We start from the raw sequence: 71,712 nt of genomic DNA, 5'->3' as shown, positions 1-71,712 counted from the left end.
ACCAAGGTCTGACTCATGGAATCATAAGTATATGCTACAGTTTATGTCTTGACTGTCATCAAAAGCTCGTGTTAAAAAGGCTTAGTACCTAACATGGCAGAAAATCCTTCAGAGATGGGGCCTAGTGGGAAAGCAGGCCAACTGTGAGATATGTCCTGGAAGTGGACAATGGGGCTTATGGCCTTCTCCTATTCCCTGTTCCCTTCCATGAGGTGAACAAACCTCTACTGCCCGCTGCTCTTGCCATGGTGTGCTATGCCACCATGGACCCAAGAAACAAAGCTTTTCAGCTATGGATTGAAACCTTTAGAATGGTGAGCCAAGCAGAACCTTTCCCATGTGTAAGGTGATTCATCTCTTAAGGAAAGCTTACACAGTCCATTAAGTGGTTCTTACTTTATGCTACATTTTTGGAGTAGCTTTTTATGTAGCTGTAAACAACTGTAAAATTCACACAGTTAAATGTTTAACTCAAACATCTTTTTGCATTTTTATTTATTAGCACGTGCATACACTATGGTGTTATATATGGAGGTCACAGGACAACTTTTGGGATTTGGTTCTCTCCTTCTATCATAGGTACGGAGGATTGAACTCGGGTATAAAAAGCCCATTGACATGCTGAACCATCTCTCCAGCCCTCAAACATCTTTTAAAAGTCTTTGCTAGACATTTTTCATTGCAAAAATAGCATCTGTATATTGTATCTTACTCAGCATAGAAGTATTGTTTGACTGTTTGAACTGGGGCCTTTTCTCCCTCTCTATGTCTAGCTGTCTCTCTTCTGAGACAAGGTTTCTCTGTGTAGCTCTTGCAGTGTTGGAACTCGCTCTGTAGCCTCAAACTCAGAGATCTGCTTGTCTTTTGAGTCCTGGGATTAAAGGTATATGCCACCACCACCCAGCATCCTTCTTCTCTTTCTTTTTCCCCCTTCCCCTCTTCTCTCCCCTACCTCCCTATCGTGTGCCTGTCTCTCTCATCTCACCCCATAGCCCACAGTAGGCTTGAACTCATGGCATCCCTTGTGCCTCAGCCTCAGAGTGCTGAGACTGTAGTTGTGAGCCAGCAATGCTCTGCTTATCTTTTGCTATAACTCCCTTAACAACCACAGCTGTTAATGGGCTTTGTGAAAATGTATTGAATAAATGATTCCTGCTTTCTTTCTTCCATCTCTTCCCTGATTATCTGTCCATTCACATTTCAACCCTAAACATGCTGGTATGATGCTATAAGTCAGCAAACTTCTACTTCTCTGGAGGCCAGGGAGAACAGGGCTTCATGGATGGAGGGCTGGATAGGTCTCAGGCAAAAGGGCACTGGATTCCTCTGACCTCAAGTCCCTTGATTGAAGTAAGGCTGTGGCTTTATAAAAACCAAACTCTGAGAATAGCTCCAAGGCTAACAGCTTCAGGGCACTGTGTGGGCTTTGGGAAAACAGCAGGTAAGTTACACTGTTAGGAGGAATTTGGGGAGGGGGAAATCTCTGGGTGCCAACAGGTTATCAAACCTTATGTATGTCCTCCCCTTCTTGCTCAGCATCATTATAAGTCTCCTTAGCCAAAGCCCACAGTGGGAAAACCTGAGGTCATCAAAAGTGAGGTCTGGCAATGCCTCAAAATGTCAGGAGTGAATATACACCCCCCCATGCTTTAAATTCTTTAGAAAATGTGGGCTGACATTATGGAAAGAGCAAGTTACAAAACAGTCTGCACAGAGTGTTCCCTGTGTGGAACCTTATCCTGCCTCTCTGCATGGACCAAGTTGGGGAAGGCTGTTTGCCAATGCGTTATCTGTGGTTATCTGAGGGGGCAGGAAGAAATTATTCCCAGTAATTTTAATTTGCTTTCTGGTGTGTTTCCAAATTTTCTACAGTGAACATCTATTACTTTTTATGAGCAAGAAATGAAGAAACCCTTTTTAAAAACAGGCAGTTTGACACATGCCCCTTGTCACACTTGGTAAGCATGTAAGTTATTTCTAGATAGTTTAAAGAGGAGAGGAGAGGAGAGGAGGAAATGGAGGAGCAGAAATATTGAGTTGGGGATGAATAGAGGAGAGCAGGATGAGAGATACCATATTAGAGGGAGCCATTATAGGTCCGAGGAAAGATCTGGCACTAGGGAGATTTCCAGAGATCTACAAGGATGAGACGAACTGACAATCCAGGCAATGGTGGAGAGGATAACGTAAATGCCCTTCCCCTAAAATGAGATTGATGACTACTTTTTATGCCATTCTAGAGCCCTCATCCAGTGGCTGATGGAAGCAGAGGCAGATATCCACAGATACACACTGAACTGAACTCTGGAACTTAGTTGCAGAGAGGGAGGAATGAAGAATGAAGGGATCTGTACCAGGTTGGAGAAACCCACAGGAACAGCTGGCCTGAACAAGGGGGAACACATCGACCCCAGATGCTGTCTGGGAGGCCAGTACAGGACTGATCCAGACCCCTGAACATGTATGTCAATGAGGAGGCCTCTGCACTCTAGGAGGCCACTGGTAGAGGATTAGTATTTTTCCTTGGTGTAAGAAGAGACTTTGAGAGCCCATCCCACGTGAAGAGATGCACTCTTGCACTGGACACATGGGGAAGGGCCTAGACCCAGCCCAGGATGATGTGGTGGACTTTGCGGAGCCCCCATTGAGGGCCCTATCCTGCCTGGGGAGTGGAGGGTGGATGGGGTTGGGGGTAAGTCAGGGTGGGGTAGGAAGGGTGAGGGTGAGGGGAGGGAGAGGGAGAGGGAGAAGGGATTGACATGTGAAACAAGCTTGTTTCTAATTTGAACTAATAAAAAAAAATCAGAACTCATCCATGCATCTCTGTAAATGGAGGCTGTAGGGTTGTAGAACAAATCATAATTTATTACCTTAAATCAGTACTCATTATCTCACAGGTTTAGCTGAATCTTCTGATTAGAATCTCACAGGGTATATCAAGGTGATGGCCAGAGTGTATTCATATCTGGATTTCTAATAGTGTTTTTGTTTCTGTGGTGGTTTGAATAAGAATGGCCCCCATCAGCTCATATATTTGAATGCTTATTCATCACAAAATAGTGAGTGGCACTACTTGAGAAGGATTTGGAGGTGTGGTCTTGGAGTAAGCACGTCAATGGGGGCAGGCTTTGAGGTTTCAAAAGCCTAAGACAGGCCCGGTGTTTCTCTCTTCCTGCAGCCTAGAGATCTAGCTGTAGAACTCTCAGCTATTGTCTCAGCACAATGCCTGTGTGCCACTATGCTCCCTGCCATGATGATAATGGAGTAAACCTCTTTAACTGTAAGCAAGTCCCCACTAAATGCTTTCTTTTATAAGAGTTGCTGTGGTCATAGTGTCTTTTACATTAATAGAACAGTGACTAAGTTAGAAGCTGGTATCATGAAAAGGGTATTGCTGTGACAGGCCTAACCATACTATTTGTGGCAGAATGTAGACTTTGAGACTTTGGGTTAGGAAAGCAGCTGAACATTTTAAGTGGGGTTTAATGGACCATACTAGTCATATGGAAGACAGTTTTGACAGAAACATTGATGATGATGGCCCAGCTCAAGATGTTTCAGACAGGAAGAATATTAGTATATGGCCTAGGAACCATTCTTGTGATCTTTTGGCAAAGAATGTGGCTGCCTTTTACCACTGTTTAAAAAAATCTGTTTGAGGCTAAATTGAAGAGTTTTAGAATAATGGCATTGGCAGAGGATATTTCAAAACAGCCTAGTATTGACAATGCTGACTTCTGGTTATTAGTGGTCACTGTTACACAGATGTATAATGAAAAGGAGCAAGTTAAGCCAAGGAAAAATACAAAATGTACAGTTTGAGGATGAAAGGAACACTAGGAAGTATAAAGGAACTAAATCATGTGTTCAAGGAGATAAAAAGTTTAATAAAAAGCCTGATGCTAAATGGAATAAAGGGAGTGGTGATTTCAGGGCAAGATCCTACCTAGCTAAACTCCCAACTTGTGAAAAGGAATAAAAGAAAGACTTAAGCCATGAAGAAACCATCTAAAACAGAAAGCTGATGAAAATGTATTTGAACAGGGAGCCAAGTTTCAGTCTCAGCAAAGAGCAGAACTATGTAGTTTTGGCCATGTGGTTCTGGCTTTAGAATCAAGGGTTCAAGGGAGGGATTGTGGAATTTTTCTCAGTGGCTAAGAAAAGTCACTGAAGACAGATATGTGTTAGGGATGTCCCTACATGGAGGTCTAGAGATGTCGTTGTGTGAAGCTGTGAAGGTAAAGCCTGGACTTCATTGGAGAACCTAAAATGTTGCAGATGCCTAAACCATGAGATACCTGCTAAGAAGAGCTGTAAACAAGGTGTGGAACCGACCCAAAAGAGAGAAGTGTGTTATAGTCAACAAAGCTAAATGGAGTTGGACATCTGAGTTCTTTGACATCGGACATAGAGATTCAGAATTTGGAGTTTGTGCAGCTAGCTTTCAATTTTTTTCAGTCTAATATTTCCTCACTATGCTCCCTTTCCTCCCCTTTGGAATGGTAATTTATATCCTGTGCCATTGTATGTTGAAGAATGTGATCTGCTTATTTTGATTTTGCAGGGGGCTACAGTTAAGAGTGCCTTGATGCTCAGAAATGGCTTTGAACTTTGGGCTTTTAAGTAGTAAGACTGTTACAGACTATGGGGGCTTTTGAAGTTGAACTAAACATTTTGCATTGTAATATGGTTTATAATATATAACGTGGAGAATGGAGAAGTGTGATGGTTTCAATAAGAATGGCCCCCATATGAGGGCAGGAGAGATGGCTCAGCAATTAAGAGCACAGACTTCTCTCCCAGAGGACCTGGGTTCAGTTCCCAGCACCCACATGGAAGCTCACAGCTGTCTTTAACTCCAGTTTCAGGGGACTCAACATCCATGGCAAAACACTAATGCACAATAAATAAATAAATAAATAAATAAATAAATAAATAAATAAATGGCCCCCATAGCCTCATATATTTGAATGCTTAGTCATCAGGGAGTGACACTACTTGAGAAAGATTAGGAAGTGTGGCCCTGTTGAAGTACATGTGGCATTGTGGATTAGGCGTGGCCTTGTAGGAGGAAGTGTGTCACTGGGAGTGGGCTTTGAGGTTTCAGATGCTCAAACCAGGCCCAGTATCTCTCTTCCTGTTGTCTGCAGATCTGGATGTAGAACTCAGTTCCTCTCTAGCACGTCTGCCTGTGTGCTGCCATGCTTCTTGCAATGGTGATAATGAACTAAAACCCTCTGAAACTGTAAGCCAGTCCCCATTAGATGCTTTCCTTTATAAGATTTGTTGTGGTCATGGTGTCTCTTCACAGCAATAGAACACTGACTAATACAGTTTCCATGCATCCCCCCAAAATCACACACTGGAAATTTAATTCATTAAGTCACAGGTTATTTAGAGATCATGCCTTTATAAAGAAATTAAAATTATATGAGGTAGGGACCTTCTCACATATTAGTGACTTTAGGATCTGAGACATTATGCTGTCCATGCAGTACCCAGCTGCCATACTATGATGCATAAATTAGGTGCTGGTACCCTGAGCTTGGACTCTATAGCCTCCAGAACTGAAAGAAATCTATTTTTCCTTACCTAGTCTCAGGTATTTTGTTATAGCACTAAGAAACAGACTAAGACAAATGGGGAAGAATCCACTTCCATGTTCGGTCATGCTGTTGGCAGAATTCGGTTCCCTGGCTGTAGGAGATTGCCCCAGTTTCTTGATGTCCATTGGTTGGAAGGTACTGTAAGTTCCTTGAGCCACCCATTTCTTTTCCAACATGACCACTTTCTTCAATAAACTGTCAAAGAAAACTTCTACAGCAAGTTTGCTAGTAAGATGTACTATAGAATAGAATGTGGTGACATATTATGATTATATGATTCACAAGAATGCTTTATATAATCTGACATACTCAAAGGGTGACATCTGATCCCTTTTCCAGACACTATTGGGTAAAACTAGTAGTGGCAAGTACCACTGTTCTTTTATCTCTGGCACAGTGGCTGCACCTGAATTTACTGCTGTTTTAGCCCAGCAATTGTGGCTCCGAAGTCACTGGCCCACTTCTTCAGTAGTGGCCCAGTAGGACTTTTATGTCCTGCCAGATTTGCCTCCTGCCCTTGCCACCAAATGTAGGTTTAACTAAATCTCTATTATTCTATTTATCAATAAGACTCAGGAGTCACTGGGTGGTGGTGACACATGCCTTTAATCCCAGGGAGGCAGAGGCAGGTAGATCTCTATGAGCCTGGTCTACAGAGTGATTTCCAGGATAGCCAGAGCTACACAGAGAAACTGTTTAGAAAAGAACAAAACAAAACAAAAAACAAAAACAAAAGACTTAGTAGTCAGAGGCAGGGGTGAAAACCTGCTAGCTCATAGAGGTTGAGGAGAAACTAGCTGACCTTCCCTCTTTGCCTGCATCTTAAAGAGAGCATCCTTCTGTTCTGCCAAACCAAAAAAGACCACTGTTATTTGTTTTACTGCAGCTGCTGCAGGGCAATGAAACGGGAGCCACAAAAATCAACAAACTCACATGGAGTTTATTTGGAAAGGGAGTAAAGGGAGGGGTTGGTGTTGGCCAACTGGGAACAGAGATGGAAGGGGAAAGGGAAGAGAAAAGAGGTAAAGAGACACAGAGACAAAGAGATGGGGGAGACAGGAAAAGTCCTGTCTGCCCCAGGGGAACAGCATGAAAGAGAGGAGAGTGGGAAAAAGAGAGTGGAAGGAGAGGAGAGGGAAAGAGAAGAGAGCAGAAAGATGAGCAGGCAGAAAGACCGTTACATGGGCAGGGTCTTTCTCTTAAAGGCATCCTTTGCACCTCCATGGAGCCCTGGGCTGACCAGGGTACTGCCTGAGTGAATTCTGCCTAACAGGGGCAGGCCAGCATAATGCCTGAATCCTTCTAACACCACACTCAAAGAACTTCCCTACTACTTCCTGTGTCTCTCTATCCATCTCCCAGACTCTCTCTGACTCTTTATGGTTACTTTCTGTCAACTAGTTGCTAGCTCCACCTCCTGGCCCAATGTTGATTTTATTTAAAATTTAAATTTATTTAAAATTAAAATTATTTAAATAAAATGCAAACACAAAGTTAGGGTTCACAGTGTTATCATATATTCTGTAACATACCACTTCAACAAAAAAAGGATATTGTAAACTGCATGATTCCCAACATTTATGTTGAAGGTCTAGTCCAGAATGACTGGATTTGAAGATGGTGCTTCAAGGAAGTAATAAAGGTTAACTTGTTGTGCCCAAATTCTGAACCCCCAAATCACCAAGAGGCCCATTTTTGATGCAAAAGCAAAGAGTCTTTTATTGCAGTTGTTTAACGAGCTAACCCCATTAGCTCAGGCCCTTCATCCATCCACCATGGTGGATGGCTGAAGAAAAGACCCCAAGAAACCATGAGGCTGGGATCTTATAGGGCAGTGTAAGGGGAGTGTGTAGGGGTACGCACAGGCTCAGGATTGGTGTGCTTCCAGGCTTGGTCAACTGGTTGTTGTATTGATTGGTCAACTGGTTGTTATGGTTCATAGACACTCCCAGGGTAGTTGCTATGCTCTGCACATCACTGTTGTGCACTTGTATGTAAAGCACACCCAGAGCCATAAAGCACAGTCCTGCTAGCTAACTTCTGATTGGTTCCTTGTCACGAGGAGGGCATCTGACCTCCTAGTGACCAAGGTAGGCCTAGCAAGGTCAGGCTAGCACATGTTAGCCTGTCATGGCTGCCAAAACGGGGGGGGGGGGGGGAGGCTGGTCCCTTCAAACTGAGGAAGTAAGGGTGAGTCCTGATCCAGTAAGATTAGTGTCATTTTAAAGAACAGATGCCAAACAAGTTTTTCTTCATTTACATATACCAAGGAAAGTCACATTGAGATGGCAGTCATCCACAAGCCAGGAAGAGTATTTCACCAGAAACCAAAGTGGCTTGGTCATCATCATCACAGGAGTCTAGGTTCCAGAAATGTGAGAAATGGATTTCTGTTGTTTACACCATCCTGTGTGTATAATCTGTGCCATGAAGAGTATGAACAACAGAAGACACAGATGACTGGAGAGGAGACAGAGCTTGTCTGTTACACTCAGTATTATGAGGTTGTTGGAATTCCACAAATTCTAGAAGCTTCTGTGTAACATGCAATATTTGAAGTACACAGATGCTCTCTCTGTATAATTCTGTAGGTTACTGTGGGCCTGGGAATTGTTAAAAATATTCCCCCAAAGTGACTTCAAAAATGGCCCATGAGTGAGGAATATGAGGCATGTCTGAATCCTAACCTGACCACGTCCTAGCTAGAGGACTTTAGGTTGGTGCCTCCTTTTCCCAGCCAGAATTTCTTTATCTAATATAACAGAGCAAAATATTAAAATAAAATATAAGCCAGGCATGGTGGTGCATGCTTCTAATTCCAGCACTCAGAAAACAGAGGCAGGTGGATTTCTGTTAGTTCAAGACCAGTCTAGTCTACATAGCTAGCTCCAGGCCAGCCTTGGCTACACAGTGAGACCACGTCTCAAAAATAAATAAGTAAATAAATACCCTCTGGCATTGGCAGCTTCTGTTTCCAGCCCCAGCAGAAGGAGGCCAATATTGCTGCCTCCCATCCAGTCCAAGTCTTTAAGTGTTTAGTGTTTTAAGGCTGTGGGAAAGCTTTGTATAAGAAGGGGGCAGAGATTGGGAGATATTAAATATAAAAATATTTGGGTCATGATTGTCTTTATGGCTAGAGAAGATGAGGGTCCAGGTATAGATCTCAGGTCAGTTGTAAGACTGAGGGAAGGGGACAGTGCATTTTGACACCAAAAAGAAAAGGCAGTCATGGTGTCCAGGAACATGCAGAGCAGCCTCTACGTGGTGGCCCTCATGGCAAGGCACTTTTATGGCTTGGAGTTAGGAGAGTGAAGGATGCTATGTGAAGAAGTTGACCCTGGGTAGCATTAAATGACCCATAAATATAAATACGAGGCTATGAGAAACTTCCTATGATGTGGAAGAAAATCCACCCCAGAGACACAGAGAATGAGATGATGCATGGAAATTGCAGAGCACACTGGAAAGCTACTTGTCAGAATCTCCTACTCTTAAGGGCTAAAATGCCTTGTTCTTACTCATCCATCTTGATAGGTCCATCAGCGTCCAGGCTGAAAGTGATCAATGGCTCATTGAGAAGTTTTAGTTAGAATCCTGGTAAATAACACATAAACAAGTCAAGGGACTCTTTCCTTTTTTCTAGCAATACATTATTTTTATTTCCTTTTTTGGGAGCGATATCATTTATCTCTTCCATTTCCTCCCTACAAATCCTCCTATTTACTCCTCCTTGCTCTACTCCAATTTTATGGCATCTTTTGACATTAATAATAATAATAATAATAATAATAATAATAATAATAACATATAGTAATAATAATAATAATAATAATAATAATAATAATATTTTGGTTTTTTGAGACAGGGTTTCTCCGTGTAGCTCTGGCTGTCCTGGAATTTGCTATGTAGACCAGGCTGGCCTCAAACTCATAGATCCATCTGCCACTGCTTCCCAAGTACTGGGATTAAAGACATGCCACCACTGCCTGTGTTATTAATAATTATTACATGCATGTATATACACATATACTCCTAAATATAACCTACCCAGTCTATATAATGGTGCCTGTGTGTATGTTTTCAGGGCTGATCATTTGGAATTGGATAATCAATTGTGTGCTCTTCCTCAGAAAGGGTATTTTTTCCTACTCTCAGCATTCTTAAATTGTCTGTAGTTCTTTGCATAGGGTTAGGCCACATGGGCTTCTCTGATCCACTTTGGCATGTTTACTGGAATGGCTCTTGTTCAGCTCATAAGTAGGCTGTCATATTGGTGAGACTTTATGGGTCTGGCTTCTGACATTACTAAAAGACACAGTCTCACAGAAAACTACTTGTCTGGCTTACGATAAATCTTTCCACCACATAGGTGGTCTCTGCCAGCCGCCTGAGTTCTGCCGCCTGAGTTCTGCCGCCGTTTGTGGATGGACAAAATAATACAGAGACTTATATTATGTACAAATGCTGCTTGGCCAATGACTTGGATTTCTCATCTGCTAGCTCAGTCTTAATTATCATAAATCTTTATATTTAATAAGACTTATCTTATCAGACGCCTTATTGGCGTCCTCCCTTGCTGGCGAAACTGGAGGAAGAGCGGAGGGGAAAAAGGGCCACTTCCTGCTTGTCCTTCCTTAAATATAAGTCTCTCTGCTATTTCACTTCCTGCCTGGATCACCACTTCTTACTACATTTCCCAGAATCCTCCTTGATTCCTAGTCCTGCCTAACTTGCTGCCTCATTGGCCAAACAGTACTTTATTTATCATCCAGTAGACAAACACATACATAGAAGTACTTCCCCCATCATCTGGCTCTTACAATCTTTCTGCCACCTCTTCCACAATACTCTCTAAGCCGTAGATGAGGGAGTGTTTTGTAGATGTATCCAATGGGACTTGGATACATTTTCTTCCTCTAGAGTACTCTGAGTATTATCTGAGGTTAGCACATAGCCTTTGCCTAGCTTCAATGAGACTCATCTTCACATATTGGAGTTATGACACCAAATGCTGGCCAGAAACAAAAGACTAGATCTTATGAGTGTGTTTTAAGTTGCTAGCCTTCAAGGGGTATCAGGGCAAAACATATAACTAGGGTTCATTCCTGGGCACTGGACCTGTGCACCTGTTCACCTAGACACGAGGAAGGGCCTTGTGTCTAGAAAGCACTTACATTTGGCTTAATTAGTAAGTTTTGAACAAAAACTCTTAGGTTTTCAGCGGGCTTCCCAGTTTATGTATATGTCCAATACAGCTTATTTGATTTCAATTCTTAGTAGCAATCTGCAAGTGAAGCCTTCAAATTCCTACAACCCTTTATCTTTTCTTTTCTTATTTTAATGTGTGTGTGTGTGTGTGTGTGTGTGTGTGTGTGTGTGTGTGTGTGTGTGTGTGTGTGCAGGCAACTGAATCCCATGACATATATATGGAACAACTTTTGGGAGTCAGATCTCTCCTTCCATCTTGTTGAGGAAAAGTCTCTCTTGTTATTGTTATATTGCAGATTACAGGCTAGCAAGAGATTCCAAGAGCTTCTCCTGTTTCTACTTCCCACCCTGCAATAGAAATGTCAAGAGTGCTGATGTGTGCATCACATTCAGCTTTTTATATGGTTCCAGTAGTCAATCTCAGGCCTCAAGTTTGTAAAGCAGGTGCTTTTATCTGCTGAGCTGTCTTACTGGCCCTATTTTTTGAGCTTTGGTGGATCTTGAATGATTTTCCTTCATATGAAAATTCACTGGTCATGGGTATGAAACAGTGGACACTATAAGATTTGAGAAAAGAGCCAACACAGGAGTATCCCCTCTGTGTAGACCTAGTACATAGACATATAGAAATGTCTTCTTCTTCTTCTTCTTCTTCTTCTTCTTCTTCTTCTTCTTCTTCTTCTTCTTCTTCTTCTTCTTCTCCTCCTCCTCCTCCTCCTCCTCCTCCTCCTCCTCCTCCTCCTTCTTTTGGTTTTTCAAGACAGGGTTTCTCTGTGGCTTTGAAGGCTGTCCTAGAACTAGCTCTTGTAGGCCAGGCTGGTCTCGAACTCACAGGGATTCGCCTACCTCTGCCTCCCAAGTGCTGGGATTAAAGGTGTGCACCACCACTGCCCGGCTTAGCTCCAGTTTTCTAAGTGGAAGAAATATAAGGGAATGAGAGGGGCAAGCATTGTGGTTTGGATAGAAATGGATCCCAAAGCTCATGTTGAAAGTTTGATACCCAGATAGTGGTGTTTTTGAGAGATGATTGGATCATGAAGATTGCAACACCATTGATGAATTCATAGCTCATGGGCTAATAGGAGATGGGGCTTAGCAGAAAGACACTGAGGGGGGTGGTCTTCTTGCTTCAGGCTCAGTGTGATGGGGGTCAAGGGACTATAGACTACAACAAATATTTCTTCCTTTAGATTATTTTTCTCATATTTTGTCACAGGGACAGACAGCCAACACAGAAGGTGGATTCTGCTTCATCTCCTGCCTTCTCTTTCCTGAGGTACAGTGTGTATTAGACACGGCTTCTCACATAAGCTAGACTTTGCATATGCTAGGCAAGTATTCTCCTGAGCTGTATCCTCACTCTTTTATAACTTTTATTTTGTGACAGGGTCTTCCTAAGTTGCCTGCCCAAGCTGGCCTGGAACTCATGATCCTCCAGCCTCAGCCTCCCTAGTCATAGGTTTCAGGTCTGTCCTGTTAGACTCTGCTTCTGAAAGTGAAGCAAGAGTATCCAGCTATCATGGAACAAATAGGTGCACGCAGGTGAGATGAGGTTCTGGGAGCCTGTTGGGCAGAGTGCAATTTGACTGGGGTTTGCCTTAAAAGATGGATCTGGGAGAGGTATAAACACAGCCTGAGTCCTTGTTCCCTTTTTGGGTGTCCCAGGCATGAGGAAATAGCAATGCATTTGGCAAGGAGCTAAGAACAACTTGGTATCAATTTACTTTTCAGCAGAAGCTGAAGTCGCTTGCTATTACAGACTTGAGGTTTTGTGAGGCCTTTTCACATTCATTTTGTATCATTGTAAGTTTCCCATAGTTAGATGAACTGGAGAATCCCAAAGTGTCTGGGGATTGGGGGTGGGAGTGAACTCTTCGAGCCAGGAAAAACTGAGAGGCCATGTGACTCAACCCATTTTCTCTAGTGTGTGTGCATGGTCTCTTCCTCTCACTACAGGCTGTCTTCTTCAAAACCCCAAGCTGATCCTGCAGCTGTCTTAGATTAGTGGTGTGTGACATGTGCATGCACATATGAGCATGTTTATATAGTACACCTTAAATGATCCCATTGGAAAATGAATCATGTAGAGCCTACAGAGAAAGTGCTGAAGTGTAATTATGCTAGTCATATAGCAATCTGATTTTAAATGCTAATTCAGTGTACCTCAGATGTGGTTCTAAAGACCATCATCATCTTTTGAGCATGTCAGCGAGTACTTGTGCCTGAAGTCAATTTCTGTGGCCTCAGCATGGAGAGAATGAGCCTATGCATCTCTGTGCCCTCAATGTTTGACACTTGATGAGATCAATGGTGTGTCATCATCCCTTTTCCTGGATCAATGACCAGATCTAATTTCATCTACTGCAGTGGTTCTCAACTTGTGGACTGCAACCCCTCAACAAACCTCTATCTTCAAAAAATTTACATTATGATTCATAAAAGTAGCAAAATTACAGTTATGAAGTAGCAACAAAAATAATTTTATGGTTGGGGGTCACTACAACATGAAAAACTGTATTAAAGGGTCACAGCATTAGGAAGTTGAGAACCCCTGATCAGTGCCTAAAATTTGAGGCCTGATGGATCAGGATGGCAAGTAGAGTTAAAGCCGTAGATCGAGTGGGATATTCTAATAGTTTAGAATTATAACTAAGCAAGCAAGTGCGCACGCGCGCGCGCACACACACACACACACACACACACACACACACACACACACATGATTCTTGTTGCTATAAAAGTTCAGGACTTTGTTTTCAAGACAGGGAGTTGTGAGAACTCATTTAGCCACTAGTATTTGAGGGGAACTCATTTAGCCACTAGTATTTAAGGTACCAGCCTCTTTGGGGCGGGGTCTCAGGTGCTACATGTGGACTGGGAACAAGCTCTCTCTCTCTGTCTCTCTCTCTTGGGTGATGGTCTTGGAGCAGACAACAGCTTCTAGTGCCTAAGGGCAGAAGACCTTGGCGGTTCTCTACCTTGCTTTGTCATTTGTGAGTGATTCCCCAACAAATGCCTGACTTCCCTTTATCCAGGCTTTTGTGGACTCTATGACAATTATCCATTACAACAGGTTTTCTCTATGTTACCCTGGCTGTCTTGGAACTTGCTCTGTAGATAAGGCTGGCTGAGAACTCAAAAGATCCACCTGCCTCTGTCTCCTGAGGGCTAGGATCAAAGGTGTGTGTCCTGAAGAAATTTTTTTTTGAGACAGGTTCTTAATATGTTGCTTAGTCTTGCTTTTAAATCACAACCTCCTTTTAACTTTTTAAAACAAGATTTATGCACATGACTGTTTTGTCTGCATGTATATATGTGCACGTGTGTGTGCCTGGTGCCATGGAGGTCAAAAGAGGGCCTACAAGGGAGCTGGGAACTGAACCCCAGTCCTCTGCAAGATCAATCAGTGCTCTTAATTTCTGAGCCGTATCTTCTCCACAATCCTCTTGCCTCAGTCTCCAAGTAGCTGGGATCACAGGTGTGTGCCAATGCAGCAGGTTCTACTTGTGACTCTTTGTTTATTTGATGCAGTCATAGAAACTGGGAGGCATTGTTTGTGTGGCATGTGTCAGGCTATTCTAATACAGAAGAGCATTGTGAGCCTTCTGAATCAAGGCCTCTTACCCCATTTGCTAAAAGGCTGACAGGCATCAGCATTCCTGAGGGTAGAAGGGAGTTTAAAAGATATTGAATGTGAAAGTGGGTGCATGTCACAGATCTTAATGATTGAGTCTGAGGTTAAAAAGGTGGCAAGGAGGGACTGGAGAGATGGCTCAGTGTTGAAGAATGCTTGCTGCTCTTGCAGAGCACCCAGGTTCAGTTCCAGCATCCACAAGATTCACAACTATAATACCAGTTCCAGAAAACTTGATGTGCTTTTCTGGCCTTTGCAAACACCTGATATGACTATGGTGCACATACATATATGCAGGGGAAACACACACACACACACACACACACACACACACACACACACACACACACACACAATCTTAAACTGAAGACAAGGAAATGACTACTGGCTATCCTGAGCCTTACAGAGTGTCACCTTAGTGACATTACCAACAGTTGCCATTTGCTGAATGCTCACCATGTACCAGTCATGGTATGTGTGTCCACTATTCTGCTTTCTAACTGGCAGTGTTTAAGGGAGGGATTGCTACTTTTTAAAAATGAATAAACAGAGTCAGAGAGGCCAAGGTGCTTGCCAGCACCCTCAGTTTTGCTAGAAAATTCCTTGGCTAAATTTACTAGAATGAACAGTCTCTGCCTCTTATGAACATGTTTTATATAATTTCTCATACTTATCACTACATGTCAGGTGCCAGTAAGTTGAAATGGGGTAGTGACTGAGTCAGGATCCTGTCCATTTCATGAAGAGAAGACAACTCATACTGAATACGAACAACTGGGATCTGTTGGCTTTCAAAGTATCCTGGGTTATACTCCCTTCAGGCATGGCTGGAACTAGTGGTGCAATTTTTGGGAATATCTTAGCCCTCTGCCCAGGTTCCATTTTCAGATGAACGAATCTCTGTGTGATGGCAAGATAGTGATCAGTAGTGTTAGATCTACAACCTGGTAATTCTAAATTTAAGGTATTAAAAAACAAAGGAAATGGCCTTATTCACCCCCAGCTCTATTTGTATAAAACTAGTTTGGCTTAGATATTATCCAATTATCCTGACCAAGTTTCCAAAGTGCTCAATTAGTCAGACCTCTACCCTTATTTCTGGCGCCAGAGATAGATAGCATATGTTTAGATAGTGGAGAATTGGAAATAACAAAAGCAACTGATATGTCCTCATTAAAAGAAGGGAGAGGTAGATGGTGGGCAGATGAAAGCAGCAGCTATCCATTTCCAGGGATCTCTCAGAATAGAAGAGGGCCACCTCTATAATAAAAAGGGACCGATTTGTTAATTTTCAGTGGAGGATAAGTGCTTGATTCATGTCTCAACTTCATCTATTCAGGGTGCAGAACTGTCGTGCCTGTGAGTCCAGCTAAAGGCAGGTTGATTCTCTAGTACAAAATTAGACCAAATGGAATGAGATGTTCCTAAGAAATATTTCCATCAAACTATTTGTGGGCAGATTAAAGTTCATTCTGAGGGAGAGAAAAATCTCAAATATGATGTGAAAAGGACCAACAGTTCTGCCTTGTTGCCCTACCATCATTCACACAGAAGTCTCTCTTCCTCATGGTCCCCAGCAGCATGGCTCAAGACTCAGGCCTTGGGTCCACCTTCTAACTGGCAAGTGGAAGAAGAGGGATGGGCACAATTTAAGTTGCTCGTCTCTGGCTACAAAGACCTAGTAATGAACCTAGTACCTGTTAATTTTTGTGTCATCAGTACCAGATTAGGGAGAAAAAACCAACACAGCAATGTTTTAGTGTCAAGATTAGTGTATGAGGACCAAGTAGGGGAAGATCTACTTCCAATGTGGGTGGAGTCCAGGCAGAACAAACACGGAGGTTATCAGACTTTTATATCTGGACTGAATCGTTCTCTCAGCATCCCAGCTTGCTGCTGGCCTATTGTGAGATTCTTGAGCCTCCGTAATACAATCAATTTCCCTAACAAGTCCCCACCATATATCTGTACCAGTATTTCATACATACATACATACATACATACATACATACATACGAAGGCAGGTGATAATGAATTCACTAGACCCAAGATAAATGATAAATGGGTGTTTTATTGTGGAACAATTTACACAGATAATAATAAAGAATCGCCACAGCCTTTCTCTGCCCGATCCAATCTGCAACCCAAGAGAGGTGCATGAGAGCACCAGCCAGGCTTCAAGCTTCCCTCTTTCCATCCACACCTGAAGCCACGCCCAAATGGGGGTGGCCACTAACACAAATACACTGGCAAGGAGAGATGCTGCTACATACATTCATCCTGTTGGGTTTGCCTCTTTGGAGAACCTGGATTTAGTGGGGTTATACTTGCCAAACAGGATGAGAAATGTGTTTATTTGGAGAACAGATGCAGTGGCTCTCACTATTCCTAATGCTGTGACCCTTAAATACAGTTCCTCATGTTGTGCTGACCCCAACCATAAAATTATTTGATTGCTACTTCTTCCTGCCTCTGCCTCTTCAATGCTGTGCTGCCTGCTTGATCCTTACATTCTGATTTGAAACAGTCCAGGTTCAATGTAACAATTTTAAAGTTATATTCAAATTATTTAATTTAGAACCACCATTCTTTTTTATATAAAGGGCATCTGCTTTGCATAACCACAAAGCCATTCTAACAAATGTATTAGTTTCACTAAACTCTATTTTCTGTAATGGTTTCATTCATTTTCTAATTTTAATTGATCAAACCACCTTTGTGGTGATATCTTGTTTGTACTCTAACAAATAAAGCTTGCTTGAAGATCAGAGGGCAGAGCTAGCCACTAGCTAACCACAGAGGTCTGTAGGTCTGTACAGACAGATAGGAGATGGCTGGGCAGAGGGAGGATACAGGTGAGAGGAGTCAGGAACTAAGTCTCCTTTTGGCTGGCAAGTTGAGGAGATAAGGTGTGACCGGTTTGTTCCTTTATCTCTCAGATCTTTCAGCATTTAACCCTATATCTGACTCTTGGCTTTTATTATTAAGACCTATTAGAACTTGTGCTGCATACCTTCTAGAAAGACTGGAACAATGTACATTCCCACCAATAACGTAAAAAAAATGTTCTCATTGATCCTAATTTTTGCTACCACTATGGATAACTGTTATTTTTGATTTTGTATCCTGCTGCTTTTCTTTAAAGTATTTATGTGAATGAGTGTTTGCCTGCATGTATGTATGCACAGGGTATTCGAGGACAGAATAAAGCATCAGACCCACCGGAGTTAGGGATGAGTGTGAGCTGCCATGTGGGTGCTGGGAACTGAACCTGAGTGCTCTACAAGAGCAGCAAGTGCTCTTAACCTCTAAGACATCTCTCTAACCTCCTTTTCTATCATTTTCATTAGACACTTTTTTCTTGTGTTCATAAAAGTGGCTGTTATAACTTTCTTTTCTACCTTTTTTTTTTTTTTGCTTAAAAAATTCATTATGAACACACCACAGTTGAATAAGAGTTCTGACTTTCATGTTTAACTTTTTAAAAAAAAATTTTTTTTCTTACTTTCAAGACAGGGTTTCTCTGTGTAGTACTAGCTGTCCTGGAACTTACTCTTTAGAGTCGGTTGGCCTCAAACTCACAGAGATCCACCTGCCTCTGTTTCCTGAGTGTTGGGATTAAAAGCATGTGCCACCACTGGCCAGTGTAAGTAAATTTCTTATATCAATATCTTTATGTCTTATTTTTAGCTTTTTGAGTCAGTCTTCTAAGGGCTGCTGGCAAAGAAAAAAACAAAAACAAAAACAAAAAAACAAAAACAAAAAAACCAAAACATGCATTTCAAACTTTTATTTTGTCAAGTTACCTTTAAAAAGACTGGAACAATCTACATTCCCACCAATAATGTTAAAAATCAATTATTAGTCCTAATTTCTGGTAGCTCTGTAGGCAATTGCTGTTTTGCCATCTGATCCATATGAATGGTACCTTCAGGTGGATGCAAATGGTACCTTTTTGTGGCTGATTTATGTTTTACTGGCTGCTTTGGATACTTTCATGTTTATAGAGATACATTTATGTTTATAGAGATACAGAAGAACACAGATTGAATTAGACTCCTTGAGGGAGTCACAGCTTTATTACCCTGTGACATGGACAAGTTACTTTATTCCTTTAAAAGCTGCCTCTTTTGCTGGAGTATTTCCTCTCTCTTAAGGCAGACTGTGAAGGCCTGAAGCAATACCTAGCATAAAATAACACCAAATGACTAACAATTACCTGCATATGCCACATTTTGATCAACAATGAATCACCTATCCTACAGTGGTCCCTTGACAGATTCTGCCCTAGTGGCATTGGGCGTTTTAGTTTGTGTGACATTCACATAACAAAACTGACTAAATGCACTTCTCGGGATACATGCCTGTGGTTACAACACACAACTATTAGTGCAATGAATAGGAAATCTGTATATCTGAGATAGTAACCCTAAGTTTATTACTTATGTTGGAGATACTTCCTTAGTCTAACATCTTTTTATACATTTGTTTTACATAAATACATCTCTTTATGGCTTCTAGGGTCCGTTTTATGAAAACTTATTGGTTTCTCTTTTGGCCAATCATGTTACTTTTAGATTTTAGTAATACTATAATTTTATCTCATTCTTTTAACTTAGCAATTTAGGAACTCATCTTTGAGTGCTAGTTTGGACTCAAGCACTGAGGACCGGGATTTTATTTCTTGCCTAAAGCTAAATCTGGACTGAAGCTGTTCTTTTCAACTCAAGTTATCCAATGAACAAGTAACTATCTCTGCCTAACACTTTTGGATCTCCAACATTTGCTTTTATTATATATGATTCCAAACATCAAGGGAGGATACTGTTACTAGACTCCCTCCCTGATGTGGAATTTATGAATGTATGAATATATGTCATTGTGATTGACTTAATAAAGAAGTGAGCTGGCCAATAGCTGAACAAACTTAGGTTAGGCAGAAGAGCCAGAAAGAAAATGCTGGAAGAAGGGTGGAATCTGGAGTCAACAAGCCAGACGAAGAGGAAGCAGATGAATGTGTCATGCTAATGAAAGTACTCCTTTCATTATGTGGCAGAGTAGTAAATAAAGGAATATGGGTTAATTAAAAAATGTAAGAACTAGTTAGTAGTAGGTCTGAGCTATTGGCAGAGCATTTGGCATTAATATAAGCCTCAGTGTCAGTTACTTGGCAACTGGCAGATGGGACAGAAACTTCCACTTACACCTCCAGGGAAAGTGTGTTCGTGTATGTGTGCATGCACATGCTTTCCATCCAAGACTTTGTTACCACTATCTTCAATTCAGTTTCATGGGTATAAATTGTTTTGATGAAGGTCTGAAGTTTACTATTTTATTCTCTGCTTCCCTCAAGTCATTTGGTTACCACCAACAGAAACCCATTTTAAGATTACATTAATTTGTATGTTTGTATTGGCACAAATGTAGATAGAGGTCAGTGGACAATTTACTGGTACTGGTTCTCTCCTAGTATGTGGGTACTGGAAACCCAAAACTGGTTGTCAGGCTTGGCAGCAAGTACATTTATCAGCTGAGCCATCTTGCCAATTTCATTTTTTCCTTACAAAAGGTAAACTTGTAAAGAGGATGTATGATAGTCTACAATTAAAGGAAAATTTGAGTAACATGCCTTGAGACAGGTAGGTATGAGGATTCTTTAGGGGATTTTGTATTATTGCCTGTATTGTTTCTTTGGGACACTTGCATCAGAATGATTCAATTCCTGCCACTCCACTTTGCCTCTGTTCTCTTTAAATCCCAAAGTAATGATGGGAGAGCAATTTTGATAGGATACATTTAGGCTGCTCAAATTTTGGCCAGGAGTATGAGGTCAGTGTATTGTCATGCACTGTTCCACTAAAACACAGACAGGCAAGGAGTAGGTTTTCAAAGAAGAGTGGAACTGTCAGTGAAGGAAGTGATTTGGGGCAGGCCAAAGCAATGGATGTCCATTATACCAATAGTGGAGAATCTTCAGTGGACTAGTAGCCAGGATGTAAATGCCACACTGTCTACACTCTTAATTCAAGACCCTCATAGGAGTTTGTCTAAGCTGAAAATCCAAGGTACATGTGCAGTAGATTTAGCAATCCAAAAGGCCTTACTGAACTTTATTGCAGTCACTCATTTCCGTCTAGTTGCCTAATGTGAGCAACACAATCAGGATTTAGTAGTTTAGCCATCACTTTTAAATCTGGAATCTTTCATGTAGAATGAAGCTATCAAGCTATGGTAATTTTGATGACTCAAGATGTTTTAAAGGATGCTTTAAAAACTAAGGAACAATTACCAAACTCTAAGCTTTCTAAAGTGTAGCAGTCTGCCAGTTTGCATAATGTAAGAATATGTGTTAGATTTGATAGAGGGTGTATTTTTAATCATTTGATAAATAGGCTCAAGGTTAAGTGATTTGCCAAGGTCAAATAATAGGCATTTAAAGTTCTTTAGTTTTTAAATAAAGTTTAAAAGTAATGTAGTGTAAAATAGTCAAATAAAGGTGAATCTCATGTAATCTACACTGCTCAAAGAAAGCCAGTGATACACTTTGAATGAGTTCACACCATACATTTCTATCAATAACTTGTTTGACAAGGCCTCATGGCTATTTTTTGATAGCCATTCATAATAAATTACCTTATCTATGTTAATAACTATGTAGACTTTCTTTTGTGGTTCAACCATATTGTATTCAACCAATCTGTGAAATTTCTATCAGTGATTTTTATGTTTCTGTAGTATATTATTGTTTTTCTTCTAGAAAATAATTTCAGTGTGGCCTTGACCTCTAGCTTAATAACTAACCTGAACATGTCAAGTTTCATCGCTGATAAATAGTCAGGACTCAATTTCAAGTAATAGAAATCCAACTCAAAGTAACTTCAACAAAAAAGGGTATTTATTGGTTCACATAACTGAAAAGTCCAGGGGATATACCACTAGCTTCAGGCACGGTTGGATCCAGGGGCATAAACGTTGCAATCAGAACTCAAGTCTTTCACTCTTTTGGCTGTTTCCCTCTGCACTGGCTTCATTTTTCTGCCTGGCTCATTCAACATAGTAGGCCCTGTTGGGTTGAGTTTTTCTCCTACAAATCTACAGCATTTAAGAGAACTTCTCCACAACTGAGTAAAACACCTAGGTTGATTATCATTGGATAAACTTGAATCATGCATCCATTCTGGAACCAATTACTAGAGTCAAGATGGACTCTGCTGATTGACGAGGTTGGAATAACATGTCCAGCACAAGATTCAACAAGACTGTCTAAATCACATGGACTGAAAATTGGAAGAGATGGTTCCAAAAAACTCCAGGAAGTTGTTATAGTGAGATGGAATGGACATTGGGCAATAAAAAAAAACAACATCCAGGATTAAGACCAGGTACAAAGAGCTTAATCTTTGCTCATAAGGTTGACTTATAGTAGCTGAAGTGATTCTTCCTTGGTAATCAAACTCAAAAATCACTAGGAGTAATGTCCTAATAATTTCCATTAGCATCATACTCTGGGATTCACCACAGCATTTCCATTCAAGTCAGATTGATCAGTGCCTCACCACATTGGTGATGAGAAACAGGAAAACCAGCCTCCTACTTGGCAAACAGGTCTGTGAGGCTATTTGAGTTAGTGGCAAATTAAGTTCAGTGGTAAAGTTCTGGTATTGCTAGATGTCTTGTCAAGGTGAACTTATAATTTCTGAGTCCTGGCCAATCATATTCATCTCTTAGTTATCACAGATAAAAAGCAATGTGCTCTGCTTTCAACCTGTTATACTCCTGTTAAACAAAACAGATGATTTAGGTGTTGGAAATAAGCAAGGTTATTCTTTACTTAGTTGCTGGTCTAAGAGTATGCAGCATGGTCCCTCCTTTTGGAATATTTTCTGGCAGGGTGAGGTACAGGTTCCTTCTATTCAAAATTCCTTGGTGGAACTGGGCACAAGAGATGCTGAAACTGTAGTCTTCTCAGGGACAGTTAGTGTGATTGCAGTAGCATGTCAAAACAGGCAGGTTAAGAGCTGAAGACAGGTAAACAGACAAATAACTTTAGCAGGGCCAGCCATACCAGTAGTTAAGCTATAATCTGGAAGAAGAGGCAGACTAATAAAGAAGCTCAATAAATTAGTTTTTGTCTTGGGTACTCCAGAGTTAATCCACAGGGTTTACTCCAGACATTTTTTGGATCTTAAAGGGCCAGTTGGGTATAGCAGCTTTCATTTTCCTGCTCATATGTGCAAGAACTGTCAGCTTTGAAGGCTATATCCTCAATGCAGACTTGAGATTCTAGTTAGGAGTCTATGCTACATCTGGGAGCAACAGGATCGTAGAGCCAGATTTGTTGTAGTTGGCTCTACTTTCTTTGGTAATCAAGTCTTCACCTGTAATACAGCCCATCTCCAAGAATCATCCGAAAGGCAAGTCAAGGCCTCAGACTGGTTGGGTGGCACTGCTGTAAGATTCAGATGAGCTCTGAGGCAAGAAGACAGTAGACAAGGCCCGAGATTAAGGCGTTTGCCTTAAATTTTTAGTTTTTTTCTAAACCAATTACTAAATAGGTTCTTGATTCCTCATTTTAACGGAGTATGACAGGATCAGAGAGAATGACTGGCAGTGTAGATTTATTTTTTGTTTCTGCAAATATAGTAAAAAGAAAAAGCTAATGTAGAGGTAATAGAAAAGTGAAATCTGTAATTTCTTCTTTACAAATAGTTGCCATGTACAAGCAGAAGTCATCCAAATTTTGAATTGCTGTTTGTGAGTTTAGAATAACCAGATCTGAATCTGATTTGCTGATTTGTGTTGAGAATCACATAACCATGGTTAGAGGGTAAGAAATAAGGACATAAAGAAGGCAGTTCCGACGTTTACCCAATGCACTCAAGAATAGCTGATGATAGTTGGCCCTTAAATTGACTATGTAGTTGAGGAATGAAATTTTCTCAGGTCACAAATTACAGTCTTGTTCACTATGACATGATTTCAATATTCAGGAATTTTATCCTTTCTACAAAAAATAATCTTAATGTCTTAAGAATACTTCATAGTAAGGAATAAAGTCAGTCATTCTTAACTAGTGTAGTGATAGTATGAGACAGATGATATTCCATCAAAATATCCACAAGGATAGAAACTCAAGAACACTGAAAAAAATCCTTAGCTGCCATTTTAGATTTTCTTTCCAAGTTAGTCTACTTTTCCAGCAAAAAGGTTGACAACATGCTACTTGAACTGCCTAGCAAGCTATCATGGCCTAGAGTCAAAGAATCTGTGTTCAACTGTGCCCATCACATCCAGCTGATGGTACCAGGCATGAAGAATAACCATTAAGGAATAGCTCACTGGGTAGAGGAAAATTTTCCAGCTATATTTTAAGTCACATATATGATAAAGGATGTTCAGTGTGTATCTTCAGGGTCATCTGTTCCATGAAGAGGTGAGTAGTTCAATTAATTTTGAATACGCAGAAATACAAGTGTTGGAGAAATTTAATTTTTGTTTTTTAAACCTTGGAAACAGTAGTTGTTAAATAACAGAAAACCATGGAGGAGTTTAATTATTAGTTGAATCACATGATTTGAAATTTGAGACAGTGAATGATAACCAGGTTGCAAGCCCCTTAAGGAAAAACTGTATTTGAATTTTGCTTCATAGTTAATGGTTATGCTTTATACATGGAGTACCATAGTTAATGAGGAGAGGTCAAATAAACAACTTGGTCTAAGATGGCCTCGATGAGGCATCAGCTTCAATACCAGCTTTTAGGCAATTCGTATATCCATGTTCCAAGATTTCTACATCACATACTTTCACAGTTAATGATACATGAATTGCTCTCTGGCTATATTCAACTCCAGGAAGTCCACCTTGGATGGAATGCTATTAATAAAATTTCACTTGACAACGCTGTATGATCGTTCTCTGGACAAAGGCATACCCATCTCCAAACATGTTCATCAGCATCAACTGAATATGAATATATAGAGTTGGAAGTATATAAAAGGTCAGAATGTCCTTCAGGCCAAACGTCATCTAGGGCAGTGGTTTCAAGCAGTATTTTCTGAAGAATTTTACTTAAGGAAGTCCCTTTAGGTGTCATCATGGTGGTAAAGGCTGATCGATGTGGCAGGCTGCAGACCCCTACTTCTGCTTCACTACTTCATCCAGAGCAGCTTCACTTTACTCTGGACTTCCACACAGCTTTCCTTCAAAGGCCTTCATGAGCACAAAGCCTTTGGAAAACCAGTGATAAGGATAAGTTGTTCACAAAATGCTGAAATACAAAAAATAGGTCATGGGAACCAGGATATGGGTAAGCAAGCTCCATGCTAAGACAAAATAGACAACATGCTTATCTATTCTTTCCCTAATGTGAACCATGTCATTGATTGATGGAATTAAAACTTAATTCTATTGTAAATGCTGATTACTTAAAAGTTCAGCTTTTAGTGACAAAAAAGATAAGACCATGCACTACTTGTGGATAGCCCCATGAGTAGCTGGGCAACAGAAACTGGGCAGGGTGGGGAACATAAGAAGTTGAAAGATGGTAGGGAGTAGTTTTTGGGAAGTTTGAGTAAATAAATATGATCAAAACACATTAATAAAAATAATTGCATTAAAAATGACTACTGGGGAACAAGACTATTGGTTTTTAACTTGTAATAGCACTGGGAATTTACAAATATTACTTGAGTAGTCCAAGGTTGGATGACTTCACTTAAGATCTCACTGGGGCACAACTCTAATTCTAAGAATATCTCTTTTCCCTCCTTACTTGAGAAGCAATTCCTTTAAAAGTTACAACATGACTATTGAGAAGTTACTACTAATTAAACTGACACAAAAGTCAATTTCCCCCATTCTCTCACATTTTACAGGTTCCCTTGACAAAAAGGTAATAATTAAAATGTGAAACCCTTAGATGTAATATAATAATTCAAGCAGTTAATGAGAAAGGGCAGTTTCAAAGACTGATTTATTATGGAGTTTCCAGGCCAATCTGCTGATAATTAAGCACTGGTAACAGCTCTAACAGTTTCCCATTCTGTTAAAAGGAATACTGGAAAAACAAAACAAAACAAAACCAAAACTCCTGCAGCTGTCTGTGTGAATGATGTATGGCCCATTGGGCTAAAATAGTTACACGAAGCTTTGCTGCATATCTTGAGACCCTAATACACTACACTGCATTGTTTATGTGGGGACACATATTACATATTTCACCACCTCACTGGACAACAAAAACTATATGTAAAAACAAATGGCTCATTCTACCTATTAATTTGGGGACAGACCATAGGTTAAGTTTTCTGTGTCCAGGAACATTAATAAAACTTAAAACAAAAACAAGTACAGAGCTGTAGTTAGGCTATTCTTGGGAAGATGGTAAAAATGAGTAAGAAAATCTAAAAATGTTTTTCATATTGCATAGCCTTGTTTTCTATCTATCTTTCTTCCTTTCAAGCAAATCGCCAACCACCATGGAGACTACATGTTCCTACACCTCAGGGACATCATCAAGGGATTCTGGTCTAAATAGTTACTATGATTAAACTTCAAGCATCTTGCTCTAATAAAGGCCATATAAATTGGAAATGTGAACACGTTCAGTCTCCAACCATTTTAATACTGTGAATAAAGTGAAGGCTAAGATAACGCCAAGGGTAATACTGGACTGGGAGTCAGAAGGACTACCTTCTACTACCTTGGATAATTGCTTAAATACTTAAAATTCTGTTCCCTCATTTCAAACAGGGTTATGACTGTCATTAACATACATGTATATGAAAGTGCTTTGAACCTGTAAAGTGCTATATAAAACATAGGAGATTACCATATAGGTTCTATCTTGATGTGTCAAGAGGTCCTTTCCGGAATCTGGTTGAAGCCTTGTCAGATGGTTAGGTAAAGGGATTCCTTAGTAGAATTTCTTAAAATCGGCGTGGAAAGTTTTGGTTCCTGAGTAACCCAAAGATGTTACTATGAGGAATTCAATGTGCCTTGGTTGTGATCCTAGTGGGTCAGAATATCTTTTTTCATTCAGTAGACAGCTACAAATTTGAAGTAGGAAAAACAAGTCCAGTGACCTTGACAGGATCCTAGGCAGTTCATTAAACTTCAGTCATTTGAGATTGTGGAGCATGTTCCAATGCTGTTCTCAGAGATGATGCCATTTTCAGACAGTGTTGACAATTTAAGAACAAAACAAAACACAAAACCCCCCGGTCCAAGTTTACTATGTGTCTCTGAAGACTTTTAACTGTAGAAATGAACTGTACATTTATGGAATAAACTTGGCCTCTGTTGTGATAAAATAGCTTCAGTTATTTGGCTTGAAGACTCTTGACTGCAAGGGCTGTGCTGAATCTGAGCAGAGAAGAACAGGAGTGGAGGTAAAGGTCACATCATGATGGCTGAATGCTTCTTGGGTCACAGTGGTCCATTGGAATGGTGTCTTCTTCAGTAGTAAGGTGGTAGGAATCACCGTGGACAAAAATCCAGGTACCAGGTCTGCAGGCTGATGGACTAGCAGAAAGAAGGTCATCAGAAGGTCCAGGTGAGCACTCAGCAATCAGGAGGCACAGGACTAGAGGGGGGAGGAAAAACAGGTAAGGTAACAAGCACACAGAATTATAATCACAGGAGGCTAATACTGGGATGGGGGCTACTGTCAGCATATCAACTGTCTGATGGGTATTCACAAGCCTGGCTTAGATGGTAATAGAGAAATTACTAGAGGCAAGGTCAGCAAAATAGAAAAGCTGGATGAGCAAATGCTGATAGTTCTCTAGCAAAGGTAATTTTTTGACTGTCTCAGGGATCAACAAACAGGAAGTGCCTTAAAACTCCTACTCTGGGCAGTAATTTAATTGTTTTCAGGATGCTTGGCATTAGGTAATAGGGAGGAAAAGTGGTTTCACAATTGTCACAAAAAGAAATGAGATTTTAGGTAACACACCAATTTTACCCCTATTTTTTCAGTATTGTCCCAATGCTGTCTTATGCTCCTGTCCTTTAAAACTGCCCTAACCTTCACTCTAACAAGTTCTGTCTCAACCGAGACAGTATACAATCTAGTTTGGTCAACATGCTTATCTTCAACTTCAAGGTCTTTTAGTTCCCTAGTTTTCTTTTTGAATATAGATTTGAGAACTAAAGCATGAAAGAACTATGAAAGAATTCATTATACCTAATGAATTCTTTTTATCAAAAGTAATGTTAGTTATAATGTAGCAATTATGTTCCCTGCTTTAAAAAAGGCTTCATTACAAGTGGCGGTTATGTTTGGGTAAACATGCATAAAACCAAGGCTTTTACTTTCAGCATGCACTATATGGAAAAAGAACAAATGCATGCAAGTAACTTTTACCAGATTTTGCACATAAAAGACTGAAGTTATCTTAAAGACATGCTTTTTAATGGTAAGAGTCACCGGAAAAGAGAGCATTTTAGTTGTAAATGAGGAAATGGCAGAAGTGCCATTTCCAGGGCAAAAGGAGTATGAACAACAAAAAAAGTGCAGAAAAGGAAAGTAAGAGCATTTTAGAAAATGGCAAGTACCATAGTTCACTTTGGATGGAGTGTTGTCAGTTTGCACTGAGGGTCTGGACAGAAAGCCAGGTCTTCAAGTTCCCTTAACAGTGCTTGTAGCAGTGCTTGGTGACTTGTTGCCTCTTTACTCACAGCAAAATCAACAGTTCCAAAATTGAAAACCACAAAACTTCTACCTCCAGAGTTCCTGCCACGTCTTGACAAGCTCTTCTGGGTCACAGTTCCAGTTCTTGAAAATCTGGAAACCTGGAGTCCACAGTGGCAGCTACACCAAAAAGTGTATCTGCTCCAACTACTGCAAACACTTCATGAACCTCCAATCCTGGACATCTGTGTTTTGTCATGGAATTTCAAGCTTTTAAGTTCCAGTTGATTTTTCTTTTTCTTTTCTCCTTTCTCCTTTCTCCAGAGGAAAGCCTTTTAACACCACAGTCTTAAAGAGTCTTTTGAGGTACATCCAGATTTAATTACAAAAGAACTAAGACCAACACATTTTTCTCCAAACAGTCATTTCTCTTGAAGGGAAAGCATTTGTCTCTGGCCCTTTGGTAAAGGGAATAGTCAACTAATTTTTTTAGACTTTTGAATAAAATATCAGAATTGGTAACCTCTAATCATACAAAATACACTTAAATATGTCTGTGTTCACTTGCTTCGAGAGCTGTACCACTTGATAAGCACCACTCCACAAAACGAAAATGTTTGAAATGCAACCGTTCAAACATTTTTATAGTGTTTGCTGGATGATGGCCTGGAATCTGAGAAAAGCAGCTGACAATTAACAGAGAAATAAACAAAAAATGGCATTTTGGCCATTTCAGTCTCACACTTGCAGGCAATTAGAATACAAGGTTGGCCAGGAAAAAGTTAAACTTCAAATTACTTTCAAATGTATTGATTTTGTGGTTCATCCAGAGTCCAACCAAACTTTTCAGAGATTGTTAACCTTCAAATAATAAGAACCAAACCAAACCAAACCAAACCAAACAAACCAAACCAAACAATAACCCCAAACATCTTCAGGAATCCAATGCCTGGTTCAGTCTGTTCCAGGGAGCCCACTTACTAAAAATCCACCTGCACCATTAGCTGGGTTTGGCAGCACCATTTAAAAATATGCCTGTTCACTATCAACCACACAAACCAGGGATACAAAATAGGAGCAAACGATGGATGTCAATCATGGTCGTAGAAAATAGTCAATGAAAGAAAAGTAGTCAGGCACCAGTACAAGCAGCAGAAAAACAATTGCTGGGCCAAAGATTACATTTCTTGATACTACAGAACATATTCACTCCTAATTGTAGCTGCTTTATATTGGGTGCCATTGTACCATATGTATCAGCCACCCTTCAGGCACCCTACGGTGAAAGGAAAGGGCTTAGAATAGGAGCCAAGCAGTGAAATGATGTTACCCAAAATAGCCATTATGCATTAAGAAGCAGCTCACATATACCAGGGACTCAAATGGGGGCTTCAAATTGGTTGTGAAGGGTCCCAAATGACATGTAGGCCTCAGTTTCCTCCCGGTGGCATAAAATTGTTTTTAAACTCTTCCTGGTCAGAGCCCCTTTGAAAACTTTGCTACGGATGGATACGCTCATTCCCCTAGAATGCACTTTCCCACATGTTTCTGCACACCAATTCAAGGAGCCTGCCCAATCTCCAACTCCAATAGAAGGTTACCGGATTTAATTTCGGGGAATGAGCAGTTGCTAAGTCTTCTTGCAACTCAAAGAAAATATACAGACAATAATCATCCTTTATGTAAACGGACGCTTTTGTAAAGCGCTTTCAATCCCAGACACACACTGATAGGCAGAGGAGGAAACTGAGGCGCAGACAAATTAACAGAGTGACTTGCCTAAGGTCACTCGGCCAGCGGGTGGCTAGGCCCGGAAGCAAACCCAGATCTTCCGACTCCGGGGCTCGAATCCCCTCCCCGGAGCTGCCGCCAGAGCTCCCGCTCCCCCACTAAGGTGGCATAAGCAGGAAAAGGCAAAGGAGAAAGCCCACCACCAACCATCCTCCAGCCCCCTCCTGTCCCTCCAACTGGGTCCTAGCAGGCCCGGAAGGGTGGCGCCAGGCCTCCAGGCCGGCCCCGGCCACCCCAGCCTCCCCCGCCGCCTCCCCGGGAGCGGGGCGGAGCAGCTGCCCGCCGCCGCCAACCACCCGGACGACTCCTCGTCGAATCGCAAAAGCATAGGCCGCCGCCCGAGTTCTGCGTACGAGAAGAAAGACGCGGCGCGAGCGCCAACGGCCACCGGGCGCGCGCCGCGGCGGCCGGGCCTGCGCCCCAAGAGCTGGATGCCAGAGCAGGAGAAAGAGCCGCCAACCGATCGCTCGATCGACCGCACGCCCGCTCCTTCGCCCTACCAGACCGGGGAGGGGGGGAGGGCGCGCCAGGGCTTCTTCGAGTTAGGGGCCTGACTCCCCGGCGACAAGACAAGATGGCTCCTCCGCTCTGCGCTGCAGCTACCGTCCCGGCTGCGTCGCTCGGCCCGCCCCCGGTACTGTTCCTTTAAATGGCGGAGAGGGTCAGGAAAGCAGGAAGAGAGGCGCGCGCCCTCACGTGACGGGGGCGGGCCGGCCCGAGCAAGATCCGGTCACGTGGGCGGACGTTGCTCGCCAATCACAAGATGGGGTCTCAGGGCGGGGGGCGGGAAGACTTGCGGCTTTGTGATTGGCCCACGGCGCGGAGGCCTTGGAGGCACAGGCCGTCGGGAGTGAGCGCGGTGGCTCGCGCTGCGTGCGCTGACGGAGACAAAGCGGTGGCTGAGGTAGCTGTGGCGGCGGCGGCGGTGGCGGCGCCGTGGCGGCGGCGCCTTTGCGGTCGGCGGCGGTGGCGGTGGCGGCGGCGGCCAAGTCCTGAGCGCTGAATTTCGTGACGCTAGCCCTGTCGTCATCTGTTCAGGCACGGCGTGTCGCGCGCGGGCGGTGGCGGCGGAGGCAGCGGCAGCAGCACATGGTTCCAAGAGCGCGCTGCGGTGGTTGAGTTCCAATTCCGCGGGGAGGGACAAAGGCATCTGCGAGCTGCAGGCAACGCCCGATCGGACCTGGTGGTGCGCTCGCCACTGTCCTCCGTTCCCTGCCTTGCACCTAGGACTTACTCCTCTGTCAGGAGCGAGGAGGTGGCCACAGGACCCAGGCCTGGCAAGGCCTGAGGGCCCGAGGCTGTCTTCTGAAGGGAGTGGGGGAAGGGCGCGCCTGAGGTGATTCGGGAGAGGGTGTGTCTTGTGAGGTGTTTCTGTGGGCCACTGTGAGTAATTTCACTCACCACCTGTGGTGATTGTGGCATAATAGCAAGCTGTGTTGGGACGGGCGTGGGAAAGGAAATCGTCAGTCAGCACCAAGGACCTTTCAGTTGGGAAGCGGTGAAGCGGGAAATAGCATCCACTCCACCGCACTGTCCAGTAGAACACCTACCTGAGGAGCCTGGTGTCTTCGGTGGTCATGAAGTCTCCCGTGGTAATGACGTAGGTGAACCGTCAGCTTTATGACAGAAGTAGGCCAATTTCCTGATTCTTTTCAGGAAACCTAGGAGAACAGAAAAGGACTCGAAGAACGTGAAGATGAAGCTCCAATAAACTGCCGACTTTGAAGACCGTACAGAACCATTCACTTTTGACGCGTAGGAATTGCATGAAGGAAGCTTGACCTTCACAGCTCTTAAGGACTGTAGGTTTAGGATGTAGTTCTTAACAAAATATTACACATAGTCACTGAAATACTTAAATTACTTGCAATTTCAAATATCTGACTATATTTTGGATAGATTATTAGGGAAGTTTTGTTTTATGTGTCACTAAGAAGCACAAATTTACCCTTTACTGGACAGAACCCTGGGGAAATCTATTCTGATATATGTACTTCCCTGTTAACGATTAAAGACTGAAGACTCATTGCAGTCATGGCCTTCACCAATTACAGCAGTCTCAACCGAGCTCAACTAACCTTTGAATATCTGCACACAAATTCGTAAGTATCCTGTAGGTGCCACTGAGGTAATCAGTAACTCCTCCTTGATGTTAATAAGGAAATCCTTTCTCCAGAAAATTTTCCTTTTTATTCTTTGGCATGTGTCATTCAAGTGAGATGTATCACTGGATGTCTTGGGCGCTATTGAAGAACTGAGATCAGTGAAATATTTGTTGCTAATCTAGAAGAAAATGATTTTCACTTACTGGATCAAAATTTTCTAAATGCAAACTTTATATGGAGTCAGTGTATTGAGTTGTTTCATCCAAGTGTTTAGTAGGAATCCAACAAGGGATCGCCAAATTTGGACCATCTAGTATCAACTGTTGCACATCTTTAGTGATAGCCTAGACAATTGGGTTTATAACAAGTGTTTCTAACAACAACAACAACAAGATGATGATGACATGTAAATGACCAACTTGGAAGAAGAAAGCTGCTATTTTTCAGCAAACTATTGGCTTTATCATTTTGGCAAATTGTTACTCTATCCAATATAGTTTGCATATGCTAAGCAGGAGTAGAGATTGCTTTAAAACCCTTGATTTAGATAGTCTTTCCCAAAAATATGTTAAATCACAGAAACATGCTGTGTTCTTGAGTAAGAGAAGAGATTCACATATTACAATTCAGTGTGGAATAGTTTAGGGCTATTATTTGTTTGTTTATTTTGAAGACAGGGTCTCTCTACATAGCCCTGGCTGTCCTGAAACTGACTATATAGACAGGGTTGGCCTGGAACTCAACAGAGAACTGCCTGTCTGCCTCCCAGGTGCTGGGATTAAAGGAGTGCACCATCATACCCAGCTAGGGGCAGTTCTTAAAATCCTTCATTAAGTTACCTTGTGGAGCAAAAAAATCTAGTTAAAAACACTCACCTGTCACTTTTGAGCTCAAAGTTAAGTATCCTATTGGAGTGCTGGGATGAGGAGCTAAATGAGTAAATGGTGCAGTTAGTAGAGAACCATTTGCAGATTAGAGAGCATAGACTTCAGTTATCCTGTAATTGCAGTGATTTTTAGCCTTTTGTGATTCCATAATACTTTAAAAAATCTTTTCTGAGCTGGGTAGTGGTGGTGCCTGCCTTTAGTCCCAGCACTTGGAAGGCAGAGGCAGAAGCAGAAGGATCTCCGTAAGTACAAGGCCAGCCTGCTCTACAGACTTGAGTTCCAAAACACCCAAGGCTACAATCTTGACTCAAAAAAAACAAAACAAAAATCAGCTCCCCCACCAAAAATAACCCGAAATCAACCAAACCAAAAAACAAACAAACAAAAAAACTTCTGAAAAGGAAGTAATTTCTTTTTCTGAGCAGTGATTTGTTTAATGCTGAGAGGTTTGATTTTTTTCATTATTTAGGAAGTGGGGTTTTTTTTGTTTTTGTTTTTTATTAAAGTAGATCAGTTTACAGATGGTACCATAGAGATTACCTTGGGCACAGATTGTGAATCTGGAACCTAGGTCACTAATCAAAGATGCTAGCACCGTCTTTGGCTACATTTTCACCGTCTTTTGTATTTGAGTTACATGTTAAGAACATGCAGGTGGAGGGCACTTAAATGTTTATGGCTGACTGTAAATGTCAGCACGTGTGTCAGATTTGAATTTTGGACTGACAAGACAAATTTGGAATTACAGATTTTCTGAAACTTGGAAGACCTTTGAAGACTGCTTCAAAATCTGTCTTCTTGTTGTAAAATCACTACAGATTTTATGCAATAACAGTAGTATCAGCAGTTCATTGCTTAAACCTATACATTGACAGTTATTCTTGTTTTGCATTTGAGAAAACCGAGACTCTTAGAAATTAAGTTGTTTTTAGGCTTACATTGAGGCTGCAGAGGCAAATTAGTGGTACCCAGATTTGGCTACAGTCCTTAATATTTTTAACCATTACACAATGCTGACTGTTGTTACCTTGAACGGTTTCTTTTCTTGTCTGTAAGGCAGAGGACTTAACTTCCCAATTTATATGTCTTCCGTTTTGGTTTATTTTATAAGCTACTGAGGATTATGAATTATTTCTCCTTTTGTTATTGTATTCATTATTAACAGTATGTGGATACTGACAAAGCAAAGAAGTAAACTGAGTTACTCGAATGAGGTGATATTGGAGAATTTTCTATGAATTTTATGTGTTGAATTGGAACTTTGTGCTTGCTTGAACATAGGATTGGCATATCATTTGGAAACTCTATAGAGTTTCTTATCTGGATTACAGATAAGATCTTTGAAATGATTCTACTTTGAATGTGTCTAGTCTTACCAGAAGAAAACATTAACTGTACAACACCACTTAGGCCTTTACTGTGTATACAGCCCAAGCTGGCCTTGATCCTCATGTCTCACTCAGCCTCTTGAGTGCTGGGATTTCTGGTTTAGCCGCCACCATACTAGGTCCTCAACTTAAGTTTTTTGTTTGTAACTAATTTTAAGAGGTTTGTTGGTTTGTTTGTTTGGGGTTTTTTTGTTTTTTGTTTTTGTTTTTGGTCATTATGATGTGACTGAAAGTTCATTCTTAGAGAAAACTAAAATTTTACATGTAATAGTAGAATGTTGAGTGGTTCAATAAATTAACTTCAGAGGAAAGATTGGTTTTTTGGTACCTTCTTTGTTCTGTTAAAATCTTTAAAATGCCACACAATTTCAGATGTTACACCAGCAATATTAACCATATTTTGAATTGTGAAATAAACACTTTATTTTTCCTTTTTATGTAGACTTGCAGGCAGTGACCAGGCTAGAGGAGTAGAAATTTTTTATGGTTTTGTGAAAAGCCTGTACTTAGAAACTCACAAACCCTGTATTTGAATGCTTCTTTTCTGTGCTTATGCACAGGATAGCTTCTTTGAACCTCCATTTCTTCATTTGTAAGATGGATCTAATATGATAGTGTTTGAGGATTATGCCAAATAACAGTTAATTGGTGTTTATTATTTTCTTTGTATTGTTTTTATAAAGACCATAACCTAATGCACTCTGCTCATTGGTGTTAGACATTAGAGAAATTTTAAAAAATATTTTCTATGTGTATGAGAGTTTTGCTGTATGTGTGCATATGTACTGTGTGCATGCCTGATACCCACTGAGTTCAGAAGAGGGCATCAGATTCCCTGGAACTAGAGTTAGGGACGGGTGTGGAGCCACCTTGTGGTAACTGGGAGTTGAAGCTGAGTCCTCTGTAAAAGCGACATACGCTCTAAACCTCTGAGCCATCTTCAGTCCCTAACATTCAGAAGTATATGTTGGAGAGGGTAAACAGGTCTTAATTTTTGTGAAAATTAGATCATATGATACTGTTGATGGTTGGTATTCTTGGTGATAACTGCATCAAGGCTGGAAACAAGCTTACAAATTCTCATGATAGCTTGAAAAAAAATCGTTTCTTTTAATAGTATATATTGCTTTTTATATTATATCTAGTTTTTATATTAAAGGAGTTTTAAGCTCTTCTGTGGTTGATTTTTGTGGCTGCTATTCTTGTTATAGAAGTGGTTCCTTTGGCATAAGATACATTTTTTTTTTAAGATTTGTATCTTTTTTAAATTTATTTTTATTTTATTTGCATTTGTATTTTGCCTGCATGTATATCTGTGTGAGGGTGTCAGATGTTGGAGTTACAGACAGTTGTGAGCTGTCATGTGGGTGCTGGGAATTGAACTAGGGTCCTCTGGTAGAGCAGCCAGTGCTCTTAACCCCTGAGCCATCTCTCCAGCCCAAGATTTGTATCTTAAGTCATTTTATTTTATTTGTTATACTTTTATGTAGTCAGGTGATCATAATGCTTAAGTGTAAGGTGACTTTTTTGTCTGTTACCCTTGGAACATTCTGTGACTTTCCTTTGGCATATGGGATTTCTGGGTGGTTTTCTCCATATGAGAAATGAATGATAGGGTCTTATCAAATCAGAGATTTGTGTTTCATATGACTTACAAACCAGCTGAAATGTAGGGTGACCATATATTTGTGTGTGTATATATACATATATGTATGTATGCATGTATATGCACACATACTACTTGAGTGTAAAATAACTCCACAATTGCTCAGCTTTCTTTTAAGTCAGAGATCTCTGCCTAGATTAAAGGCGTGTGCTGCTAGCTTTATTTTCTACTAATTATGGCAGTTAACTATTGTCAATATATTAAAAAACTCGGCAGAAGCTTTCATTGCTATGACATTGTAGACAATTTTTTGGTTTAAATTCAGGTTGGCTAAATAGAGAAATCATTTTCTTTACATAACAAGTAAATCTACATGTAATTTTGTTGCTGGAAATGCTGAGCTGCAAAACTATTCTGGGTCATGTGGTAAGAATCATGATTGAAAGCATCAGAATACATAAAAAGCCTTTGTGTTTTACCGATTGGTTGACTTTGGATATTGTGCAAATGATATTTAGGTCTGTGAAGGTTTGTTTTTTTGTTTTTTTAAATTTAAGACAGGGTCTCTCTATGTAATCCTAGCTGTCATAGAACTCACTGTATAGACCAGGTTGGCTTCAGACTTGGAGATCAAACTGCCTCTGCCTCCTGAGTGCTGGACTCAATAAATATTTTTTAAAATTTTTTTCAATATATCTCAAATGTTAGCCAGCAGCAAGTATAATATTTGCCAAAAAAGAACCTCATGCATTTTTGTGGGTTTTTATGATTTTTAAGAAATATTTAGAACAATGATGTCAACATGATAAGCCCCATCTATCATGTGAGATCCTGAGTATTTTTTCTGACCTTACCAAGAACACAGAAGGCCCTTAAATGATGTGTGCTACTATACAAAAATACTCTTTAGTTATATTTTAACATCTAGGTTGTCTGAAATATGTATGATAAAGTACTGCTAGCAACAAGATTTGGGGATTTTTTTCCCTTAGATCGTATATGTACAAAGCACATTCCTAAACTTTGCATAGAGCACAATGAAATTTTAGCTAGAAGTGATTTGTGCTTGCCTTTTAAATAGCCTTTTAGTAGATTCTAAATTTCTTATTTTTTATATGAAACAGTTGGAAAGACATAGTGGTTTTGATAACTTTTTTTGTTCTTGTGGCAATGGCTGCTGTTATTGTCGCCATAATTCTTATTTACAGTTTTCATAACCAAAGGCCAGAAACCTTTACTTTTTTGGGACAAGGTTTCATGTAGCCCAGGCTAACCTTAAACTTGATAAGTAGCCAAGGATAACCATGAACTTCTAAGATCCTCTTGCCTTCACCTTTGAGTTCTAGGACTATAGACATATACGGTCATACCTAGTTTTATGTTGTACATGTTAGTCAAGCACCATACCAACTTGAGTTACATCCCCAGCCTAGAAATGCCATTTTTTTTTAAGCCAGAAGAGTTTGATCTGTTTTTTTTTTATCTGTTTTATAAGTGAATTGATACAACATTCTGATACTAGTTATTCTCATATTCTTAGCTCATATAGTATGTTCTTATCACCATATGCCGGGAGCCCGATTTTTTTGAGATTCATTGACATGTTAAAAACATGTTCATAAGCCAGGCAGTGGTGGTGCATGCCTTTAATCCCAGCACTCAGGAGGCAGAGGCAGGCAGATGTCCCAAGTTCAAGGCCAGTCTGGTCTACAGAGTGAGTTCCAGGCCAGCCAGAGCTACTAAGAGAAACCCTGTCTTGAAAAAACAAAACAACAAAAAATATTCATGTTTAAATAAATGAAAATTATTAAAAATAAAATTGGCTATTTTTTATTTCTACATACCAGTCTGGATTGTATAGAAAATTAATTTGATGTAATTTTCTGACTTACATCAGATATGAAGATGACTGAAAGCTTGATAACAAATATTAGATTCCCTTCCTTAAAAAAAAAAATAATTTCAATCTCTGTAGAGACTATCAAAAATTTCCGTATTTCAAGCCATGCTAAGGTATTGGGGTAGTTTTTAACTAGCAATAATTGCACTAAAGATAAACCTTATTGGCTGATACAACCACTGCTCAAAGTTACATTTCCCTCTTAATAATTTTGTTTTAAAGATGATCTAGCTATCTAGCCATGGCTTGCCTAAAACTTGTTTATTGTCCTCCCTCGGCCTTATGGAATTACAGTTGTGTGCCATCATACCTAGCTGTAGATTGACTTTTTTTGTCTTCTTATAGCACTAAGGATCTAACTTAGGCCTTGTTAGGGGGATCTAACTAGGCAAGTGCTCAGACACTGAGCTACAGACTCTGTCTCTAGATTGACTTTTTTTGTTTGTTTTATTTTTCGAAACAGGGTTTCCATGTAACAGCTCTGGCTGTCCTGGAACTCAATTTGTAGACCAGGCTGTCCTTGAACTCAGAGATCTGCCTGCCTCTGCCTCCCAAGTGCAAGAATGAAAGGTGCGCCAACACCGTGATTGTCTTTTAATTTACATTATCTTTAACATTTCACCTTAATTTTCCAACCTGTCTCAGTGTCTCTTTGTCTCTGGTGAGGATTAATCTAAGGCCAGTGCATGCTGGACAAACACTGTGCCACACACCTATATCCCCAGCCCTCTCCCTATACCAGTGGTTCTCAACTTTCCTAATGCTACAACTTTTTAATACAGTTCTTCATGTTGTGGTGACCCTCAACCATAAAATTATTTTTGTTGCTACTTCATAATTGTAATTTTGCTATTGTTATGAATTGTAATGTAAATATTTTTGGAGATAGAGGCTTACCAAAGGAATTATGACCCACAGATTGAGAACCCCTGCCCTATACAAATACAGAGTGGAATATACAGGGCATTCTTTATCCAACTGATAGTTTGGCAAATTTAAAGTAATAGTTTTGAAATTTACTTAATTTTTTTTTTATTGTACCTTATTACATAGTCCAGGCAAGCCTTGAGTTCTTCATCATACTATCTCTTGAATGATGTCTTTATAGGCTCCTGAAATTACAGGCATTGCTACCGTAATTGTGAACACTTAAATATTTATAATAAAGAGATAACTTTTTAAGTCAAGGTTTCTTTTAGAAGTTTGATTCTTTTATGTGAAGTACTTAACATTTGGATTTTAGCCCAAAGAATTTAAGCTCCATTCGGTGATTTAAAAAAAAAAAATGTCTTGCTGCAACATATTTCTTGGTCCTACTGCCTTTGGATTAGCAACAGATATATTCACTGATCTCATGGGAGAACACTTCTTCCTAAAATTTTAGGAAGAGGTAGTTTTACTTATTAAAAGTTTATAGTTAAAAAAAAATGTTTTTGAAGAGTAACTTTGAGGAAAAGTGGTTTTCCTGGACAGTTCAGTTAGGAGTTTTTATAAACAAATGGTTTACAGTTTGTTTAAAACAATATGATAAGTAGTCAAAGATCTTAAATACTAGGTATTAGTGTTATATTTTGATCTAGATGTTTAGAAAATGTCATTTTGATTATCGACTAAAGCTGAAAAAGCAAGAATAATTTATGAAAGTTGATTATAGTTTGTGTCTTTAACTTTGTATTTCCTTTAAAAGTCAAGCTGATTTTCTGGATAGTTCTGTGTGGATCTGTTCTACTTTATATTTAATGAAGACTGTTATAGAAAATTGTGCAAATTAAGAAGGTCTAAATTGAACACACCTTTTAGCATTTTGCCTGTGTGTTATCTGTACTAGTGAAAAGAGGAAACCCATAGGCTTTTGTGCAGCTCATAAACAAAACTACTTATTTTCAAAGACAGAGATATTACAGATAATTTTAACTTTCTCAGATGTTGGCTAAAACCAGGTTTTTGTCTAGGATCCTTTTTTAAAAATCAAATTCTCCTGCTAGGATAAGAGTTTGTGTGGTCTTCTGGGTATACAGGGCAAATTGACTTTTTAAAGTAGAGGCTTCAGTGGTATCTCCTGGAAGCTTCTGAAAGTTTGGGTTTAGTGAACATACTTGTCATATTATTCAGAACTCAAGATATTTGCTTGTTAAGATGTATGCTTATAATTCCTCCTATATAGAAACCAACAGCTGGTTAAATCAATGAAAGAAAAATACAGGATTTTTTTTTCTTTTCTAGGCAGGCTATCACTACTTTTCAGGTAGGTTTTTCAGTTACAAATAGGAAGAATAAACATTTCTGAGTAAATGGCAGGGCTTGATTTGTGGGGAATTAGCTCTAGAAGAAAGGTTTGTGTTATGAAAAATGTTTACATTTAGTAGTTACATCAGTAATGCGCACAAGGTTTTTAGATGTTTTCTAAACCTTTTAATGTTTATAATCGCAAGACTCATAGTTCAGCTCATACTTCTTTTGTTGACTCTTAAAATTTATTATTTCAGAACCACTCATGAATTCTTGTTTGGTGCTCTTGCTGAACTGGTTGATAATGCAAGGTATGTAGTCTTCCAGCCTATAATTGCTTGCAGTGGGAACTTTATGGATCATCATGATCTTTGCCCTCTGATGACTTGAAAGATGTTTTTGTTGCATTTGTTGCAACTCCTAAGAGACTTGTTAGGAAGAAATATTTTTATTATCACCATAATTGACACTTTTCTTGACTTCCTTAAATTCATTCATTGCTCTTTGTGTTCCAGCCTAAAAATAGGAAACCTACCACTTCCAAACCACCTTCCCTTGTGTATCAAAGCGTGATAATTGTGGAAAGTAGGGAATTAAGATAGGAACTTGAGAGTCAAACTAATGGGATACATAGGTTATAGTATGAATTTGTGCTGTAGAGGCACTATACCACTATGCCTTTAAAACTAGACCAGACTTTTGCATCTTCTCCCAAATACATGTTTTATTGCAAGTGAATACTCCTTAATCAGTATGGGGTTTTTGTTGTTGTGGTTGTGGTGTTTTGGTTCGTTTTTTTTTTGTTGTTGTTGTTGTTGTTTGTTATTTTGAGACAGGATCTCACTGTATAACTCTGGCTGAATGGGTACTCACTGTGTAGACCAGACTGATGTTTAATTTACAGAGATCCTCTGACCTCTGCCTCTCTCGTGCTGTGTGCTATGTGCCACTATGCCTGGTCTAGTATCTTCCATTGTTAGCAGGAATGTTTGGAAGCAATCATGTTTCAGCACTCTTGTGTTGTGCTTTTAGTGTTGGAAGAACATACATATTCCTTTGTAAGACCAAGTAAAAGTAAAAATTCTATTTATAGTTATATTAAGAAAATATTGGGGCTGGAGAGATGGGTCAGAGGTTAAGAGCACTGGCTGTTCTTCCAGAGGTCCTGAGTTCAATTTCTAGCAACCGCATGGTGACTCACAACCATCCGTAATGAGATCTGGTGCCACCTTCTGGCCTCCAGGGATACATGCAGGCAGAGCGATATATACATAATAAATTAATAAATAAATATTAAAAAAAGAAAGAAAATATTGTCTTTGTTTTATTCAGATATTTATTGACTAGTGTTGATAACTAATGGAAGAAGAGGGTAAGAGTTGATACTAGAATTAGAAACTATTTCAGTTAGTGAATTTACTTGTAATTTCTAATGTTTGTACAGCTGACTTATACTGTTAGTACTTTTTGTTTGTGTTTTTGAGACAGGCCTTATTGTACAGCCCAAGATCTCTTGCCTCAGTCTCTTGAGTGTTGGTATTATAGATGTATGTTAACACACTTGACTTTTATTATACTATATGCTTGTTACCCGCTCATGGAAATGTACTAGATGACACATTGTTTCACTACAGAATTCCCATTTAGTTTCAATCCTGATTAGTTTATAATTTTCTCATTAGATTAAAAAATGTAAGTTAATGAAATTATGTTTAAAATATTTGCTAACTTAGTGCAACCACGGTGTGCTGCAATGGCACATAATTTTTTGAATAGTATCTCATGTTGCCCAGACTAGCTTCAAATTTCTTTTGTAGTTTGAACCTTAAACTCCTGATTCTCCTTCTTCTATCTTCTGAGTATTGGGGTTACTGAGTTCTGAGGCTTGCATCACTATGTCTAGTTTCATGCTGGGGATTGAGCTGTGTTTTGTGCATGCTAACCAAGCACTGTACTAACTGAAGTACATCCTCAGCTCCTGGTTTCATATTTAAAAAACATGCTTAAACCTTTAAGACTAGGTACATATACAGGTATGCATGTTTTGTTTTGGTGTGTGTGTGTGTGTGTGTGTGTGTGTGTGTGTGTGTGTTGATCTTTGTGGCTTTGGTGCTGGAATTGAACCCAGGCCTTATACATGCTAAGCATGCACTCAACCACTAATCTACATCCCCAGCCTTGTGTGAATTTTTAGTAGAATTTTTTTTTCATTTAAAACCAATGAAAGTATACTTCTGTCTCTTTGTCTGTATTTGATAGATTGTACTAATGTAGTTCCAGGCCTTTAAAGAAGTTATTATTTGGGGCTGGACAGATGGCTCAGAGGTTAAGAGTACTGTCCAGAGGACCTGAGTTCAGTTCCCAGCAACCACATGGTAGCTCACAACCATCTGTAATGAGATCTGGTGCCCTCATGCACCAGAACACTGCATACATAATAAATAAATAAATAAATCTTTTTTAAAAAGTTATTATTCGTGATCAAATTTGTATGATTTCAACTGATTGCTGAAATTTAAAGAAATTTCTTTCAAGATTAGGGAAGATGAGATTGTGGGCTCAGAAATTGTTCATTATGGTGTTTATGCCATGAGACCTAATTTTTTTTATAGGTTTACAGTGGATTTTACCTTTTCATATGTTGGTAAGAGGGAAAAATAGACAAATTGTAATACCTTTTTATGATTTCAGTAACGTGAGTAAAGAGACAAATGTTTGATCTTTTGTGTGTGTGTGTTTAAAGGGAAATGTTCTGTGCTGTGGGGGTGACTGCCATTCAGGTATGAGAATCTGAGTCCCCAGCACTCATAAAAGCCTGACCTGAGAGTGCATGCTTGTAATTTTGTCTGTAGTTGATAGAATTGATAGAATGCTGAGGATAGGAAAGGAGACAAGAAAATCCCTGGTATTTGTTGACTAGCCAATTTAGCTGAATCTTCGAGGGCCAGGTTCAGTAAACATAAGGTAGAAGGTCCAGCCAGATGGCTCAGTGGTCTCCTGCTAAGCTGATGACCATTTTGAACACACATAGAAGGAGAGAACCAACTCTTCCAAATTGTCCTCTGACCCCATATGCTTCATGACTGTGTAAACTGGCATACAATACATTAAATAAATGTAAAAAGAAGAAAAGCTGGAGAGCAATGAAAGAGGACAGACACCCAATGTCAATCTTTGTTTTCCACATGCATACTTGCCCAGGTACACTCACATGTATGTGAACATGTACACACACACACACACACACACACACACAGAGAGAGAGAGAGAGAGAGAGAGAGGAGAGAGAGAGAGCATTCTTATTGAACCTTGAGCAATTTTTATCGTGAAGTCACCATTTAAAGGGAGGTTGAGCATGTAGCTCAGTTTGTAGAATATGTACCTAACATGCACAAATCCTACATTCTATCCCTAGCACTGTGTAAACTAAGCATGGTGGTGCACACTTGTATTCCCAGTGTTTAGGAGGTAGAAGCAGGAGGATCTGAAGTTCAAGGTCATCCATGGCTACATAGTGAGCCTGGAGATAACAGGATGTATGAGACTCCTAGAACTGTTATTCAGGTCCTATGTGTCATGTGTCTTAATAAATTTGGAGTGTTTGAAATATTTTATAGATATGTTGGAAGTTGTGTGGTCAAGTATAAAAACAAAACTTTATAGTTTCTTTCATAGCTCAAACAATTAAAAATAATATTGTACTTAAAATACTATGATTTTGCTGATTGATACTTCATATTCTCATTTGTATCTCAGATGTTTTTCCTTTAATTTTGCAGAGATGCTGATGCCACCAGAATAGACATTTACGCTGGTAAGTCAGACTTTAGGCCTTCTATTGGCTAAGAAGTGAGTGGGAGCCTGGAGATGTCAGAATTTCTTCATGTTATAGGTAGAAATGGGGCAGCTCTGATCACCTAAGTCTTAGAACACAGGAGCTTGAAGAGGGTGGTGGAACCGAGTAGTGGGAAGTAAAATGATCCAGTATTAGTCATCTTTTTGAGAAGACAAGATCTTGTTGGAATTAATCCTTCCCTACTCCAGGTAGCAGAGGTTCTACTCTAGAGAGTTGCTGGTGTCAGTTGCAGAAAATAGCTAGTAGTTTGTGGAGATGTTGAGACCATGTATTAATCAGGGTTCTCTAGAGTAACAGAACTTATAGAATGGATCTCTGTAGAAAAAGTATTTTTTTTTAGAGTGACTTACAGGCTTCAGTGCAGCTAATCCAACAATGGCTGACTGAATAGAAAGTGTAAGAATCCAGTAGTTGGTCAATCCACAAGGCTACATGTCTCATTTGGTCTTTAGTATATGTTGGAATCCCAAAGAAGTAGGCTCTAATGGCAGTGAAGGAATGGATGTGCTAGCAAGCTGAGAGCAAGCAATCAAAGAGTAAAAGCTTCCATTTTCCATGTCCTTATATTAGCTACAGCAGAAAGTGTGGTCCAGATTAAAGGTGTATCTTCTTGTCTTGAGATCCAAATCAAGGCATGTGACTTCCTCAAAGGTTCAGACAAGAAGTGAATCCACTCACTTCAAACCAAGCAGAAAATATTCTCACAGGTCTGCCCTTCGTTTCTGGATTCCAGTTAATTCCAGATGTAGTTGACTTGACAACCAAGAATATCCATCACAGACCAACCCTTTGAAATGTTAGGCTTAAAACTGGATGCTGTGGCAGCTTCTACTGTTTTGCTTAATTGGCTCTACTGTTATATTGTAAGATCATCTTTGTCCTAGAGTGAAAGAGTTTTTAGTTACTGTCATTGACCTTTTATTTCCTTTTAAAATAGTTTTTCTGTCTGTTAATATTTATAGCAACACCTTTTCATCATTTTGATACTAAAAACTTGAACAATGGAATAGAAGACCATTCTTAAACCCAATTTGGCTAATGTGTTTTATTTTATTGACATTCTTTCGTGAAATCTGAAAGATTTTTCGGTCATATTTTGAGCAACATGCCTATCTTTTGAAAGTGTTTATGTGGAATATACAGTTACTAGATAACCCTCTTCATGAAATCATTTGATAAATGGGAATAAACACAGAATCTTTAGTGTTATATTGTTAGGAAGACTCTCTAGATAAGGCAAAGTACTTAGGCTAAATTATTTTGGAGAAAAGAAATGAAGGTATTCATAACCCCTACATATCAGCTTTCCTGCCAAAATTCTGAAAGCCTCCTGTTGAAAAGGCTGCCAAAGTGGTAGAAATACTTTGAAGTTGTTGTTTTGGGGGTTTTAGACAGGGCCACACTATGTAACTTTCTAGTCTTAGAGGAAATGAAAGTAGTATTGTAAGAGACTTCAAGATGATGATTGCTAAATCTCCTAGATGGTGCCACCTTTCCAAGCCATAGCTGAGTGTGCATGCGGGAGTGCTGACAGTTACCTCTCAAAGAAACCTCGACTATTCAAACCATTACCCAGAAGATAAAGAAAAATGAGTGTCTACTTCAAGTGATGTTGAAGGAACATATCCTCATAGTTGAGTCTTTGTAAGAAGTTATAAAGAAAAGATCATCTTTGTTCCCTTCTACCGTCTTCATTGGGTAAATTTTAGCAAGGAAATTTAGGAAAATTAGATTTTAAATGGAGTGCTCAGTGTGCTTTCTATTTGCTTTGGGGAAAGTCCAGAGGGTGAGGTGAGGCCTTTGCTATAAGAACCTAATATCTAATTGAAGAAATAGCACACTACAAGTAGTTACAGATAGATAACTAGACTTCGGGGGAACAATCAAAACAGTAACAAGCTGGATATTGTAGTACATGCTGTTAATCCTAGCCCTCAGGAGATAGAGGCAGGGGAATCAGTTCCATCATCTCTGCTGCTTGGGGAGTTCAAAGCCAACCTGGGCTCTATGGTTTTATAGTATTTTAAACTGAATGAAGAAACTTAAAAAAAAAAAACAAAACAAAACAAAACAAAAAACCTCCCCATGCCCTGTCTGTGTGTGTGTGTGTGTGTGTGTGTGTGTGTGTGTGTTGTGTGTGTGTGTGTGGTGTGTGTGTGTGTGTGTGTGTGTGCTCGAGCACAAGCCATATGTGGAGGGTACATGGAGGCAAGAGATCATTGATCCGCTAGAGCTGGTTAGAGTTGACTATGGGCCACCCAATATGGTTCCTGTGAACTGATCTTGGGTCTTCTGTAAGAACATTATTCTTAATCTCTGAATCATCTCTCTAGCCCCATTTAAAAAAATAAAAATAAAACCAGAAAAACCTTTTGAGACCTTTGAGATAAAGCCTTGAACTAGGAGAGCTTGAACCCACAGTTGAAGCGATAACTGTGCTGAAATAGCCTGACAACCTTACCCTAACACAAAGGCCTAACACAAGTAACTTCTTGGGTATTATTCAAGGAATTTCAGTGGTCTTGGGGACTTTTCAAATGCATTTGGCTCAAAACAATTTTTAGATCCCAAATAAATCTTTACATAATTTTCTGGCATAGTATACAGCAAATAACTCTGGGCAGGTGCTAGGACACTGCTGCCATCAAGCTCTGTACCTTACCCAGTTTGAGTCTCCATGTGTTTCTTATAGATGGAAACTTGGAAAGCTTTTAATACTTTAAAAACAAGAACAACAAAAAACCCTTGTTCCTGCTTGCCACGCTTCACTTGGATTACCTAGATTTTAATAAGAGGTACTTCCTTTGAGAAATGTTCTCATGTACTAGGATCTTCCAGGAAGAACCTCACTATGGAACTTTGAAGAGACATTTGTAATGAAGGGTCAGCCTCCTGAACATTGAGAAATACTTAAAAATCTCTGTAGTTTATGGTCCATCTAAAATAGTATTTTAATCTGCATTAGTTTGTCTATTTAGCAGAAGACAGTCATGACTCACTTAGTTTTACCCTGAGGGAAAACAAAAGCATTTAAAACAGATTTGTCAGGATAGATAATTGTACAAAGTGAACTGAAGCTTGGATTCTCCTTTAGGGATTAGTGTCCTTTGGGCTTCACTCTAGATTATTTTACAAGACTTCCTCCTTTTTAGTAGACAAGTTACTTTTATTCTTATGCTAAGCGGTGGACCGTGAATAGCATCTATACTGGGGAGGTTGATGTAAGTAGTTCATATGGTTTATTTGGGTCCCCTGCTTCAGTTTCTGCCTCACTCCCTTCTGTTTTATATCTACATATCTGAGTCTAAGAGTAGCTTTGCCATTGTTTACATAGTCTTCATTGAATTAAAAGGCACCTTGAAAATTAGTGTAGCCTTTTTCCTCATTTGACAATCTTTTCTATTGTCACTGCCTGCTATGAGTTGGCGTTTGGTGCTGCATGAGACAGCTACTGAGATAATTCTTCATGTACTTACTGGAATGGCAGCCACACTCTGTGTTGTGTCCCTTTCCTGTTGATTAGGAAGCTCTGCTACAGCTGTGCTATATCTTATTGCTAGAGGACTGTAATTCTGATCAGGCAGGTCTGTTGCAGAACTAAGAACCTCTTGCTGCATCTTGTGCCATTTTGCTTCTTTTCAAGGGCCCATATCTAGGAGGGGATATGACAGTGAATACAGATAGCTCACAATTTCCAGTTAGTCTAGAGGCAATCATATATAAATATAATAATTTATTATAAACATATAATAAACACATATAAACATAAGCATCTGCCACCATTGTGCTTATACTATATCTGGCATCATTTGAATGATACCTCAGGTTAAATAACAAAGGAAGGTACCTTGTTGAGTTTGAACAGCTGATAAGGTATAGTACATAATAGACTATTTAAATAACTTGGGATCCATGGCGTTGGGCAGATGTAATAGTAAACCATAAGATATGATATATAAGAAAAAAGAATATGCATATTCAGTGGTCTTGAATGTTAAGTACTGATCTCTTCTAGTAGATTATCTGAAGACTTGTTGTGACTTGAAAAAGCACTAGAGAAGCTTCACATCTTCAAGGGCTCTGAAGTTTAACTCATACTAGCTTAGTACTATTAGATGAAACTAAACTTGACCTAACCCTTTTGTACCAGGCTTTGGTTCACCTTCTGTTCCCAGGTTGCCTCCCAGTAAGTAGTAACAGCCCAGTAATGGCAACTGTCTCTTCTACAGAGAGAAGGGAAGACCTTCAAGGAGGATTTATGCTTTGCTTTTTGGATGATGGAGCAGGAATGGATCCGAGTAAGTTGTTTATGACTGTTTCTTTTGCAGAGTTTAACAATTTACTATTAAAGTTGCTTTTCTGTGACCTCACTATTGTGGCTAGAAGATCCACCTGGGGAATAAGAAGCCTGTTGCGACATCTCAGGCTTAATTACAGTGTGTTTGCTGGGTCTTGTCCTAACATAGGAGATGTTTAGACAATACGAATATCAAGCTGAAATCAGTTAGATTACCTGTCTCCTGACAATGTATTTATCAGCTTGCACAACATCCTGGAGCCATAACTACTGAGGCTTCTTTCCCTGAGACTGTTTACCGTGTTCTAGTAATAATACAGGGCACTGTGGTGGTATTGATGGACTAAGCAAGGATTACCTTCCTATACCTCATGACTGAATTTCTTTGGAGAGAGGTTTTGCTGGCACAGAGCCATGCTTGTGTTTAACATAACTCATGTTTCTTAACTTTGAGAAGGCTGGGAGAAAAAATGATAACTTTTTACTTTCTCTTGTCTACCACTTGAGGTGATGCTGCCAGTGTGATCCAGTTTGGGAAGTCAGCCAAACGAACCCCTGAGTCTACCCAAATTGGGCAGTATGGCAATGGATTAAAATCGTACGTATATTAAAAACCTGCTGTAGGGCTAGACACAAAAATCACATGATGTGCTCTTACTGTTCGTCTCTTTGTCCCTCCTGGACTATAACTCTGGAGCGGTAGGAGAGTCAGAAGGATATGATGACTGGGGGTAGTTTACCAACAGTCCAGCTGAATTTTCTCAGTAGATTGAGTAGTATGAATATCTAAAACATTGTTCTCTAGAACTGTCTCTGTCTTCTTATTGAATAATATTTTTATCTCGTGTTTGAGAATGTGGGTGGTTCTTTTCTGGGCCTGGGGCGTATCTGAGATGGCAAGAGAGTCACTTCACAATGTACCAGTATGCGTGTTCCAGACACTGGGGATCCAGAGTGAATAAAAGAAACACAGTTGTCCTGGAATACCCTATGTGGGCATTCTGTAGGGCTATATAGCAGGAGACCCATCTTATACCTTCAGTCTATTGGGATTGATCCCTCAGGCCTTGGTTACCACTTGTTTAGTGCTTAGAATGTGTTCTGTTTTGAGTGAAACCCTGAGAAAAAGGTTTCTATTCTGAAATGCTCACTTCCAGCTGTACATACCTTGGGATGGAATAAGATTTAGTGGAATTGGAGTTTGTGCAAATGGAATTATGAGTCATGTTCCAGTCTTGCTGTGGAAACGTGTTGTTTTATTTGAGAAAGGGTGGTGGTTTGATCTGTCAACAGCCTTGATTGGGCCTCATGTGCAATGTGCTTTGGGTGTGGAGAAGAGAGTGCTTCCAAAGAAACTAGGGGCCTGGTTCCTGGGCTTTGATTTCTTTTCATGGCAGGAACCGAATATTAATAATAAACATTTCCCATGTGCCAGGAAGTACTTTGCTAAAAACTTTATATGGATGATATCATTTAAACTACACTTTAGCTTATGATAGGTAGGTTTTGTTAACATTCTCAGATGAAGTTGAGATATACAGGAGTGAAGTGACTTGCCTAATGGTACAAAGGTGTTTATGTGAAAAGTGAATATATGAACCAGGTCTTTCTGATTAGAATATGGGGGTGACTGTCCATTGCACTTTGGTCTAAGGTTCAGATCTCAATTCAGCCATTTAGTCACTAGAGTTGGGGCTTCTTGAAAATCGATCCTTTTTGGAAAGTATGATCAAAGCTTTGAGAGTCCTTAGTCTGTGAGCATGGTGGGAACCTTCCCTAGAAAATTCTGAAAAGGTAATCTAAGACTTTAAAAACCAAAGACTCCAGTAGAGCCAATTCTAATCTAGTCCTATCAGTTCTGCAGACCCAGCTTTACCTCTCTGATGGTTTCCTAACCTAGAAAATGAGGTTCTAACTTCTGATATTCTCCTTAGGAGCCAGTAAAATGTGATTCAGAAAGTACTTAGAATACTGAGAAGAAATGGGTATAGAATTAGAATGTGGCTTTTATGAAGATCCTATTGAACTGGGGCCATCTAGTGTTCAAAGTTCAGAAGTTATATGAGGTGATTTGTGGTGAGCATAGGGTTTAGCAAAGAAGATGGTGTTTTGGAGTTTCTGCTAATCAGACCCTATAGTCAGGAACAAAAAACAGAAGCAAAGAAAGAGGTATAAAGAAAGTCTTGCCAAATTTGAGTAAGGGCAATGTTGTCCACAAGCTTCAGGGAAAAGATTTAAGGGAAAGAAGCCCTGTCTTCAGGAAAATGAGAATTGATAGCCCTCAGGGTATCTATGTAGTGTCTTGGGAGTTTTCCCCCCAAGTGCTTGTGAAATGGGACATGACATTCATTTGTGTGCCTGGTATGCCAGTCTGGATTGTATATAGAAATTAATGAGGCTTCCTACCATTGTCTTCTCCCAGGAGTATTGTAAGACTAATGAGATAATAGCTTTAAAGCCGAGAAGCTACTTAGAAAAAAGGAGTTAAACAGCTTCATTGTTGAATGGATAGTTCTTGTACTGCTTCATACTTCTGCCCTGCCCTTTGCTGTCTGGAAAAGCCTGTCTCTGCCTGTTCCATAGAGGATTAACATGGCCAAACAGGAAGGAAGCCATTGATTTCATTTAGACATTTGTCAGATGAGTTTTGTTTCCCATTGATTCTGGGGATTGAACCCAGACCCTTGCACATGCTAGGCAAGTACTCTACTTCTCTGCTGAATGCCAAGCTCCAAACTGCCTTGTAGAAGACAAGCTCAAGGCTGTATCAGAATTATCTCAAAGTAGCAAAGCAATCCTGAGACTAAGAATGGCTAGAGTCACTGCACATGGATATATAGGCCTCCTTGAACTATTTTTAAAGATCAACTTTTGAGCTGGGCCTGATGGCTTGATCAAAAATCGGTTGTGTTTGCAATGACTCACAGAGCGTAACAACCACCCTGGGAGGGCCTATGGGCCATAACAACCAGTTGATCAATCAACACAGGGCAAACCCTCCAAGCCTGGAGCCACACCAATCCTGAGCCTGTGCGTACCCTTAGATACTCCCCTTACACTGCCCTATAAGATCTCTATGCAGATGCTTCGAGCCATCTTTGCTAGCCATCCGCCATGGTGGGTGGATGAAAGACCCGAGGTAACATGGGGTTAGCTCGTTAAACAACTACAATAAAGCCTCGTGTAGTTTGCATCCAAAAGAAAAAAAAAAATCAGTTGTGTTTTGATAAATGTTGAATTCATGCTGGTTTTTGAAAGACTTATGAGACTCTCTTTTGACTCTTCTCTTGACAGTAGACAGGAAGGGATTCTATGTTAGTGAAGGACAGGATAGGAACAGGATGTTGCCCAAAAGGAAGATGATATCAAGGTGTCCACTACTGGAGATGAACTTGATGGTGTCATAGAGGACCCCATTAACCTAGAACTCAAGCAGGTTTACTTGTTATGGTTGTGGCAGTAAGCTGGGAGGGAAACTAACCTGGGGCTTGTGGTCTGAGTGAATATATTTTTGAAGGATGGTGAAAAACCTTGAGTGGAAGGGAAGTTTGCTCAAGGAGGTTATAGACTAAGGAATTAGAGACCATTAGGAAGGCACAGAAGGAGTGCTGACTGAGTGGGAAGGGGACAAGGGCTGTGGGACTCCCCAGGGACCCTTTTGGTCATGCTCAGTTGTGCCCAGAATGTGTTCTCCCTTTTTAGATGAGCTTTGAGTCCTTGGGAAAATGATCTGTTTCCTGTTTGCCTTTCAGGGGCTCAATGCGCATTGGGAAGGATTTTATCCTCTTCACTAAGAAAGAAGACACCATGACCTGCCTCTTCCTTTCTCGTACCTTTCATGAGGAAGAAGGCATTGATGAAGTAGGTTTTATCCTTGTGGCTTGAGTTGACACAAGTCATTTACTGGATTTTTCTATGGTTCTAAGCTCCTTGGAGTTGTAGAATTGGAGCACTTGCCTGCTCTTATGGGATGAGATGGGTGGATGCATAGATTGGACGGTGGTAAGGCAGATCATATTTTTATGAGAGAGAAAGTGAAATTTCAAGGTATTTCAGACAATAGCTTTTCTGTTTCTGAGAATGAGACTAGAGCTTGAGAGGGGATCTGGGATGTGTAGAAAGAAATTCGTAGCTGTTCTATAAGTAGATTGCCCAGTTGAGAATTTCAATCTCTTCTTCTGTGTTGGTTAGCAGTGATTGAATTTGTAGTGGTCCTGTTTAGATCTGAGGATAGATTTGTGGTAAACTAATTGATGTTAAAACAGGTACCTTTTCCTACCATTTTTATTTATCCACTCAGTTGATTTGTTCAAATACTAAATGCCATTTGTTACCCTATTCAGCATATTTGGAGAGAGATACACTGAGGCTGTAACTTCTAGAAGATAGGACAGGAAGACAACCTGGGCTGAGGTATTCAGAAATGTTGCCTGGTGAAGGAGTCTTGAGTCAGTGAAAACATCCTTTTTAAGTTCCTGAGGTTGATGCTGGGGAGAGAAGTGGTCTTTGGAGAACAGGGTGTGGCCAAGTTGGGCTAATGCTCAGGGCCTTGTTTGAGTGAATGGGATTTTAATCAAGCAGTTCCTAGTATCAGAATCTCTTTAGAAAAGTCTGTGTGGTTACTTTAAAGTGTTTGGATTAGAAAGATTTTGAGTGGACCACCTGAGAGGTCCTGACTATGGTATCAAGCTGGGAGGTGAAAAAAAAAAGTTTCTAGAGTATGAGACACACTAGTGCAGTATTGATTATTGGAGTGGGAAAGGAAAGGATTAAAGAGACTTGCAAGTTCTGTTGTGGCAGTTGGGGGTAATGGGCCATTACCTGGAAAATGAATGGAAGAGGGGCAATATGGAGAGAGGACAATGTAAACTAGTTTGGGGCATGCAAGTAAAGTCTGTGCCTGGAGTTTGGGGACATTATCTCTTTTTTTCTTTCTTGGGGGGAGGGGCTACATCCCCAGTCCTAGGCTCTGGGATTGTTGGTAGCAGATAAGATCACTTAAAAAAGAAAGTGGAACAAGAAAAGGACTTGAGACCCAAGCAGGCCAACATTGAAAGGTGTGCATGAGGAGAAAGTCTAGGAAGAAAATGGGGAGGTTTGTGACATAAAAGCTGAAGGAGAAATGCCAAGTAGGAGCGGTAATGAAAGTTGGTGCCTACAATTTAAAGTGGTGCTGTCCTCACTCACCTGGGACTGTTTAAAAATAGAAGATATAGATACATATTCACAGAAAGCAAATGGAACTTGATTCCCTTGGTAGAAAAGCTAGATGAAATTTTTTCCTTACTTGGAGCTAGAAGGTCACTGTTTTGGATTGTACTCTAGTGCAGACTCTGCCAAGATTTCAAAATAAGATCATTTTCAGCCCATGAGGAATGTGTCCAAACCAGCCCCTGTAGCTGAATGATTTCAGCATGAAGCTTCTTAGAAAACCAGCAGTGTTGGTGCTTCTAACAAGTTATCACCCAGGCATGCATTAAGATACTGAATTCCTTTGTCTTATTTAGGGGCGGTTGGCTTGAACCTCTTGCTTCATTTGGTTTGCTGCACAGAGTGAATCCCTTCAGCCAGCCCCCTGCTGAGCTCTGCAAGGGCTGCTGACTTTGAGCAAGGGATGAGGACATGCTGAAGCCACTAGGGAAGATTTTTGAAGAAAGGGGATTTCTTTTTTTAAATTAGACATAAAATTAAATTCTATATATGTTGAGGAATTATTATCATAAAGCACACACACACATGTAGCCATAATTATAAACCAGAGTTCAAAGCCCCCATTAACACCTGACCTATGTAGTTTTCAGTGTGCACCTGGGGGAAGTCACCTTCTGGTAACTTTTAGAGTGATCATGTCCTTTTTTTTGGGGGGGGCATTGTTTGTCACTAGTATATGTGTATTAGTTTTTACACATGTACACATGGACTGACAATATAGAAATTCACTTGTATCTCTTTCAGATAAGACTGTGTTTGTGAGATCCATCCATGTTGATGTTTGTAGCTGTGCCTTTATTCATTTTTATTACCATAGAATATTTCAGTTTAGTTACTCTGTAGTGAATATTTGGGTTATTCCTATATGTGTATGCTGGTAAATATGTACAACAGTTCCTTTGGGGGTATTTACCCGGAAGTAGAATTCTGAGTTGTAGGTTATATTTTGTATCTCTAGATTCATTAGGTAATGGCAAATATATTTTCCCTTAGTGGTTAAAGTAGAATTTTTACCAAATTAATGAAATGGCCAAAGATATCCCAGATAGGCACAAAGACCTCCAAAGCACAGGCTAGCATAGCATAGATAGGAGTTTGGGGAAGGACCGCAAGCTGCAGACTTGATGCCAGACTACACAACTGAAGAGAAAAGAAAGCTGCATGTTTTGGGGAAGATGGCTCTGGAGCCCCAGTCACAGTGGCTATCTGTGCTCACCCAAAACAAAGGTGATAGTTCCATTGCCTACCTGGAATGCTCGAACACGGGAACCTGTCACAGACAATGTGGAGAAGTTTGCCATTGAGACAGAGCTCGTCTACAAGTATTCTCCCTTCCACACTGAGGAGCAAGTGATGGCTCAGTTCATGAAGATTCCCGGGAATAGTGGTAAGTAGGTTTTGGACATGTAGCCTAGAGAACCCAGGAGCTCTCGAGCCTCTAGTAGTGTAGGAGTGAGCCAGGGTACGCTGGCAGAGAGAAAGGATTTCTGTCCCCCAGGAACACTGGTGATCATCTTTAATCTCAAGCTCATGGACAATGGAGAGCCGGAACTAGACATAATCTCAAACCCAAAAGATATCCAGATGGCAGAGACCTCCCCAGAGGGCACGTGAGTATTGCTGGAAGGGTGGCAGGCCCTGGAACTGGTCTTTACTCCCTTAGGAGATGACTTCAGGGAAAAATGGAAGAGTCCCTTTCCTGGCTTTCTCTTGGTGGCAGTATTTATAGAGCTAAGAGCTCCTCCCACCTGCTTAATAGCAGATAGTGGCTCCTCAGCGAAACTAAAGCAAAGATTAATGATGCCCTGTTCAACTCTTTGATTTGACAGAAGAAACTGAGACCTGGATCTAGTGGTGGTTAAATTTCCCTGGGTTCTCTTTAAGGACCAGGTGAGGTGTCTGTGGGGCACTTGTGCTAGGGATGTGACAGGGCAGGAACCTAGTACCTATGATGAGGGGCCATCCTGGTCAAAGTGCAAAGAGAAGCCAGGATATGAAATGAAAGTTGAGGAACTGCAGAGAGGCAATCAGTCCATAGCTTTGGGCTTACTGTGGTATGGAGACAGTACTTCTCAGTTCCTGCTATCTCCAGGAAGCCAGAGCGACGCTCCTTCCGAGCCTATGCTGCTGTGCTCTATATTGATCCTCGGATGAGGATCTTTATTCATGGACACAAGGTGCAGACCAAGAGACTCTCCTGCTGCCTGTATAAGCCCAGGTAAGAGCTTAGCTATCATGATACGGGCTGGGAAATGGGGCCTGGCGGCAGTTTTTCTGGGGTGATGTTAAGGTGGTGCAGTGAGAAGACTCTTAACACTGCTGATTGTACCTGTTTACCAGAGAGTCCTCTCCCTGATAAGGACAGAAGTGACAGGCAGGCTGCTAGGTTGGTTGGCCAGACCCGTTAAGGGAAGTGCCTTCTGAGATGTGGAGAATGGCACTGTCTTGTCTCAAGTTCAGGGAGGACCCTATACAGGGAAGGAAAAGCAGTGGCTCATTACCAAGGTTTGCTACAGCTATGAGATTAGTGATGCCTGCTGAACACCAAAGACACATCAGGAGACCAGGGACAGATTGATTCGAAAGGAGTTGAATCATTTACTAAAGTGAACTTGGATTTGTTTCATTACGAGGAGCCAGGGTAGCACCACATAGGAAGAGGCTGGGTGCTTCCTGAGCTGCTCAAGTTGGTTGCCTGCCCCACTGCTGCTTGGTGCTCAGGTTGCTTTTTCTACTCTTCAGAATGTACAAGTATACATCAAGCCGTTTCAAGACTCGAGCAGAACAGGAAGTGAAGAAAGCAGAGCATGTAGCACGGATTGGTAATGCTACTCCCTGTGTTAGGAGGAGGGATGGAGTTGGGGACACTGCTTTCATCCAAACCCTGGGACTGTTCTCCTACCTGGATCCAGTTCTTCTCCAACTCTCCCCATATCTAACCCATCTGCACTGTCTCTCAGACTAGACTCTCCTCCCAGTACTTATAGGACTTTATGCAGGGCTGAAGTGGCATAAAACACAACCTATACTCTCTTATTTAAGTCAGATACCAAGCCAGATATAGAGTCAAGAACAGTTGAAATATCTCACTGCATACTGCTTCAGGTTGTCCTGACTCTGGGACAGAAATCTCAAGGTTTCTCTCCAGGAATAACTACAATTTTCTCAGCTGTTTGGTGGGGGTGATTGTCTAAAGCATTCTTAACATGCCAGTTCATGTTGAGGGTTGAGTTCCCATTGGATAATTTTTTAACTACTGTAATTCATTTGTGAAGCTTAGAAAGTATGAAGTATAAATAATGTTTTCTCTGGGGTTATGATTTTATTTGAGATAGACTTACTTTATATCTCATGTTGGCCTCAAACTCAATGATCCTTCTGCCTTAGCCTGCAGAGTGCTGTAATAATAAGCATGTACCATCTTGTCCATGACAGTTTTGAATGTCAGTTGGGTTTTTTGGGGGGGTTTGTTTGTTTGTTTTTCTGAAACAATTCTATAGTTCAGGCCCAGAGGCTGCCCCATGTGGCCATTGCTTCCCTAGGTAGCCTTTTCCTTGTTAGCATACACTTCTTGTACAGCAGGAACTGCTCTGTGGATCAAGGAAGGATGACAGAGTTCTGAACTTTTGATTTCTTCTGGGTTTAGCTGAAGAGAAGGCCCGGGAGGCAGAGAGCAAAGCTCGGACATTAGAAGTACGCATGGGTGGAGACCTGACACGGGACTCTAGGGTAAGTCCTAACATATATAACATTGGGATCCAGTATCCTCACCTTAGTAAAATGAAAAACAGTAAGGTCACTTTTCTGTAGAAAGAAATAACCTTCAGGTGTGTTTTAGCATCAGTGTAGAAATCTTATATTACTTAATGTAGCATAGAGCACCTCTTCCCTTCTCCTGAAGGTCATATATTTGCAGGTAATGTTGCGGCAGGTCCAGAATACAGCCATCACCCTGCGTAGAGAAGCTGATGTCAAGAAAAGGATCAAAGATGCCAAGCAGCGGTGAGTACTTGTACAGTCCTTTGGTCTTTTAATATTAGGTAGCATTTTCACTAACAGATTGCCATTTGGTACCAAGTTTATTTTGAGAAAACCATCACTGCTGATCAGATGATTCTGATCCTCAGAAGGCAGGCAGAACCAACACTTCACTCACACTGCTGTCCTTTTTACTTTCTTTTCTGTTAACGTTGTACAAAATGCCCATTGTGTAAAACTTGAAATATATAAACATTTAAATAAAAAATGTGAAACTCCCTTATTATTCTGAAAATATGTGCTCTTATTATATGTTCGTAATTCATTCTGTCCAATGGTTATAAATGTAGAATGATACTATAAATTGAGTTTTGTGTCTTTTCATTTAGAATATATTGTTGTGGGTCTGAATCATCATGTCTCTCACCCTGACTCTGTGTAGAGCTTCTCGGGCTCTAGGGCATGAATTCCTAGCTAGACTCCAGGTTGCTTCCTTACCACAGGAGGAAGTTTCAGGTCACTTCACTCTAACTTGTCCCAAGATTTTCTTGACATGTCATATGCATGTCTTCTCTCACATATTCTTGTTAATTTTTTGTCTTTAAAACTATTACTGTTACATAAACCAGACATGATAGTGAATACCTTTAATCCCAGAACTTGGGAGGTAGAGATAGGTGGCTCTCTGTGAGTTTGAGACCAGCTGGTGAGTTCTGCGACTCTTGTCTTAAAAACAAAATAAAACAAACTGAACTATTGCTGTTACATAATTGGGATTTTAAGGAAGGTATGAAGGTATGATTATAATGTTATGTTTATTCTATCTAGCTCTCTCTGCAGAGATTTGTGGCAGTTTCACAATAACACATTCATATTTAAATCCATCCCTGTTTTGCTACATAAAAAAAAAAAAACCAGAATTCTGTGTTTATATGGAGGGTCACTGAACAGTACAGATCCTTATCAAGTCTAGCATCACACATTGACTGGAAATGGAAATTTTAATTTGTCTCAAAAAGCTTAACACATCTTTATCACCATGTTGTTTTTGTATTAATGAGTTAATAGGCTTAACCTTTTTTTTTTTTTTTCCTTGTCTTTATTAGAGCACTCAAAGAACCCAAGGAACTGAATTTTGTTTTTGGGGTCAATATTGAACATCGGGACCTAGATGGCATGTTTATCTACAATTGTAGCCGTCTGATCAAGATGTATGAGAAAGTGGGCCCACAGCTGGAAGGGGGCATGTAAGTACTGCTCTAGGAGAGTTTTCCAGCCCAGGGTGCATGGCAGAAAAGTTTTGATTACAGCCATGACCTCTTTGTCCTTGCAGGGCATGTGGTGGGGTTGTTGGGGTTGTTGATGTGCCCTACTTGGTTCTGGAGCCTACACATAACAAGCAGGACTTCGCTGATGCTAAGGAGTACCGGCATCTACTTCGAGCAATGGGGGAACACTTGGCACAGTACTGGAAGGACATCGCCATTGGTAATGGGGCCAGCCACCAGGCCTCAGCCTCTCTTTTATCTTGAGCCTTAAGATGCTTTTATGGCTTGAGAGGGTGAGTTTAGTTAGGAAGACAGTGAGGCTTGCTTCTAATGTAATATGTGGGCATTTGCCTTCTAGCTCAGCGTGGAATCATTAAGTTTTGGGATGAATTTGGCTACCTTTCTGCCAACTGGAACCAACCCCCATCCAGTGAGCTTCGTTTCAAACGTCGGAGGGCTATGGAAATACCAACCACTATCCAGTGTGGTGAGTTGAGTGGTGGGAATTCTCCAGACTGCTATAATGATACTCTTCTCTTCAGCCTCATGCTGGTCTTCTTCTGACTTGATTAATATTCATAAACTTGGGTTCCACCAGGAATAGGATTTGTTTGGTAGTGGCTCTGTGAGCACAGTCTTGAGGCTGTGCTAGTTCCTCCATAATGAGGTAGACAGTCAGCCCACCTTGGAGACATTTCACACCACAGCTGGGCCAGGCTCAGTAAGTTTGGTGCCATGTTATATCTGGTATGAATAAATGACTGAGCCTAGAGCAAGGAAGGGCTGATGGCATTAAGATATCAGTCTGTCCATAAAGTGAATGAATCAGTTTTGTAATAATAGATGAAGAGTGTTGAAAGTCCAGGACATACTTGTTGGGGTCCTAGCAGTGAGGAGCCTGGCTTCCAGTAACTGTTGATAGGTGTGGCTGACCTGTAGGGAGGGGTGTTTTTTTCTCTTGCAGATTTGTGTCTGAAATGGAGGACCCTCCCCTTCCAGCTGAGTTCAGTAGAAAAAGATTATCCTGATACTTGGGTTTGCTCTATGAACCCCGATCCTGAGCAGGACCGGTGAGCCTTTCTTCAACAAGGATTGTGATTACTCTTCTCTCCTTGCTGTAGTTTTCTTTCTGTTGCTGTGATAGACATCAGGACTAGAAGCAATTTGGCTTATACTTCCAAGTACAGTCCATCATTTAGAGAAGTCAGGCAGGAATTCAAGCAGGAACTTGAAGTAGAACCATGAAGAAACTCTGTGTACTGTCTCAGTAACTCAGGCTCAGGGTTAGCCAGCTTTCTTAAACAGCCCAAGACTGCCTTGGGATATTACCATCCATAGTGGGCTGGGCGCCCCCACCCCCCCATATCACTCAGCAAGGCATCCCCTAACAAACTTGGCATGCCTACAGGGCAGTCTGATCTAGGTAATTACTCAATCTGGGCTTTCTTCTCAGATGACTGTAGGCTGTGTCAAGTTGACATTTAAAGCTAACCAACATTCATTAAGCCCACCACTGTACCTTCCACTCTTAGGGTATTTTTTGAGGTCAGTGTTTCCATAGCTTCACATCTCTGGTTGCTGCCCAAGAAGGAGGAATAAATGTTGTCCTGTAACACATACCATTTTTATACATTGGAAGCTCTGTGGTGGTTGCAAGACAGCAAGTCTCTGTCCTGTTGGAATCTTGTTTTGCCACCAGTTTCTTCTCTTTACAGCTGTGAAGCTTCTGAACAGAAGCAGAAGGTTCCCTTGGGGACATTAAAAAAGGACCTAAAGACACAGGAAGAAAAGCAGAAGCAGCTGACAGAGAAAATTCGCCAGCAACAGGAAAAGCTAGAAGCTCTTCAGGTATATAGATAGTCATGGGCAAGTGGGTGTCTGTGTCAGCAGTCTGTCCAGCATAGAAGCCTTCAGTGACTTTCTTGTCCCTTCCACTCACCATGTATTCCCACCAAGGTTTTCCAGCCAGGAATTTCAAACACTTTTCCAGTGCACCTTGCTGATTAATTAGGTAACAAACTATTTTGTTTATATATCCAAATTGGTCCGATGTATTTAGAATGTATAAGCATTGCAGGAAATAAATATCCTATCATAGAAGAAATCACTATTAACTCAACCGTTTTATAACTTTTTTTTTCCTTTCTCCTCCTATCGGGAATTAAACTAGGACTTTGTATGTTTTAGACAAGTTATACCACTGAGCTATATACCTAACCCTTTCCTTGTTTGTTTGGTGTTTTGGGGCAGGGTTTCTCTGGGTAGTCCTGGCTGTCCTGGAACTCACTCTTAGAACAAGCTAACCTCAAACTCACAGAGATCCGCCTGCCTCTGCCTCCCAGCCTATTTTATTTATTTTTATTATTTATTTTTATTTTTTAATTTATTTTATTTCACTTATTTTTATATTTAATTTTTTTTATTTAAGTCTCACTGAGTTCACCTTAAGTTCAGGCTGATCTTAGACTTAAGATTCTCTGGAGTAGCTCTTTCCAATTTTGCATGAGTGCCTATACTTAAAAATCTCTATAATTTTTAGTAGTCACAGGGAGCCATCCTGTGTATATATAATATATGCATATATTATTTTTAATGCAAATTTGTGAGATTGGAAAAGAGTTTGAAAAATGTTAAAGCTTTAAAAAAAATTCTCCAGGGGGTGGTGGCACACACCTTTAATCCCAGCACTGGGGAGGCAGAGGCAGGCGGATCTCTGTGAGTTCGAGACCAGCCTGGTCTACAAGAGTTAGTTCCAGGACAGCCTCCAAAGCCACAGAGAAACCCTGCCTCAGATCCCTCCCCCCAAAAAAAGTATTCATTTCTTATTGACATGTAAAACAAGCTTGTTTCTAATTTAAATTTTTTTAAAAATTCTCAAATTATCTTGCAGAAGATACATTGTTTTGCATTTTTTTATTACTTCTCTTATATATATATATCCCAACTGCAGTTGTTCCTCCCTCATCTCCTCCCAGTCAATTCTCTCCCCTACCCCCTCCATTTTGTACTTTTTACCAGAATGTAGAGGAGTATTATCTTTATATTACAAACTTGATAAGCAAAGATTAATTTTATTTTTAAGGGTGATCAAATTTTCATGTGAACTTAATGTTCCCAATATTTCATGATTTCATTTTTTTAAATGATTTATTTTTATTATTTTAAAATTGGGTCTGTCTGTATGTGCATGAGTTCATGCATGGAATATATGCAGGTGCCTGTGGATTCCAGAAGGGAGCATCGGTACTTGTTGTGGGTGATGGGTCATGAACTCTGGTGCCCTAAGAGACCAACCTGCACCTTTAACCAATAAACCCTCTCTACAGCTCCCAATGTCATATTTGTTACAAAAGTATTTCCTTTCTCTGTGTCTGTACAGTGCACTATACTTACTAACTGGAAATGTCTTAAGCATGTTGAATTCTACCTACTTCTCTGGTCTCATGCCAACTTTCCCTCACCAGTCCTTTCCCACCGGTTTTGGTTTCTTTTTTAGAAATTTTAAAGACTTCCCCGTTCCCTCAGTTGCTAAATCAGTTACAAAGGACATATTTTTTAAATATATATATATTATATATATATATTATATATATATTATGCATCCACACATATATTGCCTTCCTAGTGATAATAGAAGGCTTTCAGAAATAGAACTGGTCACTGTCCCTGGCACACAATGAGGGTCCAAAAAGATTACAATTTCATCATTACATTTGTTTTACAGAAAACCACACCCATCCGCTCACAAGCTGACCTGAAGAAATTGCCCTTAGAAGTGACTACCAGACCTTCCACTGAAGTAAAGCCCAGGGACATAAGGGAGGCGGGGCTCTTCTGGTGTCTTAAGCAAGGATCAATGTTCCCACTGTCTGTGGGTTTTTTTAGGAACCTGTGAGGAGACCTCAGCGTCCTCGGTCACCTCCTTTACCTGCAGTGATCAAGAATGCTCCTAGCAGACCCCCTTCTATTCAAACTCCCAGACCAACTAGCCAACTCCGAAAGGCTTCGGTTATCAGCAGCTCCCCAAAGCTGCCTGCTCCAGCAGCCAGAGGAGAAATGAGTACTTCTAGACTGCTCCAGCCAGCTGAGGCACCCCGAAAGCCTGCAAACCCTCCCATCAAGACTACACCCCGACCTACCCCTCCTGTGCAGCCTTCGCCACCCTCTCTACTCCCCAACTCCAAGAACCTTCGGGAGGTCCCTGCTCAAAAAGCCATCAAGTCTCCAGTGGTCAAGAAGCCAGAGCCACCTGTTAAACATTCTATGGTGAGATGCATTGCTTCCTTCATGTTCCAGCTCATTGTTAGTATTGTAGGAAAGAGTGTTACACTAGGAAAATCTAGGGTCACTGAATAAAGCTTTTCTGATACCTTCAAAGAGGAGGAGCCTATATAACAAGAGACTTGCTCAGAAACACAGTGAGTTTTTTACCCAGCTGACCCAACCTTGGTCTGCTGTAAACTTGAGTCAGCTCCACTGGTTTCTTATGGTATGGGCATAGTTTGTAACTTGGTGACATGGCTTTGGTAAATTCTGGCGGGGGTCATTGTATGTCAAGGTCTCAGCTGACTAAACTAAGCAGGTTAAACTGAGAGAGGCTTCTCTTGTGACAGTTATTGTCAGAAGTCCACATAGTGTAAGGACCAGGAGGTTGCTTATGTATATACTGAGTAATTCAAAGTAGGAATTGACATAAACTCCTTAAAATAGTTCCTTTAGACCACGCAAAATCTTCCTGCATTTTGGAGGCTGAACAGGGTCTCTTTATGCTTCTACCCTTCTGCTCTAGGCAACCTCAGGTCGGAAGCGGAGTCTTGCAGTCTCTGATGAGGAAGAGGCTGAAGAAGAAGCTGAGAAGAGGAAAGAGAGATGCAAACGGGGCAAGTTTGCAGTGAAGGAGGAAAAGAAGGAAGCAAGTGAGGTGGGTGGTCACATGAGGTTCACAGGGATTGCCTCCCTGGACAGGTGCCAGTCCCCATGGTGTTCATGACTTGAGGCTTTGAGCCTAGTTGACCTCTCAAGGACTCTTATTACCTAGACAATTAGAAACATGAGGCCAGGTAGGATCTTGAGATTTGTTCTAATTACAGGCCAGTATATACTGGTGTACATCTTGGGGCCTGGAATCACTTGAAATGTGTCTCTTTCCTGCTGTTCTGTACATAAAGGTAGCAGAAGGGTAAATACCAGGAACAGCATAAGAAGACATGTTACAGCTGATGATCATGAGTGGCCAGTAACACAAAAGACTACTTTTTAGAGGCCTTTGAAGAAACTTCTAATAGACTGTTCTCCTTACAGCTCTCAGACAGTGCTGGGGAAGATGACCCAGCTGAATTCAAGAAGGCTCAGAAAGGCAAGTTTGGGGAGGTCCCTGTTGGCCATTGGTGGAAATGGAAATAGAGCCTTCACTGTCAGCAGCTTCCTCCTTAAGTTAGCAGTTTCCTGGGCTTGGTCTCTATCTGTAGTTGGTTCAGCTATCCCTTCATGACATTTTGCTTCATTTGTGATGCTTGAGATTTTTGAGTAGACATTCATTAGATAGTTTAGTTTGGCCTTGAACTTTTAATCCTCTGGCTCAGTCTCCCATTGCTGGGATTAAAGGCATGTGCCATAATGCTTGGCTTGAGGGGTTTTTTTTTGGGGGGGGGAGCTGTTTTGTTTGCATGTTTTGTTTTGACACTAATCCTTTGTTTGCCCTTGGTAAGTCACTCATCCTTTGTCTTGGATCTATGGCAGATGAAGAATCCCCATTGTTAAACTTCAGGGTACATACTTAGGGACCTCCCACCTGGGGACTACAAATACAGAACTGGCTGAGTTGGCAACATTGATATAGTACTCTGATTCTCACTTGTGTTTGAATTCTCAGATAAAGGATTGCATGTAGAGGTACGTGTGAACCGGGAGTGGTACACAGGTCGTGTCACAGCTGTAGAGATGGGCAAGAATGTGGTTCGGTGGAAAGTGAAGTTTGACTACGTGCCCACAGACACAACACCAAGAGACCGCTGGTAATGCCCTCTTCTGGGAGATCAAAATACCAGAAGTCAACTAGGGTAAAGGGAGGAGGTACCCTCATGTCCTTAGCAGCCTATTTGCTTAGGACAGACATGATAAGCACTTTGTCCCCCATAGGGTGGAGAAAGGCAGTGAAGATGTACGACTGATGAAGCCACCTTCTCCAGAGCATCAGAGTCCTGACACGCAGCAAGAAGGTGGAGAGGAGGAAGAGGAGGAGGAGGAGGCTGTGGTGGCCCAGCAGGCTGTGGCCTTGCCAGAGCCCTCTACTTCTGATGGTCTCCCCATTGAGCCTGACACCACTGCCCCAAGTACCAACCATGAGACTATTGACCTCCTGGTCCAGATTCTTCGGTTTGTGTTTCTTTAGCCTTTTCCTTAGGTCTGGCAATAGTTATTCACTTTTCCCATGCTATTCTGAGTTCCTATCCTTCCTTTTTTTGCTACTTAGGAACTGCTTGCGATATTTCTTGCCTCCGAGTTTCCCCATCTCCAAGAAGGAGCTGAGTGCTATGAATTCAGAAGAACTAATATCTTTTCCTCTGGTGAGTCTGGCCTGACTTGGTTTGTACACCCAGTTGCTCACTCATGCTTATTACCATCTCAATATACCTAGAATTTGAGACTTAGAGAGAGGAAGAGGGAAGCTGGTGGTGTCTTGAGATGAGCATGAGGACTCATGGTAGCCCAGTGGATTCTGCTGTCTTTCTGCTTCTGACATCTTAAGATTTGCTAGAGGTGGAGTTGCTGCTAGTAGGTAGCTGGCCATAAGCCTGAGAGAAATGAACATTGTGGCAGTGGCCAGAGAGCCTTGGCAACTTGGTAGAGAGGGAAAAACACCAAAAAAAAAAAAAAAAAAAAAACAAAAACCTAACCAAAAAACAATTAGGACTTTAATAAGTGCCTGCTTTTGTAAGTGCAGGGAACTGCTTTTGTAAGTGCAAGGAACTGTCTGAAGAGGAGGCAGTAGGCTTTTGTGAGCAGCCACATTTTGTGTAGGAAATGGTTGGAGCTGAAGGAATTGTTGATCTGAACCATGCAAATAATAATGGGTTTGTAGGCTATCTAGTGTCTGATAACTACTCAGTTCTTCAATTATAGCATGAAAGTATCCAGAGGCAGTCCATCAAGGAATAAAGCTTTATTTACAGAAACGTACAAGTTGATTTTTGTCTGCTGCCCTGCCTTTTATGAGGGCATCTTTAATAGCATGAGTCCTGTCACATTCTTATCTCACAGTAAGCCCAGCCCAGGTTTTGGCTTTTGCCCTTGTTTAGACTGGACTCTCCAGAGGTCCTCAGAGAACAAACATCTTTGACTTGTTACTTTTGGCATCAATTTGTAAAATTCAAAGCAAAAGCCAGAGTACAGAAGGACCTCAGCAGGTACTGCCACTCAGCCCAGAACAGAATCAGTGTGTCTGTCCCAGTCTAAAAATAACACCTAGCTTGTACTTTTTGTAAAAGTAGTTACTGGTGCTAGTACACAACTTTGATCTTCTGATTGCAGTTTCTAAAACCAAACTTTCAGTTTTGTTCATTTTTGTTCTTGTGTGTAAATGGTGTTCTCTAGTACTTTGACAATTAAGATATTTGCATTTGACTTAAAATTTATTTTGTGCAGTCAAGATATTTTTTATGTAGAATGTGAAGTTTCTCTTGCCATTCTGGTGTGAGATCATAGTGTAGATTGTAAGCAAAACAGCTGTTAGAAGCCCCTCCTTGCAGCAACTCAAGCTTCATGGAAGCAAGTAAGTGCTAGAGTTGTTCAGACTGCATTAGACAGCCAGGACCTGTTGTGGTTTTGCCCATGGAAATAACTTCCTCTTTCTCAGTGGCTGTTTCTGAGCACATCATACTGGGATACAACCTAAAATTGTTTTTAACTACTTCATAATAAAAGGCTCTGTTGCTGTACGACTATTTACTATACAAATCTGGGGATAATTGCTGTTGGTAGATGCTTGGTAGATCTTTGATCCTAACACTGTGTTGGATATAGAAATCCTATTCTAGAGTTAGAAAGGTGTGATTGAGCTAGGAGAATGATCCCACCTTCCAGGTTACTAAGCACTTGGCTGAGTGCATTTGTGTCCTGTCCTCATCCTTGTGGTATCCCCAAAGGACTACCACTAAGATCTCGTTACCCTGGTTTTAGAAGTTTACAAGTACCCTTCTTGGCCCCTATCATATTTCCTTCTACAGAAAGAGTACTTCAAGCAGTATGAGGTGGGGCTCCAGAACCTGTGCCATTCCTACCAAAGCCGTGCTGACTCACGGGCAAAAGCCTCAGAAGAGAGCTTGCGCACTTCTGAGAAAAAGCTTCGTGAGACAGAAGAGAAGTTACAGAAATTGAGGACCAACATTGTAGCACTCCTGCAGAAAGTACAGGAGGTGAGCCAGCAGCCCTCTCATTGAAGCTAGGGAGGGGGCTGAACTTCTCACAGGACTCTATCCACTCACAGGAGTCTGTTTCCAGCCCTGGCTGCTCAGGGTCCTGAAAGGAGGGCTGAAGTGATAGAGCTGCCTGGGCCTCGCCCCAGCCAGACCACACAGACCACACGGTTTGCTTTGAAAACCCTTTAAACCATAATCAAAATGCTTGCTTATCTAATTGGTGTCTCTGGTGGAACTGAGTATTGGAGAAGTGGTGGGATATTGCCCTTTAGGGGTCTGGAATGTCCTTCTACACAGTAGAGACTGGGAGACTGATCTCTGCGGACAGGCTGGTGGAGAAGCTAGAGCTACAAATGGGGTGGTACCATGAAGACTTGGGGAAGCCTCTTGACTAGGATGCTCAGGGTGGACTCTGACAAGATACTTGCACTGAGACTGATAGTAGGAGAGGCAGGACCTCTAAGTATATGGTTTGAACCCAGAGCAGAAAGTCATTGGAGGGGTGTGGCATAGTCCAATTTTCAATATAAGACACTAGTTAGTTGGAGGGATGCCGGTTAGAACCAGAGAACCTGATAAGAAAGTTCCCATTCTTTTCTGGACCTACACAATGAGTGATGACAGAGGATAACAGATTTAGAAGTGGGGCAGGAGTGGGGCAGGAACAAGTAGCAGACAGCGGGGCAAGAGATAGCAGAGTGGAATTCCTGCCCAGTCCCACCCCCTAACCTGTTTTCTTGTCTCAGCTGACCCCCACCCCACTCTGTTCTAGGACATAGACATCAACACAGATGACGAGCTGGATGCCTACATTGAGGACCTCATCACCAAAGGGGACTGAGGAGCTTGGAGGCAGATAACTCCTCTGCACACCTGCCTCTCAGCACAGCAGCTTCTGGGGAGGGGGATTTCATTAGTGAGTTGGTGGACTTAATCTTGGTTTGACTCATGTGGGACATTTGTGCTTTGGGAAGAAGATTCTTTGAATCTTCCTCCCCAAGTTTACATAAATATTTATTTTTTAAAAGAGAAGATGTTAATGCCTGCTGTGAGACCATTCTTTTGTGTGACTCTTAAGGAAAGGGCACAGAGTCTGAGCCATTGAGCTCCTGGCACCTCAGGATAGTATGAAGCAAGCACCATCCTGAGTTGGAGAGGCTCCAGGGGCAGGGTGATTTTTCTCCTAGAGGATCAACAATGGGACATGAAAAATACATGACCCCAGGGACTGAGATCTACAAGACCCATAAGGGGGTCATCAAAAGCAGGCCCAGTACCAAGAAAGACTCTCCTTGTAACAGTTGATCTCCTTGTGTCCAGTCAGGGCTGTGAAGGTCTGTAGGCTCCTGTGCAGCTGTCAGAGTCATCCTGGCCGTGGCCATACCCAGACAGTGTTGAGATGATTCTTGATGCTCAGATTTCCCAGCATACCACCTACTCTATTGATGAAGGAGCCATTGCCCGAGTCAGCCACACTGTCCAAGCTCAAGTGTAGACAGCTCTGACTGGTCAGATTGCTGGACTGGATAGCACTCTGAATGTTGAACTCCTAAGATTCTCAGGGTGTGCAGGTGTAAAAGATCTCTCTGGAAGAGGAGGCTTCCTCAGTGGTGCTAGTTCCTAGAGAGCCTTTGCTGCTGCTTTTCTACTGCGTCCTCTGTGGGTTCCAGAGAGACCAGCACCTCCTATGCTCTGGAACAGTGAGGAGGAGGAACCATGTGCTTCAGACAACTACTCAGAGCCAGAAGGGCAAGAGCTTCATTTGATGGCCATTGGGAGAATTCTGGTTCCAGTCCTGCCAATTCTTCACTCCTGTTGAAGACCACTGAAGATACAGCTGTGACTTTGTATTCTTGATCCAAACCACATTGGGATTTGTTTCCTCCATCTACCCAAGTCCCATGGTGTTTGCAGAAGATGGGGAAGTGGTGGTGAGGGAACTGTGCACATGTGGCTAGAAGTGCCTGCTTGGGTTCTAGGCTACCCCAGACTATCTCATCAGGCAATCCCTGATGCAGGGTTGTTTGTGGGGGAGTATCATTCAGAAGTAGTCCTCTTCTCTGGAACATTCTCCAATAAATGGGTTTCCTGAGTTGGTGCACATAACCTCCCAATCCAACTTTCTGTTGACCCTATCCAGGCAGTGTGTGGTCCATTTTTGTCTGTAAACCCACTGTTTAAAAGAAAATTGGTCCTGCATTTTTATTGGCAGGTAATTTTTTTTTTTAAGCCTACACACGTAATCAAAATGTGTTACCATAAATTTCTACTGGTGAAATTCTTGACTCCTGAGTTCAATACATTCTTATGTGAAATACAAGGCCTTTCTCTTCATTCTGTTGCATCTCCACTTTTTTTTTTTTTTTTTAGTTTCACTTTCTTGATATCTACAGACACACAACAATTTCATTTCTTAGATGTTTTAGCTTTAACTTTCTGGATGTACTAAATCCAACCTCAGCTTTTCTGAATGCTGCCTATTCCTCAGGCAGAGGTCCTACTGTTCTGATGGCAAGATAAAAATAGGGTCTTTCCTGGGAACATCATGAAATAACTGACCTTGGAACTGGTTGATAAGGCATCCACTGGCTCTAAAGGAGAGGGGTGGGGTTGAAGATGCTAAGTGACAAGTGGACATGGTAAGAATCCAAATACTAGAAAAGGCTGAACATAAAAAGCAAGGTTTTCCTCTACCTGATCCCCAAGTTCTCCCTGAAGATCGGAATAGTCATCCTGGACACTCAGTAACACATCTGCCCTTAGTTTCCTTAATTTTTTTGTTTTGGGTTTTTTTTTTTTGCCCGCCAAGTACATCATACATTGTTTCCGAATGAGTTTAGTATGACTAGTATGAGTTTACTTTGTTATGAACCATCACAGAACATTTCATTATCTTGAGTATACTGTCATGTAACAATGTGTAAACACTTTTTTTTTCTCTCCTTTTTTGGAGACAGGGTTTTTCTGTGAATAGCCCTGGCTGTCCTGGAACTGCTCTTTGAGACCAGGCTGGCCTTGAACTCACAGAGATCCGCCTGCCTCTGCCTCCCAAGTACTGGGATTAAAGGTGTGTGTCACCACTGCCCGGTTAACACTCATATTTCTAACATTTGTGAAGAAAGCTGTGGTATATGTGTGCCTTTATCCATTATATTCATATAGAGGGTGAGTCCCAGAAAGGACTATCAGATACATTCATTCCCATTCTGCTTCCAGCAACTTCTGTTTTCAACTCATTAATTGTGGGTGTCTCCACAAGTGGTTTTGTTTTAATGTGACTGAGCACTTGGTTGACTTGCCCAGGCTTTTTGGTGTAGAGGTATATATAGTTCTGAATCTAGGAGTAGGGATCTTTTTGTAAATCATGAGTTTGCAAAATCCTCAGGAAAATGTCTTAGTAGGATTTAGGATTTCCAACCCCATTTGAGAGTAAAATGCTGTCTACAACCAGGTCAAGACAAAGACATAACACTTGTTTTCTAAGAATTAGTACAAGCTGAGGAAACTTCTGGTTTCTTCTTTTCATTTGTCTGAGACACTGCTTTTTATCTTATAGGCTCATGTTCCCCATGTTAGCAGCATCTGGCTGATAGTTGGCACCTTTAGGGATGAGTAGTAAGTTAAGCTTGATAAGACTCCAAACTTGCCATTTGCACAGAATTCAAATTTGGCCTGAGTGCTTTGTGCCTCCACTGGCTACTTGACCCCTATTTGGAAGATCATCCAACAGGGTTGGGTGAGCCTGAAACATCCTGAGAATTCTACTGCAAGGTTCTGGACTTCACTGGAGATGGAACCTAGAAGGCTTCATGTTTTAACAGTCACACTGCACTGGCTTCTCAGAGCAGCTGCAGGGCCACTTTGATGACCCAGAAAGCAGGACTCCCAACAGGTTCTGCCTTCAGACTGCCAGTTCCCCTGCACTATTCCAGGGACCCTCTCTACAAAGATGAGTAGTGAGGCAGAGTGTTGCCGTTTTCAGTAACCTGTCAGGTGCCAGGGCCACTGCTGGCTTCAGCAGAAACTTCCTTGCAAGGTAAACAGGTCACTCTACTCTGGCTCCTTATTCCCTCTGCATGGCAGATCTTTCCGTTTAATTAGCCACAAGGACAGGTTCCCACTTGAAATTTAGCCAGTGCTTCTAAAAAGTCTGGAGCTGTAGGTTGAAGCTGGAATAAGGACCTGTAACCTCTTACTGTTTGGATTCTCCATTTTTGCTTGTAGGATTCTCTACACTCTACCAGCTCTACTGTAGGCCTTCAGCAGTTTACAGAGTGGCCCACATTAGGGGCATGCTTTTCCCAGGACTGCCATCATGGCCATCTATTTAGTTAGCTTCATCTGTCCCAAAGGGAGGGCTGGGCTTCCATGCAGCTTCTGCAAGACATGTGCCATTTCCTAGGGTGCTCATCCTCAGCAGTTGTCGGCTAGTACCTGGAAGGTGGGGGTTGTCTACGCTTGAGAGGGCAAGAGTCATGAAGATTCATGTCCTCTGGACCTTCCTGGGATACTTGGAGGATTCTCAGGGTTCTCTGCAGTCCCCTTTACTTTTACAACTGTAGCCAGCTCTACTCTGCTACTGTGACTTACTGTTCTTCCTGCCCCTCTTAAGGTCTAGATTTTCAGTGCCCCTCCCAGATGCCTCACCAGTAGTTTGGGCACTACACTTGGCCTTGGGGTTATTCAGTGGGCACT

General features: G+C 41.0%; 1 protein-coding gene, 1 long non-coding RNA gene and 1 pseudogene across 6 annotated transcripts; 1 reads left to right on the top strand and 2 right to left on the bottom strand.

Annotated features, from left to right (window-relative positions):
- Nucleotides 1–21,321: 21,321 nt before the first annotated feature.
- On the bottom strand, nucleotides 21,322–30,524 carry LOC103161184. Its single transcript, XR_004772239.1, has 3 exons — nucleotides 28,009–30,524; nucleotides 26,282–27,034; nucleotides 21,322–24,718 (listed from the first exon to the last, which is right to left on the bottom strand). It is a non-coding gene; the product is annotated as an uncharacterized LOC103161184 (long non-coding RNA).
- A 301-nt stretch (nucleotides 30,525–30,825) lies between these two features.
- On the top strand, nucleotides 30,826–69,337 carry Morc2 (MORC family CW-type zinc finger 2). Of its 5 annotated transcripts, none has more exons than XM_035452211.1 (27): nucleotides 30,827–31,677; nucleotides 31,838–31,977; nucleotides 40,248–40,301; nucleotides 43,770–43,804; nucleotides 48,076–48,144; nucleotides 48,651–48,741; nucleotides 51,896–52,004; nucleotides 54,582–54,741; nucleotides 54,853–54,964; nucleotides 55,447–55,572; nucleotides 56,097–56,176; nucleotides 57,001–57,083; nucleotides 57,271–57,356; nucleotides 58,439–58,579; nucleotides 58,666–58,820; nucleotides 58,959–59,087; nucleotides 59,565–59,670; nucleotides 60,316–60,448; nucleotides 62,325–62,399; nucleotides 62,486–62,866; nucleotides 63,390–63,521; nucleotides 63,902–63,956; nucleotides 64,473–64,614; nucleotides 64,739–64,975; nucleotides 65,073–65,166; nucleotides 66,826–67,014; nucleotides 67,790–69,337. In XM_035452211.1, exons 2-27 carry the CDS (start codon nucleotides 31,910–31,912, stop codon nucleotides 67,856–67,858), a joined length of 3,111 nt encoding a protein of 1,036 aa, XP_035308102.1. In that variant the 5' UTR covers nucleotides 30,827–31,677; nucleotides 31,838–31,909; the 3' UTR covers nucleotides 67,859–69,337. The 5 variants fall into 5 exon arrangements, with proteins under 5 accessions (XP_027243090.1, XP_035308102.1, XP_027243091.1 ...); XM_027387290.2 differs by lacking the exon at nucleotides 30,827–31,677 and adding an exon at nucleotides 45,328–45,544 and having other exon boundaries at nucleotides 31,925–31,977; XM_027387289.2 differs by lacking the exon at nucleotides 40,248–40,301 and having other exon boundaries at nucleotides 30,826–31,977.
- Nucleotides 37,828–37,952, bottom strand: LOC113832296 (annotated as a pseudogene).
- Nucleotides 69,338–71,712: the final 2,375 nt, after the last annotated feature.

Source organism: Cricetulus griseus (genome assembly GCF_003668045.3).
Source record: "Cricetulus griseus strain 17A/GY chromosome 1 unlocalized genomic scaffold, alternate assembly CriGri-PICRH-1.0 chr1_1, whole genome shotgun sequence".
Lineage (NCBI taxonomy): Eukaryota > Metazoa > Chordata > Mammalia > Rodentia > Cricetidae > Cricetulus > Cricetulus griseus.
Note: the sequence above shows the minus strand (reverse complement) of the source record. Positions and strands in the feature narration are given on the sequence as shown.

Excerpts from the sequence above, each read along its gene's own strand:
- Morc2 (XM_035452211.1), top strand. The coding sequence starts at position 31,910 with ATGGCCTTCACCAATTACAGCAGTCTCAACCGAGCTCAACTAACCTTT. Across the intron at positions 31,978-40,247 it reads GAATATCTGCACACAAATTC|AACCACTCATGAATTCTTGT; the intron begins GTAAGTATCCTG and ends TTATTATTTCAG. Across the intron at positions 59,671-60,315 it reads CCCGATCCTGAGCAGGACCG|CTGTGAAGCTTCTGAACAGA; the intron begins GTGAGCCTTTCT and ends TTCTCTTTACAG.